Genomic DNA, 72,089 nt, shown 5'->3' with positions numbered 1-72,089 from the left:
TGGGTTGAAGCCATCCCTAAGAACATCGGGAGTTCACTAAGGATGGACTATTGGCCTCTTTGACATTCCTCCTGTCCCCTTTGCTCAATTGTATCTTTGATTTTCAGAAATGAATTTAGACTTTTTTGCTGTCTCATGTGGGAAAGTACCAATAATCAAGTGTTAGCTGATAAACATTATGGCCACTTGCCCCTTGATTTCTTCCAGCACCTTGTACATTTGGGGCTCCGACAGCAGGCGGGAAAGCCATGGAGGAACACTCCACGATGAGACAAGAGAAGAAAAGTCCATGGAATCCAGTTTAAGTGTTTAAATTACTATGGAAAATGACTCAGATAAAACATGTTGCTTTCAGAGCCAATTTTAATCTTGTCGCTGCAAGAAAAGGAAACACAGATCACAGTATTTGGGGGATTGAGTAGTTTGTAAACCTAAAGGAACAGTGGAGTAGAGAATTATAGGGAGGAATTTTAGAATAGGAAGACTGGTTTCCCATTTCCTTATGTTGCTTTTCTCTGTGGTCTGGGATCATTTCAGGCGAGTGCTCATTGCCAGGAAAAAAAAAAAGTCTGTCTGTAAAATAGCAACTACAGTAACCAGGAGTCCTATCTTTCGATGGCACATGAAATGCAGTTTTTCTTTCCATACTGTTTAGTAAAGATACTATAGGTGCAATATGAGCATAATTTAAAAAAATATGTTGAGATCACAACTCTCAGAAAACTTCATTCTTGCATGCTTCCACCCACGCGTGTGGATCAAATATAGTAGCACTCAAGTGTACATATACTTTCCACGGAAATGTTTAACAGTAAACAAATCCACCCACTTGAACAGAAACCTGTTCTTTGATCTGTTTACTGAAATTCACTGAATACATTGCCACGTCTTTCATGCTACTCTTTCTGCAGAACTACTTCGGTTGCTCTTTCCATCCAGGGATGAAGCATCTTGCAGACCTCAGATGTTCTGCTTGTCTTTTGTGCTGTGTGGTTGGATTCCAAACTACTCTTTATACACAGTTGCACTCGACAGAGCATTTAAAACCCTTGTGACCTCTTGGGGGCTCTCCTGAGTTTCCGGGGGGGGGGGGGGGGGAGGGGGGAGCTTCAGCCTCTCCTATTCCATGGAAACTTATTCTCTTGTAACAAATGTGGGTTGCCCTCTTCTCAAACACTCCTCCACCCCTCCACTTTCTGAACCCCACTCTCCTGGCCACCCTCTGACTTCAAGGGCACCCTATCAGACTTCTGGGTTGACTCCTCCTTTTCTATAGTCATTAAGTCTGCAGGCTGGGGTTTTCAGGGATCAATTTGGTGTCCTCCCTTCCTGTCCCCTCCCAAGGCCAGTCCATCTATTTCCATTATCGTAAATACCTCCCCAAGATTCTCCAAGGTCCTATACCCCTTATTTTCACTCCCTTCTCAAACTGCCTCCTGCCCACTTCCCGTGTTTAGCTGGAGACTGAGAGGCCGGTAGACACAGCATAGTTGAGTGAGTGCACGGCCATCCTGGGACCTAGGGATAGTGCAGGGGCTGAGGTGCTTGCCTTGTATCAACTGACCCCAGTTCAATCCCGGGCACCATATGCTTCCCCAAGCACCAACCAAACTGACCCCCAAGCACAGAACTGGGAGTAGCCCTTGGGTACTGACAGGTGTGACCCAAAGCCCCCAGCCCCAGTTCAGAATCTACTCACAGGCATCTCGAATTCATTCTCTCCAAAACTCTTGTCCTATCCAGATTTCCATCCCAGAACATCCCTCTCTGACTGTTCCTCCATCCCATGGGTGGGACCATCCTCCCCATGGCATCAAGGGCCCAGTCATAACCCCTCCCTCCCTCTTTTCTCTCACTTCCCATCAATTCTGCCATTTCTGTCCTCCAAGGTATCTCATCTTCTACCATCTGTGGCCCTGCAGGAAGCCATTGTCCCTCTGTCCTGGATCACTCAGGGACAGGCTGCTCTCACTCTAACCTGCAAACGAAAGCAGAGCGATGCAGAACAAAGCACAGATGACGATGCACCAGTGCCTGACAACCTTAAATGGATTGTGCTTCCAGTAAAACCGAAACTTCTTTAATGGCTTTCAAGATCTGGCCTCTGCCCCCTTTCCTAACTTGTCTCATCTGTTCCTCTATTCTTTACATCTTGCCTCATTCAAATCCTTTCTCCAGCTGAATGTCACAACCCCTTTTCTGCTTCGAGCTCTTGTACCTCCATTTCCCCTGCTCCCCGCGCCTTTGGTTGTCTGTTGTCTGAACCTTCTGCTCAATCTTTAGGTCTCGTTTTCAATACCTTACTCTCCCCAACTACACACACATAACACGTAATACACGCTACACCCTACATAGCACGTACAATATATATGCATACACGTTACATGTCCTTTCACTTAGAACATTTATTACATATTTGTTTATTTCTTTGATCTGTTTATTGACCGCAAGCTGCTTCTGCCGTTTACCTGTCTTCCAATCAGCTGATATTATTAATATCTGTTGGGGTGAATAATTTACAAACTGTGGGCACAAGATAATTAGCTTTAAAAGTGGGTAAGAAGTTTAAAATTTCAGGATTGAAAAAAAATTTTCATTGCTTGGAAATCTCCCAGTTTATCATCACTTAAACACAGAAGCCAATAGAAAAATTTGAAATAGCAGTACTCTCCACAAACTAGCCTTGATGAAAGAAAGGTGTTAATTTATACGTTTATTTGTTAGGAATGTTCAAATGGAGATTAAACATACTGGAGGATATAATCCTAGAACAGTCATGGGACATGGTCCTCCTAACGGATTCAGAACTTTACTCTGCTGATGTTCATGGGAAAGGATCAATGTCAATACCAGTATGAGCCAATTGTTCTTGCTCAATTATCAGAGAAAATAAAGAGGTCATTTGAACTGACAAAATGAGTCACAAGAGGGTTTTTATCATGCTGGAGCTGGTGCAGATTAAACTTGCGAACATCTGGAACTCCCTTAGACTTTGGGCTTCGTTCCTGGTCTGGGAAGAATGCATTTTCCTACAAACATCTGGTTTGAATTCCTTCCATCTTGTTAATTTGATAAGACATTGAAAATATCGCAGAGTGCAAATTAGCCAGTCTTCACAAATATTGAGCGTCGGGGGGAGAGGGGGATCTGGGAGGGGGGAGGAAGCTTTAGAGAGTGACACTATGGAACTAGTAAGCAAGGGGATTTTACAATATCCTTCCATTGATCCTTGTCTATAACAGTAAATGGGAGAATTTCTGATGATTTGTCCTGATGGTACAGATGGACAAGAACATTTATGACTTTCATTAGCTGCAACTCTTAGGTGATGGCATTATATTAGCATGTATCAGTGGATCAAGGAAGAAATAAATTTGGTTACAAAATCAGGGTTAAAGAGACCTGAGGCCAAGTTTCCTTCTCAGAGCCATAACCCCCTATTTCTTAACACAGAATCATTTTTTTTAAAGTTATGATACTTTACTCATATATGTTTATATTATTTAATACTGGAAAATATTGCATTATGACATTTTGAATTCTGTGCCTCTAAAAATTTGTTTTAAATTTAATCTTATTAGTATTGAGGTAATAAGGCTTATAGTAATTTTTTTGTAATACCTAAATTTTTTTAGGCACTGCGATTGACAAAATTCTTGACAATAGAGTTTCAGATGTACAATGTTCCAACTTCATCCCATTACCAGTGTCCACGTGACACAGACTCATTTTCCTACAGAAGTATGTGTTTGCGTGTGCGTGCGTGAGCGTGCGTGTGTGTGTGTGTGTGTGTGTGTGTGTGTGTGTGTGTGTGTGAAGCCTTGCTGTGATGCACTCTGACTAAGCAGAGTCAATGTGAGAAGGAGGACTGGGAGACCAGGGTGTTTTTAGGAAGGACAGGGGATTTTTTTAAAGGTCCTTGGAAGATGGGAAGTTGTAAGCAACCTCTTTACTTCACAGAGAACCTACAGGACAACTCAAGGCGAGCAAAGATACCCTGAGAGCAAGGGGCAGAAGGAGAGTTCCGCAGGTGACAGGTGGTGTGCGGATGTGGCTAGAAGCATCTCTCTAGTATCCACATATTCACGGGGTCTCCTGCCCCAGCCCCCATATAGTCCATGAAGATACTGATCTTCAAGAGAGCACTTTGGGCAACAGCAAATGGGAAATAGAAATAAATAAAAAATTCTCATGCAAGGAAATAGCCATTTTGAAAGTAACAAGTATAGATGCAGGATAGCATGAAGACTGGGAGAGGACTGGTCTTATTTTGGGGATGTGGGAGCTACACCTGGTGGTGCTCAGGGCCTCCTTACGGCTTTGTACTCAGGCATCCCTCCTGGTAGTGCCGGTGATCAAACTTGAGTGAGCTACATGCAAAGCAAATGCCTTAGCCCCTGAGCAATCTCCCCAGTTGCAAGGGACAGGTTTTTTTCTGTTTTATTTTGGTTTGGGGGGCCATACCCGGCTGTGCTCAGGGCTTCCTACCACCTTTGTGCTCAAAGATCACTCCTGGAGGGCTTGGGAAACCATTTGGGGTACTAAGGATTGAACTCGGGTTGACCATGAGCAAAGCAAATGCCCTACCCACTGAACTATCATTCTGGCCCCAGAGGAAAATTCTTAATGAAACTATCTGGGGAAAGACAAAAATCTTGGTAGGTGACCTAGATACTATGAAATCTGGGATACAGTGAAATCCAGTTAAAATATCACACAAATGCTCAATGAAGAGAAAGTAAAATGGACATTGAAATGGCTTGGTAGTGTGTGTGTGTGTGTGTGTGTGTGTGTGTGTGTGTGTTTGTGTGTGTGTGTGTGTGTATAGTTCCCTCGAACATTGCCAGATTAGCCAGGCTGATCCCTAACACCATAGGGCCTGACAAACACTTCATCTTTAGGCCCCACATTGGGCCAAGTCAGCCAACAAAGAGGGGGCCTCTGGACAACCTCCACTATACCCCTAGAGGGGCAGTGGGGACAGGCTGCTCTGATGCTTTAGCTGAGACGTAATCTGAGTGTTACGTACTTGACAATTCCACCTTTATAGTCCCAGGCTTGTGCTACAATCACTACATTCTCCTTTTTAGAACTTGTGTCACTCCCAAGAGAAATTTTGTCTACATAAACAGTCCTTCCAACCGCCTACTCCCTGCATCCCTGGCCACTGGGATGTACTTTCTTTCTCTGTGTATTTGCCTCTTGACATTTTATGTGAGCTGAGTCAAGCAATATGTGGCTTTTTGTGATCTCAGCTTTATGCATCTGCAACATTCAGATGTTTTTCTTTCTTAGGGTTTTGGGGCCACACCTGGCAGTGCTTGGGAGCCACTCCTGTCAGTGCTCAGTAGACCAGGGATTCAACCAAGGGCTCCAGTGTGCAACTCATGCATGCCAGCATGAGAAGATCTCCAACCAAAAAGATCTTTCTATGGAAAAGATTGTCTGGGGGTCAGGGAAATAATACAGGATTAGGGCAATGCAATGTGCACCCTTGAGCCCAGTTCCATCCCCAGCACCATAAACCTCCTACGAATCACTGGATGCAGCCTGGGGGTCCCTAAGCACCACCAAGTGGTCCTGGTGCTCCCTGGACCACTGCAGAGCCCAAGCAGCACTGCACTCAACCGAAGGGTCTTGTTGGCTCAGAATCTCCAAGGAGTGATTCCCAGCCTTCTTAAGCATTTCTTGAAAGGCCCCAACCCCCCCAAATTTAAATAAATAAACATATAAAAGGATGTATCCTTTAAATAAACCTTCCACAAACTCTTCTCTAGAAAAGAGAAATCACTAATAAAGCCATAAATAGCGAGCAAGCACAGTGAAAACTCTGGTCAATGTCAAACATGTAGCAGTTTCCTGGGTCTCTCAGAGGCTGACTCTCACCTGCGGAGCCTTCCCTGGAGGCACTGTCAGCTTCTCGGAAAGGCCAAAATTTCCCACAGCAGTTTGTCACTGCAAGGGAGAGGTGCAATTTTTTGATCATTCCTGGAAGTTTTCCTGAGACTTAAGCCCATCCTCCAAAACTAAAATAAATGTGAACAGTTATGACCAATTTCAGGGGTGCTAAGAGGCACCATTTTGACATTTAACTTTGAGTCTCATCAGCACGCAGATTACAGTTTCCCCTGGCCGACCAGCATTCAAGAACAACTTGTCATTGCTCATGCCCATGACATTGCTGTCCACAGGGCATTACTGTTGATGTGTGTGTGTGTGTGTGTGTGTGTGTTGTGCATGCATGTGAGTGTGTGCATGCATATGTGTGTGTTTGTGTGTATGTGTCTCATTGTGGCACCACCTGTGTTGAGTCCCCAGGGCCATTTGCAATGTCTGCAGAACGCTGATGCCCCCAACATTAACATTCTAGGTACTCATGCTTCTGACAACGCAGGAAATGTGACCTCCTGAAGGAACACAGATATTGTTGTCTGGGGGTTACAAAGGGAGGCAGACGGTTCAGACTCTCTTGCATGCCAAAAAGCTGTCGGAGGGTCTGGAGAGACAGCTCTGGGGCTGGTGTGCAGGCCTTACCTTTGGGAGGCCGGGCCTGGACTTGGGCACTGCCAGGGGTGGCCAGCTCTGTGTTGAGACCAGAACCTGAGCACCACCCAAACCCAAAACAAAGTTTTAGAAAGAACCCAACCTTATTCTTCCTTTTCCATCCATGCACAAAGGCAGCCTGTGATGTTTGAAATCTCAGCCAAGGAGCTGGGGGTGTAGCTCAGTAGCAGGGATGGAAGGGGTGGGCTTCACATGGATGAGGCCCTGGGTCTGCATCACCCTCCAAAACCAAACCAAAATCTCTGTTAAAATATGACGGAACGTTTTTGAAACTTTTATTTTTTAAGTTCGTATTCGAGTTTAATTTACAGGTCTATGTTTTTTCCTTATATACAGTCATGACACGTTTTTCATGCTTACATACTGCATTTTCAGCTTGGTTTCTCCCTGGATTAGTTCATTGTGCAACCCTTCGGGAATTGGGAAAGGAGCTGAGAAACAGCCGGATTCTCAGAGATTCCAGCCAAAGGGCCAAGGAAAGGAATCTTGCACGAAGAACTTTGGACATTTGTTCTGGGACCTCAAGAGCTTGTACAGAGGACAACAATTACACTAGAGAAGATTCCAGAGCTTAGTGCTGGTCATTCACCTGGAGCTCTGCTATAAGCTCCTAGACCCCCCACCCCCACCCCCAGGACCTCAGAGCTCCATAAACTTGAGGCTGATGTCATTGCTGTCTGGGCAAAGGCAAGACCGCAGTCACCCAAGAAAGGCCTTTCAGAATCCCTAATGAATTACTCACCATCGGCCAGAGCCAGAGAGGGAAGAAGCACTCAGGCCTCAGTCAGCTCTGCCAGGAGCACCCCCCCCCAACATACGCACACACACACACATGCACACACACCCCACTCACCAATTAACTTTACAGTTGCATCTGCCTTCCCTGCCAAGCTCGCCCATAAAGGAATTTATCACCTTCTGTTCGGCTTTTCTTCCCAAATGTGAATCAGAAACCAACAGAACCACTGGAAAAGGCACTTTCAGTCTACCCTGAGACACATCCCCGCACCTTCCCGAGGCCTGACGAGAGTCCTGTGTCTCCTTTTGTGGCCTTGTCACCATGCTGTTCCAGGAGCGCTTGGGCACGCTGGGGCCAACAATAATAAGAATCTGGGGCCCGTGCCAGGCACTGTTCTCAGGGCCTCGTCCCCATGATCTCATCTAATCTGCACGAGACACCCAGGAGGCAAACCCCAAGGTTCCATCCCCGTTCTGGGAGAGGAAACTGAGGCACTCGCCTCACTGAGATGCTAAGACAAGAGAACACAGCCCAGGAGAATGCGGCTCTGGACAGACGTGATGGGGGCTGAGCCTGGGCCAGCTGACTGGAGAGCCCAAGCCCCCCCCCCCCACACACACACACTTTCCCCCAGTTCTGTCACACCAGGAAGAGAAGCAGCCTCTCACGAGAGAAGCCCAGCTAGCCCTACGGGCCGCCCACCTTGAGAGTCAGTCTTGCTAAATAGCATCAGTCAGCACTGCCCATTTGGAAGGAGGCTGTCACCCCTCCCAGGGTCTCCTGGGGATCACCTAGCCTATGCATGGCTTGGGGATCTCCTGGAGCCTTTCCTACAACACCCCTTCTCATGAACCAGTGACTCCAGCTCTCAGGAAAGCAGCAGCATCCCTCGGGCCTGGGAGATCTGGGCTCTGGTGATCAGCCCCCCTGACTCTCTGGCCCTGCCCCAGCACGCTGCCTCTGCCGGGCAGGCCGCCAGTGCCTGCTCAGGCTCCTAATGAGGACAAACAAATGTGCTCATCGTGGGGAGCTCAAGTGTGGATGATGTGATGGCTCTGGCCCTGCCTGGCCATTCTTCCTTGGGGAAGATCCCCGACAGATGTTGCAGATGCCTCCAGGACTTCCTTGTCCCGCTGTGGCCGGCCTGCTGGCTGGGAAGGCCTCCAGACCGGAGTCCATGGGTGTGCATGGCCCCATGTCCTGTGTCTGCCTGCCTGGGGTTCCTGCTGCTGGATGGGCCAGTCTGCTCACCCGCCCACCCACCCCCCACGCCCCGTCAAGAGAGTTGCAGGAACCCTACGCCTGCTGCGAGAGCGAGAAGGGCTCCTTCCCATTGGTGACCTCGTCCTGGGAGGACCACGCCTGGCTTCTCCTGGAGGATGGCTTTGTGCTTGAGACGCGCGCCCACAAAGCCGCCTTGTCTCCCAGAGATCGGCCGCCTGGAAATGAACCTGAGTGTCCTTTGCTCTGCTGCAGCCGCTACCAAGTCCTCCTCTGAGGGCTCAAACCAGACAGGGGGTTGGGGGAGGGGGGTGGGAATAATGGCATACGAAGTCACGGGCGCAGACAATCAGCTCTGTGTGTAGGAGTTAATAAAGAAATGATTCTTTGATTGCAACACTCTCCTCAGTGCGAACGGAACTTTTACTACCTGATAGAGTCGTTTCACAACTTTTCCAGAGCCCTGGTCATAGGCACCAAAAGTTAAAACAAAACAGAGTGAGGGGCTGGAGTGATAGCACAGTGGGTAGGGCATTTGCCTTGCATGCGGCTGATCTGCCGCGTTTGATTCCCAGCATCCCCATAGGGTCCCCCAAGCACTTTCAGGAGTAATTTCTGAGTGCATGAGCCAGGAGTAACCCCTTTACATTGCTGGGCATGACCCAAAATGGAAAAAAAAAAGAGAGTGATAGTACAGGGGAAGGTGCTTGTCTTCCATGTGGCCTACCCAGGTTCCATCCCCGGCATCCCATATGGTCCCCTAACTCCACCAGGAGTGACCCCTGAGTGCAGAGCCAGGAGTAAGCTTTGAGCACCAAAACAAAACAAGCAAATAACCCCCTCTCACTCCACCCTTGTCTGAGTGTTTTCATGACCCCCTCCAAGAGTGTGAGATGTGATGAAGGGTAGAAGAAAAGGGCGAGGGAGGCGGAACACATTTTTGTACAATACCAAGTTTTTCAGAAGTGCCACCCTCTTGTATGGGAAGAGCTTGTTCAACCAATGGCAGGGTTCCGCCCGGCAGCTCCTGGCAGCCCCATCTCTTCCTGCCTTCATCTTTCACACACTCGAGCAAGGTAAGTATGTATTTGTCTATACATTTATTTGGCTTGGGGGCCACACCAGTGGTCTTCGGGGGCTACTCCTGGCTCTGTGCTCAGGACTAATCTCTGGTTGGGGCTGTGGTAGGAGGGAGGGAGAGGACCATATGCTGTGCCAGGGATTTGAATTGGGGTTTTCATGATGCGAGGCAAGCGCCTTAACCCGTGTACTATCTCTCTGTCGGCCAAGGTACTTATTCATGCTGCTGCTTCATTTTGCTCTAGACATGAGACTGTGGTAGCCAATGAGAGAGACGCCATCTCCCTGTTCCTGGCTTGAAATCAGGGACCCCCTCAGCTTTAGCTTGGAAGGGTGTGAGGGAAGTGAGCTGCTCCATTTTGACAGACATTATTCTTGTGTAAGGATAATCCTGCTTGGCTAAGGTGGCTCTCCCTCAAATCTTCATCTGCGGGAAGAATAAGCAGTGGGCAGCCGTCTTCTTGTCTGGCTGAAACCAAGTATAAGAGAAAAATGATCGACACCATCCTTCAGAAGATAAGCTGCGAACAGTAAGTGCAGCTTACTGTTCTCATTCTCTCAATGACTGGCCTCATTCCTTCCAGTAACTTTTTCTCATACAATATCTCCTTGGGGCAGACTTTCTCCACACAGGTCTCCAGACTCTCCCCAAGACCGACGAGGTCAGAATCTTGGGGGTGAGACCCACCCGCTGTGTTGCAAAGTCTTTCCTGTGGTCCTGCTGTTCCCATCCTACTTGGCGATGAGTGATTTCCTGCCATGGTTCAGTTTTGAATTCTAAAGTTTGAGTGAAGCGGGGGGGGGGGGGGCGGAGGGGGGGGCTCCAAAGCAGAGCTCGAGATGCCTGTGGGGACAAGCCAAGTTATACTCGGACAATTTGGCCCTGGTTGGTGGGGCTTCCAAGGAGGGAAGAGGTCAATGTGTCTGCACACTGCCGGCATTGCCAGTGAGCAGAGGGCTACCGTAAATCAGGGCACCAGGGCCAGGAAGGTTCACAAAGACAGTGATGCAAGGTCAGGGGGAGGGAGATGATATAGAGGATAAGGTCTTTGCCTGGCATCCTGCCAATCCTACTTCAAATCCTGTACAAACTTCCAGGAGCTGCTCCTGAGCACAGAGCAAAGAAAGCTGCTGAATACTGGAGGGGCGATGCACCACTCCCCACCCCCAAACAAAAGACAGAGAAGGCCAGCAGGTGGATGCCAAGCTCAGACTCCTAGAGAGTCCCTCCCATACGTCTAGGAAATCTCTTCCCCAAAGAGCATTTTCTTTTCAAAATAGCCAGAGGTAAAATAGGAAAAACTCACGCTCATTTAAATCTGCTTTGAGCTCTGGGTTTCTCTGTGCAGATGTCCATCGTGAGTAGCTTGTAAAATCAGCAAGTGTGACTGCTGGCACATCAGCTCTGCTGATTCCACAAACACGAGCAATGCTACTGCCTCTCCCAGGGCAGGCTCCAGCCTGACGTTTGCACAGCCAGCAGAAATCATTTCTTACAGGAGATAGAATTTCATTGTTTAGCAAAATGCTATCCAAGGCAGCGGTTGCGCATGCCGGCAGCCACACATGCGGTCTCTTTGGGGCAGTCGTTGCCTCTCCCTGTTGGCTTCCTTCCCCATCAACATGCAGGCAGCAGCGGCTTGGCACCTCGGGCACAGAATGGCAGGGAAGATTCTGGAGGTCCCTATGCTGCGAATTCTCATGGGAACCTGACTCACGGCTTCACAGAATATTGTGCTGTGGGTCTCTTGACGCTCCAAGTAACTGGCACCCGTTACAGAAATACTGTAACATGAGAGCTGGGGGGAAACTCATTGTTTAAGTCCAGAATTTGAGAAAAACCACACTAACATTTCAGTGTCCTTCCAAGCCTCTGATACTACTGAGGAGCATTCAAGCTGCAGCCTGCTTTTCAAGACCCTCTTGTGCATGCTGGGCATTTTGCTGTTTCTCTTTTATATGCTGAGAAATAGTGTGTGTCCCTAAATCTCCTGACTGTCACTTCGGTCTATGCCACAGATGCTTCAGGTAGACTCCCTCAGAATGACAGCTGTAGACAGAAAGAAATGAGTATCGTGGCACTTAATCACACTCTGGAGTTGTGAACGGCTGTAAGTGACTGTTTCTGTGGGGGAAAGGACAGCATTTTGTGATCCAACCCGGTTTGATGTTGTTCTTGGTGCTTCCTCGAGAGAACAGATGCCTGAAGCACGCCCCAAGCTTCCTTCAGTCCCTTGGATCCTTTTTCTTCTCTCTTTTCTCCCCGTCCTGGTTCCTGCATAGCTGATCCCCACGAATCCTTGCTTGGTGCTTTACCAGTTGGGTTCATCCAATGGGAGACTCCAGCCAAGGACAGCGGCAGAACCAAGAAGCTGGTTCTCTATTCCCCAGGGGACTCCCTGAAGGACAGCCACAGCTTGGCTGTATTCAGCTTCATTTCCTTCTCTGCATTTTAGAAATTTGTGGCTGATGATTTGTATCAAAACAATTGCCACTGAGGCCATCTGAGGTGTCCTACACTGTGGTGTCTTGGACCTTTACAATGAGCCATAACTACTCATTCAGTTTAGGGACATTTCCATGGGCCCAGGAGAGAACGCAGGTGGTGGAGCACAGCCTTGCACACCGATGGCCCTGCGTACAGTTCCTGCACTGTTTCTCCCCGATCTCCATCCCCAGTAGGATAGCATAGCCCTGAACATCCTCCTTCCAACCCTGCACCACTGAGGGTAGCTCCTTTGTTTTTTTTTTTTTGTTTTTTGGGTCACATCCAGCGATGCACAGGGATTACTCCTGGCTCTGCATTCAGGAATCACTCCTGACGGTGCTCAGGGGACCATATGGGATGCTGGGAATCGAACCCAGGTCGGCAGTGTGCAAGGCAGATGCCCTACCTGCTGTGCTATTGCTCCAGCCCTGAGGGTAGTTCCTTTGTAAAGAGAACTTTTTGTTTGCTTTTATTTGAGAAACACTCCTGGGGATGCTCAGGGCTTACTCCTGGCTCTGTGTTCAGGAATCTCTGCTGGTGGGCTTGGGGCACCAGGGATCAAACCCAACTCAGCTGTGTGCAAGGCCAGCACCCTACCTGCTTGACTTTCGCTCCAGTGCAAAACTTTTTAATCATTTCAAGAGAAAATAATGATTTTTCATTCTTCGGTCCCTACCCACTTCCTCCCCTTCCCCACCCACTCCCTGCTGTCCCTGGCCTCTGATAACTTCTCTTCTCCTGCCTTTTCTGTGACTTTGCCTACTTTAAGAACCTCTGGTAAAAGGAATGTGCTCTATCTTTTCTTGTCTTTTTGTGTCCGACTTACTTTAATTATGCAAACTGATTTCTAAGTTGTTCTGTTGAATCATGGGTCAGAATGTCCTTCCTGTTTAGGGCTGAATAGTGTTTCATTGTACACATAGCAGCACCGTGTTTTTCCATTCACTGTTTGTGAACCTTCTGGTTGCTCCACCTTTGGCTGTTTGTGAGTGATGCGCCTAGGAACCTAGGTGTAGGCTGGTCACCCATCTGGTCAGGCGACCCTTTCCATTGAGACACTTTGGTTATTTTGTTTTTGGGGCCACACCCCGTGATGCCTGGGGGGACCAAATGCAGTGCTGGGGATGGAACCAGGCTCAGCCACCTGCAAAGCAAAGGCTTTAACCCTTGTGCTCTCTCTCTCTCTCTCTCTCTCTCTCTCTCTCTCTCTCTCTCTCTCTCTCTCTCTCTCCAGTACGACCCTTTACACTTGAGAGTCTCATTGCAGTAGTCTCCTTTAGCTCTTAGTTTATAGGGTGAGGCTTCCTGACTGCCTGTACCCTTGGGGTACTACCCCTCTCCTGGGGGGTCTCCCTACACTCTATCCAGGGCTTGATAACTCTTCTCTTTATCAGGACTTTCTGCAGTTACTCTGTGTGAGTGTGTCATCTGCTCCCTCCCAGGAATCTACAGACTATCCACCTGAACAACAGAGTCCCTCTCAAAGAGCACCCCAGGCTTGGGCCAGCGTTGTTCCACTACTGAATACTGATAAACGTCTGGAAATATCAGAGTCCAGTTGCGCAGGCCCCATCCCACTTCAGCTGACTGAAATACCCAGAGCTAGGACCTGAGAACTCATATTTCAAAAGCTTCCCAGTGAATGTTACACTAACATCTAATAGGAACCCAGGACAGCAGGACTCTTGTTTGTCCTTAACCAGGAGCTCCTGAGAGCACTGCTTTAGGGATGCAGGCCAGCATTTGGGAAGAAAATAACCCAAGTATATCGAAATGAAGGGCTCTGGAAATTAATCACATTTCATTCACAGGCACTTCCTAAATTAATTTTATTTCTGTATTGACTTTCCTTCCAAAATGACCCAGCTTTTAGAAAGGCCAAAGGGAACAATTTTCAGACCCAGAAACTGTTCTTCATTGCCAACTTTTGGTCCTTTTGTGCTCCAGGCACTGACTGGCTCAATCAATACACAGCATTCTGCAAATCTTTCATGTTTGGGATTCTGTAGAAGTAGTGAAAGGCCAAGACTGAGAAGTTAGTAGCATGGAACTTTCATATTTCTGAAAATTGCTTAATTGACAATACTTCTTGTAGTGTATGTCTACAAATACAGCTGTCCTGAAGTACCATGCCAGAAGCTGCCCTGGCCAGGCTATGATTGCATTACCAGCCCCTCTTGGCAAACAATGGCTGCAAATTTAAATGGTTTTCCGAGATAAGTGGAGAGCTGAAAGGCAAGATAAGTAAACAGGCTTTATCTGCCTTGATACTTTGCCAAAGGCAACTATGAATTCAGAGTATTAAATACGTTAGCCTTTGCTTATTACCTCATTTTTTTTCTCACATCTATGAGATGGTCGTTTTAGGCAATTCATTCCACTTTCCTGATCTTCAATTTCTTCATCTGAAAAAAAAGAGAGAGAGAGAGAGAGAGAGAGAAAGAGGAAAAATATGTTTTGCTATCCCAAAAAGCATCTAAGATCTCACCCGGTTAAAAATTTCTTGGTTTGTGGGTTCCTTTTACAACACATGAAGCTCAGAGGAGTTCAACCACTATGTAATGGCAGGATTAGCCACCATGCTGGGCCTTCTGGTTCTCAAATGAGGAGGTAGGGACTAAATAAACAAGACCTAGGATTGGTCCCTATTTCCATATATTATCCAATTGCGGTGTGTGTGTGTGTGTGTGTGTGTGTGTGTGTGTGTATGTGTGTGTGTCTGTCTGTCTGTCTGTCTTTCTGTCTGTTTGTCTGTGTGTGATGGATGGTGTGGTGTGTGTTGATATGTGGGGAGATGTATGTGGTGTGGGGCTGTTGTGTGTGTGGTGTGGGGATGGGATGGTGTTTGGGGTATGTGTATGTATACAATGTGGAGTGTGGGGAATATGTTGTGGGGGTGTTGTATGTGGTATGTTGGTTTCCTTGGCTCCTTTGTGAGTTCTTTAACCATGGAGTCTGTGCTTGAGGTCAGGGCAATGCCAAGGAGAGAATGTCTTTATTTCTTGTGGAGAGGGGAGACCAATTAGGCCATCCATTTCCATCCAGAATCCTGAGCTGAAGAGCCCCACTAATGAAGGCGGTGGGCCAGGAAAACAATCAGGAGAAGCCCAGTAGTTCTGGCTGGTTTCGGGCTGATGACACCCCTCCCGGGGTCTGGGGCAGACAGGTCTCCTGACTGTGTAGGCTCCTCCTGGAGCAAAGGAGGGAGTGGCTCAGAGTAGTGAAATGTCACAGGGCAGACCCAGAGGCCAAGGAACGCCCTCACCCACCCCTTCTGTCCCTGTGACCAGTGGCGGATGGCCTTGGAGGGAAGCTCTATACGCACAAGGTGGAGGGTTCCCTTTGCTCTTCTGGTAGGTTTTCCCAGTGTCCTGCACATGTTGTCCTGCACCAAACAAGCTGCTTGGTGAGCCCTCTCAGAGTCACCTGCTGCCATTGGGGTGGGGTCCCTGTGCCAGGTGATGGTTTGCCCTGAGTGACACTAGGACAGACCCTCTCATCGGGAGAGATGGCAAGGACAACGGTATCTATGACTGTGCTCCCCTTGCCCCGCCAGGCTGCTCCATCTCAGTGGGACAATGGCCCCATCAGCCCCCAGCCCCACCAGCAGGAGGAGGAAGGGCCTTGACCTAGAGAAACTGCGAGTGTTTCCTGCTGGCTAGTGCTACCCGCTGGCCCTAGCGCTGGCAGCCCTGTAGGCAGGAAGTGTCAGGGGGAAGCTAGGAGGACTTGCCAAGTCACTTGATTTGCAAACCCAGCCCTGATTCTCACCAGCACTTAGCCATGGCTCCATCCCTTCCCGTGAGCTCTGCCATCAGAGAAATGATTGCTCAGCAACCTCACAGCCTGACAACTGTGACCAGACTAGAATAAACCACCCAGAAGGCCAGCACTTCAGACACTGTTCCCCTGTGTGTGTTTGGGGGGGGGGGGAAGGGTGCAGAGGATGGTACAGACAGAAATTTGTCCCCTGGAGTGGTCTGCAAGCTGTGGCTGCCCAGTTGTCACCTGATTCCACGAGCCATAGCTTGGTAAGAAGCAGTCCCAGGAGACGCAGTGTGAAACCCAGCACAGAAGCCCCCAGCCCACACTGTGAGGCGGAAGGCCCTTTGCAAGGTTCCCCTGTCATCTGTCGTGCCGTGCAGGCCTGGGAGGAGAAAGAGACAGCTTTCCAAACTGTAGTCTTGTGATGCGACAACAGAGAGGTCATCTGCAGTTGCTTGTGTACACAGCAAAAAGCCCAACATGCTGGCACTTCACACTGGGGAGGGCAGCAGGGAGACGTGGCTCCGTTAAAGACACGGAAAGGCAGCTTCTAAAATCTGTAGCTTTTGGAAGCCGATGGAATTCAGCAGTCTCCCCTGCTACCCCGCCACCTGCTCCCTTTGGAGCCCTGAAAGGGGCCACTGAACACAGCGGGACTGTTTCACCCGTTTCCAAACTCCCATGATGGAACAGCGCGTAGGGCAAAGCAGCCTCATTATCATTATGGCCAAGCGAGCTGCTCATTCCAGAATGGGTGGTTTAAAGTTAATCGTAGATCAACTGAGCAGCCACTAAAAAGATGATGCATTGGCTTAATTCCGTGTTGTTACAGAGCCCAGCCGCTGAGTTAATATCAACGTGGAGCGCTTGGCAGACGGCTCCTTCTGGTAATAATATTCATTTTTATGAATGGCTCATTTATTTTTTATACTTTCCTCTTTAGCCTCACCCTCGTCTCTCCTCTTGGATCGGAGTCGGCTCCCAGGGCTGGGATGGAGCTGAGGAAGGATGCGCCTGCCTTCAGAGGCAGACAATATGCAACTCTGAGCGGGCACACATGGAAATGGGATAGGGTGGGGGGAGGGAGAGCAGGAAAAAAACGCATTCGTAGCCAAAATGGGCTGCAGAAGTGGCAGTCAGCTGGTGAGCGCTTGCGTCTATACCATCTACACCGTCTACACCGTGGGTATCTGGGTAGGTGTGTTTGTTTCAAATCCGGGAAGGGGGGCAATTCATCATTAGAGGACCCAGCTCCCCCCTGCAGACCTCCTGCAGGAAGAAGCTTTATATGCAGAAGGCGTTTTTTATCTTCCTATTCTTATCACCCAAAGAATAAGAAGACCATACTTACTTGGGGGGGGGGGGGGAGGGAAAAATTACAACTCTCAAAGGAAAGGAAAACGCATTAGTTCTCGGAAGAAATTGGGTCAGGAGGGGAAAGCTGTCTCTTAGCTTCTCTTGTTACTCAGAGTCCCTGAGGAAGAGATTCCTGCTGCTTCTTGGCCCACCGGGGAGCAGTCCCCCAGTTTCTGAATGTCCGTGGAGAAGCAGGATATTGAAACTGCAATCCCCAGGTCCCCAGCCTGGATCTCCGAACCGTATCTTCCTCTTTGACACTCAGCTCCCCGACACCCCCTTTCCACAGGAAAGAAATGCAAAGAAAAAAACTGGGAAAGGAGGCCTTTGGAGTGGCAGGCCTCCGTAGATGGAGAGTGGAGGTTCCTCAGAATATTCCAGGTACAGAACTGTGAAGGTCCATTGCCCCACCTGAAGTCCAGGTCTCTACTTCGTCAGGAGTGATTCCTAGACAGGTGCTCTGATTCTTCATGCTTCAGTCTCTGGAAAAATGACTATAATCGTGTCTCTTCCTTGCTCAGAGGTTTTCTGGGAGGTTTCAATGAGACAGTACAGTACAATTACTTAGATCGTTACCTAGCACAAGATGCATTTTAACGTCATCATTTCAGTTGTACCAGACAGTTGCATCTCTGCTTTGAAGTCCCCCCAGTGCTAAATGTGTCTACACGAGCAACCAGCCGGCCACATCAAGAGAACTATAGCATCCCCACCTCTCCCTGGTGTTCTATAATGAAGGAAGCTGGTCTTTGAGGAGCAAATCCAAGGCCTCACAGGTGCAAGGCCTGTGTTCAACCTTGGAGCCACGGCCCCTGCCCTCAGGGAGCTGATCTTTGAGGGGAATTGCCTCTGGGCACTGGGAGACAGATACCTGAAGAGGGTTTCCCCATGTTCCAAAGTGGGGAACTGATGTCTTCTGGGTCTCAAAGTTGGTTCTGCCTCACTTAGGATGGGAGCTTATTGAGGTTTTGGGGAGAGTGTGGGGTTCACCTGGCACTGTGCAGAGGCTGCTAAAAAATGCCCAGGAAGTCAAGGCAGATCCTGAAGCAAGAGACCTCCAGCTTCCAAGCAGACTAGAATAATCCACCCGGAAGAGACAGATCAAAGAGAAGGCAGCTGCAGACCAGGCTTCCCCAGGCAAGGTTGCCACGAAGGCCTGGGGTCACACAGGTGCTAGGTTGGGGTGCTCTCACATTAGGGTGTTCTGCTTGCCAGGGTCGCATCTCTTCACGGTGGTGCTCATATGTGCCAGGCTGCCAAGCAAGCAGAAATCTGAACTGCCGGGGATCACAGACAGCAGCTGAGAGAGGTGCTAGGGAGTGAACTCGGGGCCTCACACTCACATATAAGCACTTCAGCCATGGAGTCTTCTTTCCCCTTCTTCGTCCTCCTCTTCTTTTCCTCTTCTTTCTTCTCCTCATTCTTCTGGGATATATTTGTTTGCAATATATCTCGGAGGAATATTTGGCATACTGAGGCTACGAAAGAGCTCACGTGGATTTCCCCTCAGATTCCCTGCTTGGGAATACCTGTGATAATGATCTAAACCGCTGACTCCTTACCCAACCCTCGGTCTGCTAAATCAGCCTCTTTAGCAGTAACCTGGGACTTCAATTCTTTTAAACTCTGCTCAGATGCTGTTTTGTGCATGTTTTATGGTAAGCACTGTTGACTTACGCCTGGTTTAAGCTAACATCTTTATTTTGTAAGCAGGAAAACTGAGGCAAGACTAAGCAAAGCCACATTCTTGAGATCACCTTGCTAGTGGGTGGCAGAAGTAGAAGCTCATGGGAGAGGGACGTTTACTGCACAAAGAGCTTTGGGCGTCTGGAATCAAGACCTTGCCAGACCAGCAAAGGCCCAGCTCCATTTCCTCTCTTGCAGGTATGGGGACTTTGATCTTGCCTGGCAAGGAAGACTTGACCAAATGCATTATTTTACAACAAACATAATTTCTTTGCTTCCAAATAAAACTGAAATCTGCCATGTGCCCAAAGGAAATCAATTACTTGTATCATTCACTGTTCACTTTTCACTGTTCTCCCATTGTTCATCGAGTTGCTCGAGCGGGCCCAGTAGCATCTCCATTGTGAGACTTGTTGTTACTGTGTTTGGTATATCAAATACGTCATGGGTAGCTTGCCAGGCTTTGCCATGCGGGCGAGATACTCCTCGTAGCTTGCCAGGCTCTCCGAGAGGGGCGGAGGAATCAAACCTGGGTCAGCTGGGTTGGCCGCATGCAAGGCAAAAGCCCTTGTATCATTATTTATTATTATTATTGTTTGTGTGTTTTTGCTTTGGAGCTACAGCTGCTGCTCAGGGGCTTCTCCCAGCTCTGTGCTGGGGTTCACTCTCAGTAGTGCGGGGATCAGACCTGCAACTCCTGCATGCAGATCATGTGCTCCAGATGTCTGAGTTATCACTGGTTCCAGAAGCGTTGTCTTCATGTCTTCCTTCCTTCCTTCCTTCTTTCCTTCCTTCCTTCCTTCCTTTCTTCTTCCCTCTATCCCTTTCTTCCTTTCTTCTTTCATTTAAACACCATGATTTATAAAGTTGTTTGTAATACAGTTGTTTTAGGCATTCAGTGTTCCAACACCAATCCGACCACCAATCTTTTTTAAGTTAAGAAATAAAATACTATCAACATAGCTGTTTCCTGGACTTTTTAAATTCCTAAAATAATATTACTAATAACATAAAATTATGTTAAGTAGTAAGGAGCACATAATGACAAAATTGGGGAAATGCTCAGCAAGGGCAATTATGAAGGATGAAACAGAGCTAGTTCTGGGTGGAAATGTGTAGACACTCTACAGAATACTTAGAAAATGTCAGTATGGCTCGAGCATGTGTCTTCCTAGCAAAGGAATCTCAAGGCCAGAGTATATATCTCTTGTCTTCTTTGTGATTTTCCAAAACACCTAACTCAGTGTTTCATAAACACTTAAAACAGGTTCCCTGGTGAATAGGAGTAGAGAAAAGGAAAGTACAATCAAATCCTTTGAAAATTCAAAGCAAGTCCCTTGAATGGGTAAGGACATTTGGACATCTCAAGCATCATTCACAGGCCATTCAGTAGAGCAGATGAATTGCGGGCTGTTGGCTGAGCACCTGTGTCTGTCCTGTCATGCCCAGGGGCCAGGCCACTGGGTCTCATGGCTGGTGATCCCCTTAGTTTACTCTATATGCACAGTGTGGGAAAGGGGAGAAGGGGTCATGAGGACAGCAGGTTGGTTGGCTGGTCAGTCATAAGTAGTGAAGGAAGCTCAGACACTACCAAGGAAAATGTGGGAAAATAGGGTAGAGAGTGATAGCACAGTGTGTAGGGCATTTGCCTTGCATGCGGCCAACTCGGCCAACTCAGGTTTGATTCCTCCACTCCTCTTGGAGAGCCTGGCAAGCTACCGAGAGTATCTCGCCCACATGGCAAAGCCTGGCAAGCTACCTGTGAGGTATTCGATATGCCAAAAACAGTAACAACAAGTCTCACAATTTGTTGTGAGACATTACTGGTGCCTGCTCGGGCAAATCGATGAACAAAGGATGGACAGTGACAGTGACAGGGAAGAGAGAAACTCGCCCTGCCCCCATCTTGCTTCATCTTAGTACACCAGCAGCCCGACTGTCGGAAATGAGTAGGTGTCAGTGGTCTGATGTGTGGTACAAGTGCTTGAGCACATGCCTTCCACAGATGAGGCCTTGGGTTTTTCTGCCCCTGACAGAGCATAGCCTCCTGAAAACCACTGGGTATAGTTTGGTGGTTAGTTACTCAGCACAAGTATGGCGTTGCCCCTTCCCTCTCCCCCAAATAAGGAAACAAACAAGAATGGTGCAGAGAGGAGAATGCAGCTCACAGATGACCACAGTGACACCACACAGCCTTGTGCTCCCCGCCCCCACGCAACTTCCCACCTCCTCTCCCACTCCTGCTTCTTTTGGGTACATAAAAATAAGCCCTTGAGCCAGAGAGATAACACAAGGATTAAATCACATGTATGTCTTGCACATGACCAACCTTGATTTGGTCCCCAGCACCCCATATTGTCCCCCACACACTACTATGAGTGACTCCTGAGCACTGCAGGGTGTAGCCCAACACCACCACCTCGCCCCCCACAAATAAAAAGGAAAAAAGAACAAAATATGAGATTAATACCCAAGAATGGCTGAGATCAGCACCAGGAGGATTACTCCATAGCTTAGAGGCCAGCCGGGCATTCTAGGGGAAAGGGAAGCTCAGATCGAGAAGGGAGCACCAAATAAAGTATGTTTGGAGGATCCTCCCAGGAGGGGAGATGCATGTTGAAAGTAGACTATGGACTGAACATGTTTGCCACTCAATGCCTCTTTTGCAGACCACAACATCCAAAAGGAGAGAGAGAACAAAAGGGAATGCCCTGCCACAGAGGCAGGGTGGGATGGGAGGGGTGGGGGTGGGAGGGATATTATCCATGGTGGTGGAAAATGGGCACTGATGGAGGGATGGGTATTTGATCATTGTATAATCAAAACCCAAGCACAAAAAATTGTAAATCTACAACTCTACCTCATGGTGTTTCACTAATAAAAAGAAAAAAATGTAAAAAAAACAAAAAAGGAAAAAAGAAAGCTCAGACCTTACCAATTATTTCTCATAGACTTTTTTTCATTATGCAGATAAAGTAATTCCCATTGATAGACCTATAAACTCTTCCCTCTTTCTTTCTCTGGCTATATTTCCTCAAATTGTAGGGCTAAATTTGTTCCAACTGTCTGAACCAAGTGACAACCTCATGATGTCCCTAAATCAATTTGTCCAATACAGGATCAGAAGCATCCTTGGCAAACAGTTTCCCGGAGCACCCTGTTCTTCTTGCGGGCATTAAAAGCCTGTTGTTAGCTTTCATTCCTCTTATTCAATCAGTTTCCAAATCCGATGCATTCTCTATTTATTGATCTAACATTTTGAGGCATATTATCTCGAGATGACTGGTGCTGAGGGCCCAAGGCTAAGCCAAACAGGTATTTATTTCAAGAAGCTGACAACCCCCAGGCAGGCATTTATCTGTTCTCAGGAAGCTCAGGATAATCAAGACAGGCACTGGTGGAATAATCACACTCGCAAATGTCAAACTGCAAAGGCAGCAAGTTCTACAAAGGCGAGGCGCAGAGAACATACCCTAGCAGTGCAGTGGCTTTGATGGAGCTGAGTCGGAAGGATGAATGGCACCGAATGTCGCCTGGAGCAGGGAGGGCTGTGCGGCCGGCTCTTATTGCAGGCAGCAGGAAGAAAGGGCCAAGGTGTATCACTGTGTGATTTGAAAGAAGGCAACTGGCTGGAGTGCTAGAAGCCACTGGGGAAGCCTGAGCCAAAGGCAGAGTTCAGCCCGTGTCAGGACTCAGAGCTTACTTCTAAGTCACTCGAAAGCCTTTGCAGGCATTTCCGTGGAGAGGGAGCATGGCAGGGACTGATGTTATTTCCTGCATGCTCTGTCTTCTCTCTGACTCCGCTGCTGCTTCTGGGCTTCCCTTCCTGAACTCACTCCCCCGGAACTGAAGTTCCCCTTGCCCATTGCGCTGGCATTCTCCAAAGTCTCCCAGAGCTCTTCTTTCTCAGCCACATGAAATCTAACTTTCCAGAAGGCTTCACTCGCCTCCTTCCCTCGCACACACCACACCGCCAGTCTCCTGGACTGCACAGAGCTTGCACCGCACTGTGCCTTTCCTCTTGGGGGCATCTCCAACAACGCTTTGTCAAAGGCTCTGGCCTGAAGTGGGGCGCACTCTCCTCAGCCCCATCACCCTTCCTGCTGGTCTCTGAGCCCCGTGTCTGCTCCCCATAGGAACTCATCACTGCACTGGAGCCCAAGTCTTCACGGCTGGGATAGTTGGGTGGGAGGATCCTGGCTTCCACCCTGCACCTCACAAATCCTGCTGGGACCACACCAGGTTCTGCTTCACCCTGCTGGGGTCATGCTGCTTCAGGATGTGACCCCGTGGGACCCCTTTCCTGTGGTCCCTTCCCAAACTTCTCACTTTCCTAGGAGAAGAAAGGTGGAGATGCCAATGGCCTGAATACGGAAACTGCTTTCCTAAGGTGATAGAATTAAGAAGATTGGGGGTGGGGAGAGGGTTATTTCAATTAAACTTTATTTTTAATAGTTTGTCTTATTCTAGAAAAGATCTCTATTAATAATTAAGCTTTGGCAATTCCAGGTATGTAAAAGGAAGACAATCAAGGGTAAAGTTTTGCTCTTTATTCAAGATTTCTTTCTTTTTTTTTTTTTTTTTTTGTGCTTTTTTGGGTCACACCCGGCAATTGTCAGGGGTTACTCCTGGCTCTGCACTCAGGAATTACTACTGGCAGTGCTTGGGGGACATATGGGATGCTGGGAATCAAACCCAGGTCAGCCTTGTGCAAGGCAAATGCCCTACCTGCTATGTTAGTCCTCCAGGCCCTATTCAAGATTTCTTTAATGTTAAATGGTCTTTGTTGCTTTTTTCCTTTTTTTTTTAAATTGAATCATCATGAGTTACAGTTACAAAACTTTCTTGTTTGAGTTTCAGTCATACAATGATCAAACACCCATTCCTCCACCCATGCACATTCTCCAACACCAATGCCCCCAGTATCCCCCCCTTTCTGAACCCTCCCCCTGCTTCTATGGGAGACAATTTGCCCCATACTATCTTTCTCTACTTTTGAGCATTATGGTTTGCAATATAGATACTGAGAGGCCATCACGTTTGGTCCTTTATCTACTTTCAGCACACATACCCCATCCCAAACAAAACGGTCTTTACTGTAAAAAGTAAAAATATATATACAACTTAAGTGATTAGATTTAGTGACTTGAGCTGCAGGAATTGGACTTTTTTCTCTACAAGGGCCCATTGGCTATCTAGAACACCATTCTGGGCCACACAGTATGGTAGACCGACTGCAGATGATGTCCATCTGGGAGCAGGATCAGCCACAGGACTTTGAGGGCTTTCTATGGTCCCTAGGCCAGATATGTCCTTCCTCTTAGGAAGGGGAGAAATTCAATTCTGCCTTGCTAATCTGTCCAGTTTCTCATAGCCGTGACAACTACCTTAGTACTCACCACTGCAGGTTTGCCTGGTGAATTAAGCCATAAGGTAAACAGAGTTCCAGAATCTTTTCTGATTCTTCCATAGTCCCTGAAGGAAAATCAGCAAAGCGGCCTCCCTTCAGCCTGAGTTGCATTCCCAGCAGAGCTCATGGGCACCATGTGATGACAGAAATCAAACTCAAAAACTTCAACATGCAAAGCTGAGCTCCAGCCCTCAAGCTACTTCCCAGTCCATGGAACCACACCCTTGAGGGTTCCTTCCCTCTCGTGTCAGAACTGTTTCTCCTGCCTTAGAAAAAGGACCCGGGTTATATTTTGGTCAGTATAGTCACTTAGTTTTTCAACTAAGATTCTAAAGACATTTATTTGTGCCTAGGAGTGGCAAAATACAAAACAGAACATTTGCACCTAAAGACTATTAAAACTAAGATGAGGATTGTTTTCTGTTTGGCTCTTCCTGTTGGTCTTGATTCATGAAAACTGACCCACTCTGAACCTTGGACAATGATTTCAAAGGGAAAACAGATTGACTATAGAACATTTAGAAAATATGAAAAACCCACAAGAAGGAAATGAAAAGCAACAATAAGCTGCCACCCTGACAACACAACCAACCTATTTTGTAGTCCTGACCACAGTGAAGGGAGAAAGGAGGTGTGAGAAGATAGGCATACATGCCAGTGGGCATGTTGGTGGCCATTCAGTGGGCGTGTCCATGTCACTGGGCATGTCAGTGGGCATGTCAGTGGGCCTCTGTGATCTAATGGGGCCCAGGGCTCTCAGATTCCCCCTAGAAACTGCCTATGCCCTTCCTTTTGTACACAACAACCCACCCACCTATAAGGTCAACCAAAAATGTATATTCTACACATACACACACACAAAATCATGATACACACATTATATACCCACTCCTACAACATACACATAATTCCCCACTTTCATATCCCCACACACATTACACGCACAACACATACATATTACACATACAACACACCCCATACTGCCCACACTCTACACATACCACACACATATGGCTAGCCAACCAGTGTAAGTTCTACACACACACACACACACACACACACACACATACACACACATACACACACACTCCACACTCCCCCTAAGGTTCTTCAATCAGTGCAATGCCTGCGTTCTTAGGCATCCAACCTGAAGCTCATTCTCTCCAGGGGACATTCTGTCATTTGCTACAGGGAGAGTCTCCCCAAAATTCCTGGAGCTTCTTTGCTGCCATTGCAACAGTCGTTGGGGAAGGAGTGAAGAAAGTCTAAGAAGCCAGACCGGGTCTAAAGAACCCTCAGACCAGTGGCATGGGTTCTGGGTTCCCTGGGAGCAACACCTTTCCGTCCTCACATGTACAAGTCATTCGCTTTGCTGCTTGAACCACATTCCTGACCCATATTGGGAGCATTTACCTTCTCCACCTCCACTCACTAGTTAGCTCAATTATGATGGTACTTTGCTTCCTTCCAGACTGGATTTAAGGCAGCTAAATATAACATACAGAGACAAGAGGCTAATGGAAAAAAATAAAGAGCGAAAGAATGATACTGAGTTCCATGGAATGGAAGGTGAGTGAAACGCAATCAAACCAGAAAACTTTGGGAGATAATGGTGAGGGGAAAATGAATACCCCTATATTTGGGTCCTGTGCGCAGGGATTCCACTTATTAGGCCATTGGGGAAGGGGAAGGTAGCGACTTGATGCAATGGGTGATTGTTTTTGCCATAATTGTTGAGCCTCTACTAATGCCAAGCCCATCCAACAGACAGAGATACTAGACTTACTCCCTGTCCTTCCAGAGCTCACAATGTCATTGTCCCATTTTAACCTGAGTCTAGAGCAGACTCAGATTCCAGACTGTGACTCACCCATCACCTGCTCTCTCCATGGCTCCAGCCTCACCCATTGAGTGAAACCAGTCTTGCCACCTGCCCAGGTTACCTGGGGATCAAGGTCCAAACCAAGGACAACCGCATAAGTTCTGGACTCCAGGTAGGCCAGATATTCCTTAGGACATCTTCCGCGACATTGTCTAACATCTTTGTTTCCACATTGGGCCACATCAGCTTGGAAAGATTCTATTTACCCCAAATGCCTGCCACCCATGGCCTCTGTCACTTGGGCTCACAACATACCTGAGTGGAGGTTTTTGTCTTGACCCTCCTGAACCTTTATGCTGCCTCCAACCAGAGTTGGGGAGCCCCTGGCACAGCTGCTGTGGGAGCCCAGTTCCCAAGCTGTGAAGAAGATGTCCATGATGAAATCCACAAGGTCAGCTCAACCTGACCTGACAAGGCTCCAGCCTCACTCACCAGGTGTGTGTGTGTGTGTGTGTGTGTGTGTGTTATTTAAAATAGGTCATCCAGGGGCGAGAGCAATAGTACAGCACTTTAGGCTTTTGCCTTGCAAGTGGCTAACCCCAGGTTCAATCCCCAGCACCTCATAACAACCCCTGAACCCCACCAGGAGTGACCCCTGAGTGTAAAGCCATGAAAAAATCTTGAGCACAGTGGGGTATGGACCCAAAACAAAAACAATAGTGAGGATCCTGGGTGCTAGGGACATAGTACAGGCGGGCCTAGGGCTACAGTGACCTTGACCCCAGTGTGACTCCCTTGGGACCACATATGGTTCTTCCAAACACCACAAGGGGTCACTCCTGAGCACAAGAATCAAAAAATAGCCCCTGGCCCCAATACACCAAAACAAAAATCAAGTGTTGAACAGAGAAGGGCTGTGTTTATGGAACCCCTGCCCAATTCACAAATCCAAAAATAAATAATGGTGGCTGTCTTAAACTACTCACTTTCGAAGTTGTTGGTTAGAGAGCCATAGATGGTCAATCACCAATCCAATAGAACGTTTTCTCTCCTAGGAAGTCTGAACACTAGATGTATGCAGAGGGCTGGAGCCCCAGCTGGTCCGTGTGCCTACTGGGCTTGACTGGTCCGAAAGCCAAAATGACTTACAGCTGGAAAAGAGGTGCACGTTCAGGCTCAATTGCTTTCCTGTTGTGGCACTGAACGCCAGTTGTTGGGAATCTCTGGGCATGCCTCTGTTGCAACCTCAAGAGAACAACCCCTGCCCTGGTGACTTAAACAAATTTAAAATAATTTTTTTTTAATTTTGGGGCTGGAGCAATAGCACAGCAGGTAGGGCATTTGCCTTGCATGCGGATAACCTGGGTTCAATTCCCAGCATCCCATATAGTCCCCCAAGCACCACCAGGGGTAACTCCTGAGTGCCTGAGCCAGGAGGAACCCCCGCACAACACCAGGTATGACACAAAAAGCAAAAAAAAAAAATTTAAATTTCTTCACCTAGTGACTAAACTTTTATCAGCACCTCAACCCCAAACCCAGTGGTTTTCCATATCACTTGTATTCCAAATCTAGTCTCCCTCAGCCTGGCAGGCTCTTTCCACTGACCCTGAGATTCCTCCCTCATGCCAGTCTGCAGCTTCCATAGTTCTGTATCTCAGGCTGGGGAACGAGAGATCCCTGAACGATCATCTTCCTGAGGAGGTAAGTTAAAGCATGAGATTTGGAGTTGCGGGGAGTGGGGCAGGGCAGGGGCCAATTTTATACATTCTCTAAAACTGCCTTAGAAGTATACTGAGATTGAAAATCAGACGATCTATGTGAAGCATTTAATGGCCAGGATTGCCACCTCATTTCCTACCCAGGGGGTTTTGCCACTTTGTGAAACTGAGCCCTTATTTTTAGGCTGTCCTTAGAGGCTAAGATTTCCCGCTCTCTTGCAGCTCTGTGGGCCCTTGAGACCCAGCAGAACTGGCGGGAAGGATTTGTTTTTAAAATGAGGTTCAGAAATCCTTTTTCAGCCTATAACTGCTGAACAAGCAATTTCGCATACAAATGTGTGTACTTATTCAGGTTTATATAGAGAAAAAAACATGCAGCTAATCATTTATATAGATGCAGATCCATGTAACTGTGTAACTGATATTTATAGAGCCATAAAAGAAAACTATTGTTAAGTCTAACTCTCAGCATGCTTGGTAACTGTTATGTATATAACTCTAGCATGCCTACAACCTGTGCTCTTACAACTTTGGTACTTTCAATTCTAATTCTAATCAATTCTAATTAGTAGCAATAGGACCGCTGCTCAGATACACTTATAAGGTGTAGAATTTATATGTTATCAGGGCAAGAATTAAGAGAGAATATGGCATTTGATCTTGTTGACCTTCTGAGGAAATACTTCATATTACCCAAAAAATGAAAGAATTGAATATAGTAATTTTTTTTTGCTTTTTGGGTCATACATTGCCGCAATGCACAAGGGTTACTCCTAGCTCTGCAGTCAGGAATTACCCCTGGCAGTGCTCAGGGAACCATATGGGATGCTGGGAATCGAACCGGGGTTGGCTGCGTGCAAGGCAAACGCCCTACCCGCTGAGCTACGGCTCCAGCCCCGAATATAGTAATTTTTAAAAGATCATTTCACTTGACTTTAAAATAGCTTATATAGGACTGGCAGTTGTTCAGTGGCAGAACATTTACTTTGTATGTGTGAGGACCTGAATTCAATTCCCGACATCACACAAACAAAAATCATACACATACCTAATTACTACTAATTGAAAAGATTATTTTTCAACTTGCTGAATGCAATACATATTCTTTCTATTTATTAGATATGTGTTATTTTAGGGCCAGGGATTGACTCAAGGTAGAGCATGTGCTTCACATTTTAAGGCCCTAGGTTTGATTCCTGACTGCAGGATTTAAAAAGAAAAACAAAAAAAATAATAAACGTACAGGTTTTTCACATTTTTCTGGTACTACTTATAAACTCAGAATTTTCACCTAAGTTAGAGTGATACAGAGATTACTCTCAATTGATCTTTCCCTGGAGAAACTATTGCTTATTGTTTTTATAATCTTCTTCATCTCCATCCAGACCAAAGAAGTGAAAAGAACTATAGTTTTTGTAAAAAGTTCAAAGACTTATCTGTAAAGTACGAAAAGCCTCTAAAAATTACATGAAGTGGCCTGAGGCAAATGAGTAACTGAATCCTCCATATCTAAGTTTCAATGACCAAAATCCCACCCACCCTTGATTGTTAAATAGTTCAGTACATTATTTCTAACCTCTAGTTACACTAGAACGGAAGTCTTCATGTTACTGTAAGCAATTCAGCCCAGGAACTGAGCTTAAAATAACGCTTCAAAAAAGCTTAGAGCATCATTAGAGTTGATTACCAAAAAAAAGACTTTATTTTATGTAGTTGTCCGGATTGTTCTTTTCTTAAACACATGCTATTTAGAAAAAGTAACAAACAAAACTCTTCACCAGATATTGACAAAAACCATCTCCAAGAATACAAAGAGGAAGATAAACTGCTAGACAAGGCAATATTGGCCGAGACGTTGTCAAAAAGCTGTTAAAACAGTGATTTAAGCAAGTGGTGGTGTGAAAAACACAGTGATTAAAGACCAACTTGACTAACACACACACACACACACACACACACACATACACACACACACACACAGAGGAACCCTATCCAGGATTTGTCTCATTATTGCAACAATGAGCCATGTGGCAAAGAAGGGAGACTGCTCTGGGCAGCCTGTGTGGCTAGTAGGGGGAACCTCAGAGGCGTTTCTTCTCAGGAGACACTAAGCTTTTCGAAAGCATCACGGGTAAATTTAACTCATGGCACCGTCTCAAGCTTTTCCCCACAGCTGCATTATCCCAGTGTGAGACCATGTCTTCTCCTGCCACTAATCTTCAGAGCTGGAATGAAATCTGACAGAAGGGAAAGTGGAAGTCCTGCATTTTTTCTCAGAATCAGGGCAGAAGTGCCGATGAACAGTTCCAACAGCCCCAGGAAAAGAACAAAGGATCTTTCCAAGTGCCATTTACCTTGCTCGAGCCCCAGGATGGGGTGAGGGGGGCTGGCAGAAAGATCTCTCCCCCATCCTGGATCTTAGGCTGGTGTTAGAATAACAGTTTTGCATTCCCAGAGAGGAGTCATGTGGCTGGGTTAAAAAGTCCCAGATGGCTATTTTCACATATTTATAAAAACAAGTTTCCTGAGGAGTTTTGACTAGTACAACAAGGTTGGACGTCTCATTTGGCTTAAAAGGTACCAAAGTGCAATAAAACTGTATCGTTTTCAAATATTCTAGTCATGTGTTTGCTTTCCACTACCCACTCAGGGCAAATGAATAAGATTTTTATAAACTATCATCTGAACCCCAATTAAGTTTGGGATTTTAAGCAAGCCTTAAATTTGTTAAGTATAGTCTGTCTACTGATTGGATTGTCATAAAAATGTAGATGGTGGTAGGAATGACTACCACTACTATCTTGATTCTCAATCTCATAGATCATACCAGAAGAAACTATCTCTTCAAAAAGTGCCATGCACAGACACTAGATAGAGAATAGCAAAATTTTCAGTTATGCACCCAAGAGAAAGTTGATGGACTTCTCTTTTGCAGGGGCTACGGGGAGGGGAGTCCTCCCCCTAAGTGGTGCTCACCGCCTATTCTTGGCCAACCAGGCCGCTGGTTCAGTGCAAGGACCATGCTGGGGATACCCAAGCCTCTAGGGCTACACCCAGTGATGCTTGGAGGGACTATGTGGTACCAGGAAATAAATCCAGGTCAGGTACTGGCCAAGTATGCATCTTAACCATTGTACTACCTCCCAGCCTCATGGAACTGACTTTTTGTGGAATTTGAAGTTTTTATACTGAATGAGAATAGTTTTATGATAACTATTGATATCTATTGATTGTTATGATATCAAATTTGAAAATAATGGCATATTATTTCCTCAAAGTGAAACTTCGGGGGGCTGGAGCGATAGCACAGTGGGTAGGGCATTTGCCTTGCAAGCGGTCACACGCTGCCAACCCAGGTTCGATTCCCAGCATCCCATATTGTCCCCCAAGCACCGCCAGGAGTAATTCCTGAGTGCAGAGCCAGGAGTAACTCCTGTGCATCGCTGGGTGTGACCCAAAAACAAACAAAAAAAAGTGAAACTTCGGGCTCCCTAACACATCTCTGAATTCTCAATTATTTGAGGGGATTGGATGAAGTTTGTGGGATTAAGCATTCAGCAAAAGTCTGGACACCCAGAGAGAATGAAGAAAGCCGAGCCTTTTGTGAATCAAAATGATAAAGGGAAACAAACTTTACAGACCTGACTGGGCAGAAACAATGATTTGGAAAATGGTGGCATTGGCATAAACATTGGCGTCACTGTAAAGCACAAGTTGGATCAGAATCTTCAAAAGAGCAGTGAGAACAAAGATGCCATTCTAGACTCTACTAACAAGAATCCTACAGATCAGACTGTCCAACTTATGTAGCTCGAAGACTGTTTTTCATCAAAGCTCTAAGCAGTCCCCAAACAGTGGAACCTTCCAGCAGCATAAAATCAACCAGAGAATTCTCTCTCACTGTGTAGAGAGATCCCCCGGCTTGGAACTCAGCCTCTAACATTATCATCAGCTTATTTCAGAGGCAAATACTAGATAAAAGAATTCTGGAAAGGGAAGGGAGGGACTTTTTCTGATACACACTCAGGCCACTCTTGGAACCCAAGACCCCCAATTCAGCAGCTAATATTTGAGAGCCTCATCAGCCCTCAGTTTTTATGTTGGAATAAAAGAAAGCATGCACTCTTTGTTCCTTTTGGGCATAAACTATCAGGTGTTAGAGAAGCGCTGTGGGCCCCCAGCACACCGGAAGGCTTTGAGGGTCAGAATTAGAAAACTCTGGATGAAGTGCAGCCTGATTTTATGTGGTGGGAGTGAGCAGGAGAGCAGTACACCCCACAGTGCATTCAGCAGCACTGCTCCAACTCCACACAGATGTCACCTCTGACAGACTGGTGGTGTGTAGACAGCCGTGTGCAGGGGGACACTAGGCTCCACCCAGCTCTGTAAGAATGACTCTGCCCATGATTTCAACCATCAGCCCAGGCATTTCTTATTCTGCCTGTTTCAAATGACTATAAAGCTCCCCTAGAGATCAGCAGGGGACATGTTTCCTCCACCCCCCCCCCCCCCACACACACACACATACACCTGCCCATACTCTCTCCTTCCCCACAGCGATGGAAAGACAGAAAACAAGAGTGAGATTTGGGGGGCATGGGACCAAGTAGGTGATTTTAGCTGAAGAGGGAGACACTAGCTCCTCAATACACCCTGTTCCTCTGAGAAGTTCCCAAGGGTGACTGGAAACAGCCAACATGATGACCTCAAATCACAGAACAACAATTTCTCAGGACTGTGGGCTCTTCATCATGTCCTCTTGGTCTACCTAGGATCCTCGTTTGACTCACTGCCTTCTCTGCGACTCAACTCTTCTTGAGAGAAGTCTGTGGTCTGCCATGACTTCAGAGAGAAGGGCTTGAATAACCTAAGGGAATGATCCAAAGCCAGTTAGGGGAGTGAGTGACTCCCCAAGGAAACAAGAGATAAGCAGCTTCCTGACATGATGCCGGAAGGTGAGAAGGCCACAGCAAGCTCAGATGAGCATTATCAGTGGAAGTCAGTGGCTCCTCCAGGCCCGAGGGCAGCGGTGGAAGTCAGTGCGGCCTTTTCTGATGCTTCTCCATCAAGATTTCTTCCAAGCACAGGTGCCGCCATCATCGGGAAGAGGGGGAGTTGGAAAACACAGCCAAAGGTTCTGTATCTCCATGGATGGGAAATTAATAAAATTCGGATCCTCTTCATCCTCGGTTGGCAGGCCAGCAGACTCCCTCCAGGACAGCCTCTCTTGGAAAACATCAGCCCCATTCAGTAGTGGGCTTAGTGGTCACTGAAAAAAAAAAAAACCAACAAACAATGAAACAGGAGCAGAATTCCATGAGCTCCAGGACTTGGGTCAGCCCTCCCCGGAGCTGCTGTGAGCACCCTCATGGGTTCAAGGTACAGACCCAGAACAGAGGCTGCTGGGAGGCTTCTTTCCTTGCTGAGGAGACCCACAGAAACCCTGAAAGATGCCCTAGCTCACACTCAGATATCCCTGCCCTGCACTGCTGACGTGGAGGGGAGCAGATGGAGCTGGGGCTTCCCCCTTTAATTACGCCGAATCCCATTCGGGTATGAATAGATGCCAAATTGCCTTTTTTTTCCCCCTTTAAGAAAGTTTTCCATGTGTTGTTTTCCCTCCAGAGCGTGTGGCCCTGGCCTGTTCTCAAGAGCCTGTTTTTTTGTTGTTGTTGTTCAGAGCCACAAGGGATCTGGAGATGCCTTGGAGTGTCATTTGGAATTCAATGGCCGGGCGGCGCGGTGTGAACAGACAGCAGTGATGGACGCGGTGTTTGGACAGGGCCGAGCTGCTGGCCGATGTGTGCTTTTGTGTCTCACTTGGCAGTCTCTGCTGAGTATCTGGCTCGGTGGTTTTTCTCCCCGTGAGACCACACATCCACCCACATGTCCCAGAAAGCCGGCAGCCCCGGCTCTCCTCCTGCTCTTTCGTCTACTTTTGAGCCCTTCCCTAGGTCTCTAACTGAAGTCCCCCCAACCTCCCAGGACTTGTCTGACAGTTCAGAGTCAACACAACCTGCACCTCCACTGCCCCTCAGCCAGTGCTCACTGCCATCAACCTTGTCTCCGATTCCCACACACCTGAGCCCCAGGCTTCCAAAGCCACTTGACAGGACGGGTCCACCGACAGATGGAGCGCCTGATCGGTGGATGGGCAGATGGAGAGATGAAGGGAGAGAAGATGAAAGGGGAAGTGATGTTGAGCACATGTTAGTGCATCTGTGTTTTGTACTGTGATGGGGAGAAGCTGAGAGAGGAAGCCAACTCCCTGGGAAAGGAGGAGAAGAGGCGGGCATGCTCTGCAGCAACCTTCGCTTTCCATGGAAACTGGTCCCAGAGGCAGGCTTCTCCCCTAAAGAGCCGTCAAATGTCTCAGCCCACTTGGAGAATGATGTTAGCCTGCTCAACTGAACTGGGCAAGGAGGGTTCAGTTCTTGGAAATGGGTGGCAGCCAGCTAATAGCTCTAAGAGCCAGAAGTCCATCGCCACCAAACAGAAGGCTCCAGATTGCGGGTCCCTTTCTCAAGGGCACGAAGGCCCATGCTTCCGAAGCCACTTTACAGATAGACCTTTGATATTTGTCTTTGATAGTTCGGCTCTTCCAAGCAGAGGACAAAGCCGAAGAGCAGCAACGCAGTCCCTCTCCTGTCTATGATACTACTCTGCATCCAGCACTGGTCTGTGTCCAGCAGAAGTAATTTTTTAAAAGGTAATCACTATATAGTCAATTAATGTTCATCACTTTAAAATCACTGTCACTGTCCTCCCATTGTTCATCGATTTGCTCAAGTGGGCCCAGTAACATTGTGAGACTTGTTACTGTGTTTGGCATATAGAATATGTCATGGGTAGCTTCCCAGGCTTTGCCGGGCGGGCGAGATATTCTCAGTAGCTTGCTGGGTTCTCCGAGAGGGGCTAAGGAATTGAACCTGGGTCGGCCGGTTGGGCCGCGTGCAAGGCAAACACCCTACCTGCTGTGCTATCACTCCAGCCCACTTTAAAATACAAAATACAAATCAGTAGTCAACAAAACTACTTCCAGTCTTACCATAGCTAACCTTTAGGGATCTGTTCTTCTAAACTCCCTTCTTTGATAATAATATATACTTCTTTTTAAAATTTTTTTGTGTAAGAATAAGATGGGGCACTGAGCGATAATACAGAAATAGCACCAGAAGGTGTTAACATGTTTGTATCACATGTGGCTGGCTGTGGTTTAATCCTTAGGGTCACATGGTCCCCCTTGGAGCACTGCCAGGACTGTCCCCTGAGCTCAAGGCCAGGATCAGCTCCTGAATGCCATCAGGTATGGCCCCCAAAGCAAACAAAAAGAGACCAGGGTACGGGAGATGACTCAAGATCAGGGGCACATGTGTGGCATAAACAGGACCCCAAGTGCAATGCCTGGCACTGCACGGCCCTCAGGTACTACTGGGGGTAACTCTGGTGGACCCTCATGCTTCCGGAATTAGATTCAATTCATCCTAACATATTGTATGGCAGTCTGCTTTCCTTATTCTCCTTGACAGGCAGACACCTTTCCTTGCCAGTAAACAGGATATCTTTCTACTGGTGACAAAGTATTCCATTGTCTCCATAGGCCAAAATCAAATTTTAGCTATGTTTTTTTGATTGAACATTTAGGCTCTTTTCAATTTTAGTTTCTAGCTATTAGGAAAAAATTCTATATCTTAGCACACTTCCAAATGTTACCTCTGTATAAATATCTAGAGGAGGAAATGTTAGACTAAAATCTGTGCGTGTGTAAAGCTAGAGTAGCCTTCAGTCCATTATGCCTCTTCCTCAAAATATCCGTATAAATACCCAAACACTTGACTTTAGAGAAACGTCCTCTTCTTCTCAAGTCTTTCCAATGCGAAATATTATTATTTCTGATGTTTGCAAATTCAGTAATGATGCATTTACCTTGACTTTTTTAAAATGACAAGAATAGATATTTTTCTCAAAGCTCTTCTGCTAATTTTAATTTCTTTTCTCTCACTAAATTGCATATTGATATTCTTTGTTCATATTTAAAATGAGAGACAATTATATTTTTATTGGTTTATGTATTAAATTTTTGTTCATTATATATACTATGTTACTGTGTTTGGCATATCGAATACATCACGGGGAGCTTGCCGGGCTCTGCCGTGCGGGAGATACTCTCGGTAGCTTGCTGGGCTCTCCGAGAGGGGCGGAGGAATCGAACTCGGGTTGGCCATGTTGGCTGCGTGCAAGGCAAACGCCCTACCGCTGTGCTATCGCTCCCAGTTTGTCATTTAACTTCTAATTTTAGTTATTGTGTGTTTTTTAAAAAATATTTTTGATTTCTTTTTTGGGGGTAAGGGGGTTGAGAATTTTTTCCCTTTTGGCAGAGCTGATGATCAAACCCTGAGTTTCATACATGTGAGGCAAACATTCTACCTCTGAGCTGAACCCCTAACCCCCTTTGTGGTTTTAGAAGTATAGAATGTTTGAATTTAATGTAAATTTTTGCTTTTCTGATAATGGTTTCTGATTTGGATATCTTGCTTTCGAATAAATCCCCACCTTAAAGTTATATAAAACTGATCTATAACAAAAACATTTTTGAGAATCTCTTTTAACCTAAAGTGTGAGGTCAAGCTCTTGTGTGTGTGTGTGTGTGTGTGTCTTTGTGTGTGGGGGGGTTCACACCCAGTGATACTCAGGGGTTACTCCTGGCTCTAAACTCAGGAATTACTCCTGATGGTGCTCAGGGTTGCGTATGAGATGCTGGGGATAGAATCTGGCTCCGTCACTTGCAAGGTAAATGCCCTCCCCACGGTACTATTGCTCCAGCCCTATGAGGTCAAGTTCTAGATTTTCCCCACATGTGCTTATGGCTGTTTGTACATTTTCTAGTCTGTTCTATCCAGGAGTAAGTCCCCACTAATCCCAGGTGTTACTGTCAACACTGACACAAGTTCATGGCTCATCCCTCCTTCTGCTCCATCTTACAATTGCTCTTTTTCCTTTTTTTCTTTTATAAACTATCCTAACCACTTGCACACAGTTATACTTCCCAAGGAAATGTTCATTAGGCTCTTTAAGTGCCAGGATTACATATAAAATGATAATTTTTTACTTTATTGTCTTTCATTCAGACAGCACACGTCCCTTTCCAGTCATTTAAATCCCTATGTCCCTCCATGAAAAATTGAACGATTTCTTCGGTTTTTACCCCCCTATGCTTATGATGAAGTGCATGCCTGGGTCTTTCTCTGTTTGTAATATACTTTTCCTTTCTGTTAGTTGTTGCAAAGGGCACAGTGGTGGTGCTTAAGGGGCCCAAGCCACTCCAGGTGGTTCTCAGGGGTCACTCGGTATCAAGAACCCACCCACGGCCTCACATATGTGAGACAATTGGTCTCCCACCCTGAGTCACACCCCTGCCCCGCATCTAGGGGCTTTACATCCTGTGTCGCTTCTGCAGTGGTACCAATGTTGATGTGGGTAATTTAGTAGCTTTATTTTTTTCAGAGTAGAAGCGAGTCCAGGGGCAGGTAACAAGCTTGCATCAGGCCTCAGCCACTTCCTTGATCACACCTTTCTTAGCCAAGTTTCCTGTTCTCATCTCACCTGCCAAACACATCCTGAAACCACGTGCCTGTGGGGTGGTACATCCTGCATGAGAAAACGGGGGGGGGGGGGGGGGGGGAACAAAACGCTACAGGCCTGACCTAATACTTGGTGTTCTTCCTGCAGGTGTCTGCAGAAAACACTGCTCCAAATATCAAGAGGCTTTCAGATACCACCTTCTAAAACAGACTTGCAATTTCTAAAGAGAACATTCTTCAGTATGGCTCGTTCAGAACATTCTAGAAGCGTTTTTGAAAGTTTGTGTGTACTATGTCACCACAGACCCTAGGAGCTCAGACCTGGTCCCTACCACTAGGGCTCTGAGAAGCAGGAAATGCACGTCACCATCGCCAGACAAGAGACGTCCCACTGTGGGGACACGTTGCTCCAGCTCCTACTAGAGCAATCCTCACAGGCCAATGCTCACCAGTGGCACCGTGACCCGGAAGCCACGCAGCCTATTGGTAGGTTGGCTGAGCCAGGGCGCCCTCTGCCCTGCACATGCGTTTCTTTATTTAGTTAGTCCTTCCCGGCTGTCTCTGTGGCTATTTATCATCTCTGCTAAATGATCAAATAAACTCAGACGTTAACTCTGGCAAATCCTCGAATTCCCTGTTAAAAATACCTTGGCACACTGCCATAGAACGACAACAAATAAAATAAGAAATCCCACTTCAAACCTCTATTGCTCGTCTCGATGGTAATGTGTGTGGTTTTAGCAACTTATCTCTGACGGCGGCTTTAATGAGTCATTTTCTCAGAGTGTCAAATAGATAATTTAAGAAAGTGGGTTGCCCTTCCCCTAAGCCCGTCTGGTAGCAAACCTGTGAACTGTGAGGCCTGCCGGGTGGATGGGGGCACGTCTCCGTCTCTGTCAGAGAGCACGGCAATGTGAGGCTTCCCGGGAAACGAGGACAGGCGAAACTCTGACACCTGGTTTCATAACTGCCCCTTTGTGCTCACACCATCAGATAAGCCATCTTTGTTCTCCTGTCCAGTTTATCTTGTAACAATCCTTCTTTATGACTACAGCGAATGCACCCTGCCTTCGAGCCCGGAGATAAACCTTAGCTAAGCCCTTCTGTGTTAGGAAGACTTGGAACTAGGTTTGGGGGAGGGAAGTTCCCTTTCACACCAAGTGACTTGGCAGTTAGGTCCTGTGCCCCTGGTGCGTGGCACCATGTCGTTCCTTCCCCTTCCTGAGAGAGGCCTGGCCAGGTGGGACGAAGGAGGTCAAGTAACTGCTCACGGCACACCCAGGCCCGGAAGCCAAAGATACGTGGCTGGTTTCCTTTGCTGGGCCTCATCGGGGCCTCTGTTCACGCAGTGCTGCGGCTTAACGAAGCTTATAGATCTCTTACTCACCGAACATGAGCACATGCGCGCACACACTCACACACACACACACACACACACACCACATGCGTAGACCATCCATATACCCCACACCACCCACTGCACACACACCTCACACAATAAATACACACCATACACACACCACACATGATACATACTACACACATACATATGCCACACACACACACCAAACACAATACACACACCACACACCATACACATACTCTGTACCACTCACTGCGCATACCACACACAATAAACACACACATACCATACACACACCATACACATACCATACACCATACACGTACCACACACCACTCACTGCGCATACACCGCACACTGCACACACACCACACATGATACAGATTACACACTCCACACACACCACACACCATAACACACACACACTATACACATCACAATATAATTCACATGCCACACATAATAAACACACTATACATCCTGCACACCACACATAATACACACACAATATACATACCACACACATAATCCACACACAACACACACAGCATACACACACCTCTCCCTCCCGCCCCAGTGCCATTTGAGGCTCTGGTCCTGCGGGTTTCTAAACTCCCTTTGTAATCCTCCTAGCACTGAGCTCAGGTTTGAGAGAAATCAGTTGGCACTTCATCCACTTTAAACACTCAATACTTGTTGACTTTTAGATGACATTTGAGGGACGAGAGCGGAAAGGAGGAAGAAGCCTATAAACCGAGAGAGCACCTGGGAGTGGCCGCAGGATCTCCTTGAGCAGAAAGGCCAGAGCTGTCCACACAAGACTGCCCTTCTCGCGCGGGGGCTGTGCTCAGGGCTCAAGCACATATTCCACACGGCAGAGACCCCGGGGTCACCCCTGCACGAAACACCGCAGTATTTCACTTTGGCAACGGCAGCACATCCGACTCCAAATATTTTACTGTATTAGCCTCCAGACTGGTGGCAGTTTTCCTACTGTTAGATGCATTGTTTTGGGGAGGGGCTGCTGGGGTGGGGGGAGAGTTGGGGTGTTTTTGGTTTTTAGTCTCCAGTTTGCATTGTAACGTAGAGTAGCTCTTTTATTTTATGTGTTTTTTATTTTAATTGTTGTTCGTTTGTTTTCTTGGGGGGCCACACCAGCAATGGTCAGGAATATGCCTGGCTCTATCTCACAAGAATTACTCCTGATGGCGCTCATAGGATCATACAGGATGCCAGGAATTGAATCATGGTGGGCCTTGTGCAGAGCAAACTTCCTACTCACTGAACTATCCCCCCAGTCCCTAATCTCTGTTTTTTTGACTAGTGAAAAACTATTAAAAGGATAAAGTTTTTAAAGCAGTTCTTTTAGAGTTGAGTTCTCTATTTCTCTCTCTCTCTCTTTCTCTCTCTCTCTCTCTCATACACACACACACACACGTGTTGCATAAACAGTCATTTAATCTCTCTGATCTCCAGGTTTAATTTCAATGGAGAATTTCACTTTGAACTGGCTATTTGGCATGCCATGGACAGAGTGGAGTGCTGAGTAGATGCTTGCTCAACAAATAGCTTTGAAAGAAAAAGACACCAACAATGGTACATCCTATAAAAAATAGAGAAGGGAAGAAATTCGGGGTGGAGAGATAGTATAGCAGGCGGGCACTTGCCTTATACCAGGGCGACTCAGCTTCAGTCCCCTGTATTACACATAGGCCCCCAAGCCCACTGGGAATGATCCCTGAGCACAGAGTCAGAGTAAGACCTGAACACCGTTAGGTGTAACCCCCAAAAGGGAAAAAGAAATAGGAAGAAATTCACAAAATTCCCCATTAATCTAACTTGGGATTTCTCTGAGAAGCAGCAAAGTGATCCATTTTTATAGTGCCCTAGATGTGGGCACTGTAAAATATGAATCACCAAAAAAACAATCGCATGATTAGAGCAGAAGGGGTAGATACTTCATCTCCTTCTCGGAGGTAAAGCTGACTTAGATCAGCCCTCAGGTAATCCTTCCTGGTTTAGAGAAATGCTCTGTGATTGCCTTCTAGCTGTTACTACTGTCTTTCAAAATTTGAAATCCACCTAGATGGAGCCAGATCAAAGTCTTTCTTCATTCCTTGCCACTGTTGCACTGGGTCGAAAACCATTACCGTTGCCAGCAACCAGGCATCAGGGGGAAAGAGGCCGGCACTTGGCTGAGGCTGGCCATTCCTCTCCTGGGGTGACCCAGCAGGGCTTCTAGACTGGACGCAGGAGACTGGCTGGGCCAGCAGCACCCCCATGAAGGGGACCCATGAAGGGGACACTGTTTTGCTTGCTGGCACCCCTCACGACCTGCGGGAATCTGGAAGATGCTGCCAGAGAGCATGGAGGGTGTCATCAGGAAGCCCCATCTTTACAGAGAAGGGACATGGAAACAAAACCACAGAACAGAATCTGGGTGTTGTCACTGCACTGACAGTACTTAACAACATCACCAGGGACATTTCTGCCCTACACGCCCTTTGGACTCAGTTCTCCAGTGCCACCCCCAAGTCTCCAAAAGGGAGAAATTATCAGAAAAGTCCTAGTGTGGGAAATAAGAATATGAAACTCCCCCTCCCCTGCATTACAATTGTCTTTTCCTACTAAACTTTTTGGGGGTAGTGCCCAGGAGTCCCAGGGGTCCTGCCACTGATTCTTGGCCAACCAAGACAATGGTTTAATGCAAGGGTTCGAGGATATGACACTGCTCAGGTCCTGCAATACTCAGGGACCCCGGCAGTGCTTGGAGACCTGCAGGACTTCATCCAGAATCGCTCCGGGATTCAAAGCCAAGCCAGACATATGTCAGACAGTGCCCTCACTACTGGACTCTCCCCAACCCCCTACTGAACTTTTAAAGCACGAAAATCATAGTTCAGACTTCCTATGGCAACAGTCACGGTCACGGTCCTCCCATTGTTCATCGATTTGCTCGAGCGGGTCCAGTAATGTCTCCATCATGAGACTTGTTGTTACTGTGTTTGGCATTTGAATACGTCACGAGTAGCTTGCCAGGCTCTACCATGCGGGCGAGATACTCTCCGTAGGTTGCCGGGCCCTTGGAGAGTGACGGAGGAATTGAACCTGGGTCGGCCATGTTGGCCGCTTGTAAGGCAAACGCCCTACCGCTGTGCTATTGCTCCAGCCCTCCTATGGCAACATCCTGAATTAAAATTTGGTGCCATTGTTTCAATTCCACAACTCATGGACAATGTCCAGGCAATAAGCAAAGAATTGACTACAAGTAGGCCAGTGGGAGATGGACAGAGAGGGTACATGAGAGCTAACGATCCTCACTCAGCCAGAGAATGGGGCAAGGGGTCTTTGCACCTGGGGTGCTGAACTCAGCCATGGTCATCAACAGACTGCCCAAGAGCAATGTGACTCGCATTAATGAGGACTGACTCTTGTAAATTGCTTCTAGAAGTTTCCATTTAACAGGAGCTATGTGTTTCCTCTGAGTTCCATTGTGGTTGCTCTGTGAGGAATGAGTGTTAATCTGCTTGCGTGGTGGAGGAAGGGGACTGGCAGAGAAAAAAGCCACTGGTGAAAACCACGGGAGCTCAACCTTGTGTCCATGTAGGTTCTAATCTGGGAGACAGTGGTGGGGCTAGAACTTTTGGCAACTTCCCACTTGATCTTGCTGTGAATCTAAAACTGCTCCCTCCAGAAAAGCTCCTCTTGTTTTTCTTTCTAAATCCATGGATAGGAGGTGGGGAGGACTCCTGTGGGGGAAGAAAAGAGTTTCTAGTTTCATTTTCCAGATGCTTTAAAATATACAAAGTGGTTTATTCTCTCCTGGGGGCCTGTGAAACTAGAAAGACAGGTGCCATTATTTCCATTTCCAAGAGAGAAAAAAAAATGGAAGCTCGGAGATTAAAGTGACTTATCTTAGAATAAAGAATCAACAGGCAGCTGTGTCTAAGAACCAGTCCTCTGGACCAGGGACAGAGTTCATGCCCGTTGCCATGTGGGGACCCTGGGTTCTCTCGAAGCACCAAACAGTCCCCCACCCCTAAAGCACCCAAGGCTAGAACAGCACCACCTTCCCAGCTGGCATTAAAATATCTGGCTGTTTGGCCCCTTATAGGAGGTCCCCTGAGCATTGCTTTATTGTAGGAGAAAACCCTACAATCATACAGTCTTCTGGTTCCAGTCTTAGAGAAGCAAACACATCTCTTGTTTTTTGTTTGTTTGTTTGTTTGTTTTTTCTTTTTGGGTCATACCCAGTGATGCTCAGGGGTTACTCCTGGCTCTGCACTCAGGAATTACTCCTGGCGGTGCTTAAGGGACCATATGGGATGCTGGGAATCTAACCTGGGTTGACCTCATGCAAGGCAAATGCCCTACCCGCTCTACTATCGCTCCTGCCCTGGGGAGACCAGAGACAAAAATAATACCCCCCAGTCATGGATGAACCTGGTACATAAAACTCATGCTCATTAGCCCAAAAGTCTGATATATGATTTCTACTCAAATAATAGCCAATACTTGCTGAGAGCTTGTTTGGGGCAATGCTGTATTCTAAGTGCTTAATCCTTTTCTGAAATTTCCGTGCATAAGAAGCAAACTTGCTTTGCAATATTAAAACACCCTTAGAAGCAATTAGAAATGGCCGGAGGCACCAAAATCTGGTTCTAACCCCTGCTGCTCCTCTAACATTGCTGGCATCCCACAAACAAACCAGCTGAAGAACCAGCAGTTATCCTGGGAATCAGAGCCAGATGGTCTGGGCCAACACAGGCATGCATAGACCCCCTTTATTTCACTTGTTTCTTTTTCTATTGGGGGCATGGAGGGTGGGCCACACCCAGCCGGGCTCTGGGCTGGCTCTGCCCTAAGAGGTCTCTTCTGGCAGTACTCAGGGTACTATCTGAGATGCCAGGGATTGAACTGGAACTAGCAACATCCAGCTTCAAGCATCCCCTTGAAAAACATCTTAGCATACAACAGTTCGTGTGGATTACAGCCTTTTGTCTTTTTTTTTTCCTTCCTTCCTACTTTTTGCTTTCCTTTGTTTTCTCTCTCCTTCCTTCCTTCCTTCCTTCCTTCCTTCCTTCCTTCCTTCCTTCCTCCCTTCCTTCCTTCTTTCCATTCTTCCATTCTTCCTCCTTTAGGGATCAGTAGGAATAAGATAGAGCTTATTTTGAAATCTAAACTCTTATACTATAAAAAGTAGGATTTTTAAAGATATTGATACCATCCTATGATTCTCTAATGTTAAACAGCTCCTATGGTGCCAGTAATTTCAAAGAACAAGATGCAGGTAGATAGGATCTCCTGACAGGGGCCAGGAGACGGCTCAGAGGGCTGAATGCAGGCTTCACATTTGAGAACCTTGAGGTCAATCCCAGCACCACATAGCTCTATGGGAACCATCAGGAAACAACCCCAAGGTACCAAGCTGGGAGTGGTCCCCAACCAAATAAATAAGTTAATAAACAAAATCACTGTCACTTGGCATCACTTGAGGGCACCCATCAGAGATATGATTAAAAAAAAACTCAATAGGGGTTTGGTGATCTCAGTCTGGTTCTGGATATCCACAATGGCTCGTTGCAGTTATGGTAAAACGGGGGCGGGGGGGGGGGGGGCGAGTGATAGGACAGCAGGTAAGGCGTTTGCCTCACATACAACCCACCCAGGTTCAATCAATCCCTGGCACTCCATATGGTCCCTCAAGCACACCCAGGAGTGATTCCAGAGCCAGGACTCAGTCTTGAGCATTGCTGGGTTTCTTGCAATTGCATTGCCACAAAAAGAAACAAAACAAAACAAAACAAAAGGAAGTAAAACACTCCTTTGAAATGTTCACTGCAATGTGCTCCCTCCCCTAGAACCTGACTGACACAGGACAGGATCATGCCTGAGCCAGTGAGATGGATCTTCACAAGCTGAAGAGGCGAAAACAGCTGACACTGGCCATCGGGTATGGATTTCAGCATCAGAGGTTTGTTTCAGGAGGACGGTGTGGTGTGACATGGGGAGATTCTTGGGTAAGTATAGAAGGAGGGGTAAAAGGTTCTGGAAGACAAACATCTGACTGGTCCAATCACCATTGAATCACCTTCCTTTCCCTGCAACTCTCAGCCTCAGGGACTGCCTGGTGGCAAGTGTCCACATTCTGGAAGCTCCTCAGATGATTGGCAGAGACCTCGCACTACTGTGGTGAGGGTGTGGGTGGCATGGCCCTGTCTCACAATCTCGTCCTTGTTTTGTGGAAGTGAGCTCAGTCATGGGCTCGAGTCCTCTGCACCCTGGTTGTGTGGGTCTCCCCTACTCCCCCCGCCCCCACCAGCAGTGCCCCCAACCCACCCCCAAGTCACACTGGTGCTCTAGGAAACAAGTTTTGGACTTGGTGCATCAAACTTCCTAACTTCCTGGGTGCAAGATTCCATGTCTGAGCAAACAATCATTCATCAACAGTGACCCAGAGACATCATTTCTCCCCTCACCAGAGAACCTGAGTGGGAGTGACCCTGGCGAGCTAACACACTGACATGCTAGCGAGCAGAGCCTCCTAGTGGTGGGATGGAGTGGTTTGAAAATTGTTTCACTGTTCTAATAATGAATCCAAGTGGGGTTTGTTTTGTTGTGTGTGTGTGTGGGGGGGAGGGGGGAGTGTTTGTGTGCATGCCTGAGCATGTGTGCAGGCATATGTGCATATGTGTTCCGTTTACTTTTGTTTACTGGCCCCCTCGGAGACTGTCACCTCCATCTGGTTTCCTTAGCTATCATCGGTTCATCCAAGGTAACAAACAGACCTATGGTTTGTATAACCAGAAAGTTCTTTGACGAAAACAGAAGCCCACTCAACAGCCTCTTTCAAAGGGCAGGAAAATGTCAATAGTAATTTCTTTCTAAAGATTTAGAGATTTGCTTTGAAATACTTGTCCTCAAGTTCCTTTCCTCTCCCTTCCTCTTCCCCATATGGAGGTCCCATTCAATTCACAGGCAAAGAGCAGGTGAAGCAAGCCCCGCCCCCCAGGCCCCCCAATACACACACACACACACACACACACACACACACACACACACACACACATACACACACAGCTATGGGGAGTACCTTGGGCTGAGGTTGGGCTCCTTTTCTTCTTTTAAAGGAGGCAAACACCCACAGTCCTCTACAACAGAACAGACACAAACTCCTTGTTAGCCACTGAAATCCCGTCTCCATACACAACCCTTGAGCAGTTGAACATTGCCTTCCCCCCGCCTGTGTGGCTGCCTGAGCAGGTAGGAAACCAAGGGGAAGTGCTGAGGCTGAAAGAGTCGGCGTGGTCAGGCTCTGGCGAAGGAAGAAGGGCCAACGCCGCAGGGACAAAACTTCCTTCCATGGGCCACGGCATGGGAATCCTGCTCTTGCTCCCAGTGCTGGAATCTGCACATTTCTGGATGGACTCTGGAATCGAATGGCTTCCCTGGAGTTCCTGAGCTCTCAGCAGCATCATACTGGGACTACTGGGTGTGGGGACATGTTGACTGGGGAACCACTGACTGCCACTATTATTTGGGGAGGGGGCACACGTGGCAGAGCTGGAGAACAAACCCTAGATGGTCCCATGTAAGGCAGGGGCCTTAATTCCTGTGCCCCCTTATTTGTGGAATAGGTAAAGGTAAAGGTAAAGGCCCTCCCGTTGATCGTCGATTTGCTCGAGCGGGCCCAGTAACGTCTCCATTGGAGACTTTGTTGTTACTGTGTCTGGCATATCGAATACTCTCGGTAGCTTGCCGGGCTCTCCGAGAGGGGCGGAGGAATCGAACTCGGGTCGGCCATGTTGGCCGCTTGTAAGGCGAATGCCCTACCCGCTGTGCTATTGCTCCGCCCATTTGTGGAATATAAAATATAATATGAGACTAACACCCAAGGACAAGTAGAGACAAGAGCCAAGAAGATTGCTTCATAGTCAGAAGCATGAGTTGGGGGAGAAGGCAGCTGGGATAGAGAAGGGATCACAAAGTCAATAATAATTGGAGGGATCGCTCAGGATGGGAGATGTGTGCTGAAAGCAGATAAAGGACCAAACATGATAACTTCTCAGTATCTGTATTGCAAACCATAATGCCCAAAAGTAGAGAGAGAATAGGAGGGAAATTGTCTGCCATAGAGGCAGGGGGAGGAGTTGGATATACGTGGAGAGGGATACGAGGGACATTGGTGGTGGAAAATGTGCACTGGTGGAGGGGTGGGTGTTCGATCATTGTGTGGCTGAAACTCAAACAGGAAAGTTTTGGAACTGTAGCTCATGGTCATTCAATAATAATAAAAAAATTCCTCTGCCCTCTCAGAGCCCATCTACCATTATTTGTAAATTGGGAGGGGGAGAGATCCCTTCTCTCACCTACGTGTCCAAAGAGAAAAATGCCTTTTTCAGCTTTCTGGTTTTAGACACGACACTAGCAGCACAATGTGTGTTTCAATGATCTCAGGTACATCAAACTATTAAAAGGCTCATGGGAATTTTCCTTTCTATTTTGCATTTTCCAAATTTTATTGTATATATTTTGTTGCTTTTAAAATGAAAAATAATTCATCCTAGAACCACAGTACAGACAATACAGGGCATTTGCCTTGTAAGTGGTCGACCTGAATTCCATCTCTGACACCCCATCTGGCTCTCTGAACCCCACCAGGAGTGATCCATGGACACCAGTGGGCGTGGCCCCAAACCAAAACTCATCATCACAGCAATAATTAAAATGAATCTACCTTAAGGATGAGCTGAGTGACCTGCCCTTACCCTCGAAGGCTTACTCAGCGCTATCCTTCCCTCAATACTAGCCAATAAAATCTAGAAATTATACCAGTTAGTCAAAGGGTCTAATCTTTTGGAAGACTGATCTTGACAAGCCTTTGGCACCATCCCTTAAACCAGTCTCTGGAACTGAGAACTTTGTTACAGGGTGTGACTGCACCAGCCCTGGAGGGCTTTAAAAGAGAAAGACCAAAACATCAAATAATAGGAAAATATTGTGGATTTCATTCAGTCAATCTGCACATTAAAATAACATTTTGTTTTCTAAAGGAAGAAAACAAGGAAAGTGTTTTAAAATCATTTTAAAATCCAAGGGGCAAGTATGGTGCAATGAATGGATATTTAAGGGAGTTCATGAGGCCACTGGCCAGTCCCCAGGGCGCGGAGCAGGCACTAGCTAGCTCTCAGCGGCATTTAAGAGTATTTGCAAATTCGCTGACGAAGGAAGCGGCGGGGACCCACCGTGCATGGGGCTCATCCACTTGTCCAGCTCCTCCATTTCGATTTCCATGACAGACGGAGTGTCTTCCTCAAAAATAGGGCTAGAGAGAGACAAAGCACAGCAGTGTAAAGAAAGCGAGTTTGGCTGACGTGGGAAGCGCATTGGGGGAGCGAGCGAGTGCCCAGGACTTGGGCTCTTGTCCAGATGAATTTGACTCAGTATTTTACACCAGGCAGGACTGGAGGGTTATCCTGCCCAGTGGCCCCGCCTGGATGAGGAAGGGAACCCCAAGAACCTCCATATGTCAGGAATCAAAGCCTGGTGGGGCTGTCTGAATGGGGGGCTGGGAGACCATGGTGGGGGGGCCAGGTAGGGAGGCAGAAGGGGGCAGTCCCCTCATGGTGTACCCCAGGCCTCCTGCTCCCCGCTCTCTCTAGTCACCACATTATGCATATCAGCCTCCCCTAATTTCACTTCCCCTTTCTGGGGCTCTAGACCCAGGGCTGCAGGTGGAGAGACCACAGCCAGGGCAACAGGCCTCACCCTCCCAGCCTCTGGTCCTGCTGCAGGATTGATGACATGGAGCCCTGAAACTTAGGGGAAGGAAGCCTCAGCCACTGCGTTGTGGGCGTGGGGAGACCACCCTCTGAACCCCCACATAGGCAGCACATGGTGGAGAGGGAACCAGATAGAATCTAAATGACTAAGGTTTGGGGCAGGGACTGGGCGGGGACACATGGCCTCAGAAGACTCTTCCTGGTAAGTCCCCTTCCTCCCCCCTCCCCCTTGCCTTTCCCCCTCCTCTCCCCTATCCCCCCTCCCATTCTCAAACCTCCCCATCCACCCTCACACACCCCACTACTTCTGCAGTTCTCTAGCGTGCAAGCTTTGGGTTTCCAACAGGGATCTCCACCCTTGTACAGGAGAGAGCGTCTCATCGGAGCCCTGTGCATCTTCTCCACACCCAAGCCCTTCTCAGGCGCCCAGGGCCTGAATATGACCTCTGCTGCACTTGGAATTAATTGGTGGCAGCAAGGAAGATTCTGTCCTGAACTGAGGATCTGCTCCTCAGCCAGGAATGTGAATGCACACATGCACACATGCACACACACACTCACACACACGCACACACACACGTGCACACATATACACACATGCGCACATACACACGCACATACACACATACACACACATGCACACACATGCTCACACACATGCGCACATGCACATGCACACACATGCATATGCACACACATGCTCACATGCTCGCACACACATGCTCTCACACACACGCACACACACATGCACATATATACTTGCACATATAAACACATGTGTGCACATACATACAAACACACACACGCACACACACTGGAGCCCACACTCCGAAAAAGGCAAGTGGCATCCGCTCAGCTCCTGTCTTTACCCCTCTTACCCTCGCCCACTCTGAACTGATGGGGGGAGGACTTACACTTTCAAGTTTTCACTTCCCAGTTCATCTAAAAGAGAAGAGATATAAAGGTCAGGTTGCACTGGCTTGTCTGTAACAACATTTTTTTCCACATCAGTTGAGATCTTTATTCTCTTTTATTTGCAGGCCACACCTGCAGTGCTTGTGGGGTGGGGGGAGTATTGCAGGTTAAGGGGAGGATCTAAACCTGCTAAACCTGGGATTCGAATCTGGGGTTCCATATGCAGAGTGTGTGCTGCATACTATGGCTTCCAGCCATTTCCCTGGGCCGGAAATCCTCTTGAGAAGAAAACCAGGGCAAAGCCGGGGCCTCACACTGTGAGTGGAAGCATGTGTCCACAGCTGACACCCAGCTCTGGCCCCGCTGAGTGTTGGAGAGATAGTTTAGCATCTGGGGTGCTTGCCATGCACAAAGCCAACCTGGGTTTGATCCCCAGTACCACGGATGGTCTCTGAGCACAGCCAGGAGTTGACCCCTCAGCACTGAACACAGCTGGGTATGACCCACAATATAGAACTAGAATAACCAACTTGAGGCAGCTTCTTCTGGGGTATTTCCAGTTAGGGATTATTTCAGGCTCCATACTGGGGAGCCCTGGGGTGCTGGGATCCAGGCCTTCTGAGTGCAAAGCCTGTGCTTCCAGCCTGTAAGCCATCTCCCTGGCCTCTTCAGGGAGAGTTTAAAGGAGCGAAGTGAAACTAATCTAAGTGGAACAAATGCAGATTGGTCCCTAGCAGAGTGAAATCAGTTTTCTTTTTGACAGGGCAGCCTCCTGGGAGCTGCTCACTTCCTCCCCACCCCCTTCCGTTCATATCTCGGTGCTTTTGTTATTCACACAGAGAAGGGACTTGCGGGAAGTGGAAGAAAAGGGGGGACCAAACACAGGGGCCTCCAGCCATGTGTACCCTGGCGTAGAACATTGCTGCCTCGTCTCCCAGTGATGCAGGGGGCCGGCTTAGCCTGCAGAAAGATGCAGGGATCCCCCTCCTTGGACACCCTCGGAACTCTTCACCCTGCCTCTTATAAGGCTGGATCACTTGCACCTTTGAGGTCTACCTCTCCCCCGAGGCCTCAGGTCCATCAGGGCACCCCACCACCCACTCGCTTAGCCCAGCACCTGGTCAACACACTGTCCACATTCGCTGAAGAAATGAATGAGTTTTACTACAGTCCAGCCTGGGCTTAGATTTCAGAGGCTCTTTCCCATCTGCTGGCACCTAACTGTGAAAGTGACAAGCCTACCCTCTGCTGTGGTTGCAAGTCAGTAGCCTCTTCTCTGAGATCAGAACCCAAAAGAACGTAAGGCCAAAATCTAGTCCAGAGACCCAGCTCGGGCTCAGTCTTGCTGACAAGGGGCCCAACACTCTCAGAGAAGGATCCCTATGATAAAATATGGGGGGCCTCAGCGCCCCCCAGTACCTTCTCCAAAGGGAAAATCATGGATGGAGGCTGGAGAGACAGTCCAACGGGTAAGGCATTTGCCCTGCATGTGGCCAGAACCAGTTTGAACCCCAGCAGCTCATATAGTCCACTGAGCACAGTCAGGAGTGATCTCTGAGCGCAGAGCCAGAAGCCCTAAGTAATGCCAGGTGTGACCACACCCCCCCCCCCCCCCCAGAACAACAACAACCACAATTGATCTGCTTTTCAATGTTTTTCTTTCTTTTGTCTGTTTCAGGGGCCACATCCCCTGGTGCTCAAGGTTTACTCCTAGCTTTGTGTTCAGGATCACTCCAAGTAGGGCTAAGGGGACCACACGGGGTGCCACAGACAAAACCCTGATCAGTCGCATGCAAGGTAAACTTCCTGCCCGCTGTACTCTCTCCAGGCCCCAAAGCAGGCCACTATGTAGAAGAAATGGTGGGTACCTGTTTGGGGGTGGCGGGCAGGGGCTGCCTATCTTTGTCTGGCCTGCAAAAATGCAGGTTCCCAAGAGGGAACAGAGCCAGCAGCACCTGGAGCCGAGCTGCTGACCACCAGGAGCTGCTATGATTTCCTGTGGGTTGGCAAGGTTGTTGGAGCCAGGAAATCAGGGCGCAGATGTAAGTTTCATGCCATCACCTGGCTGTGGCTTTTACCTTCCTGCCACCTAGCAGAATCCGGGGCTTTCTGCAGAAGCCGGACTCCCCAGAAGATTTGAAGGGGAAATGGGGAGTATGTACACACACACACACACACACACACACACACACACACACACACCGGCCAAAATTTTGCAGGCTAGTTTAAGCTATTTTATTCCAAGGGTCCGACTCTTTAACTCCTTCCCTACAGGTGACCCATAAAGATTTCTCCTCTCTTCTCCACCCCTTCCCAGGCTTAATGGTCTCCTGCTAATTCCCAGCAAGGAGAGTCCCTCATGCACCCCACAGGCAAGGGCATGGATGTATCTCGATACTCTGGATGCCTGCCGTGAGTCCAAGCCACCTTGCAAGCAGATGATGGATAAGTTAGGAAAAAACAACAACCCTCCCTCCCCAGACCAAACCATTACAGAAATGGTCCGGGATGCACAAATGCGATGTCCCTGTAATCAGTATTCAAACAGAGCCAAAAGCCTTCTGTGGCTGCGTCTCCCATCTCCTGGCCATTACCCGGGCCCCAGCGGCCATGGCAACAGAAAAACATCTGGGCGCTGGGCAGAGCAGCGCATTAGAGCGGGAGGGAGCCAATTACTGGCGCTGGGCAATCAGGCCGCAGCTCCTCTCCACCTGGCCTCCATCTCTTCATTAATAGCACCTACTCCCCTCGCAAGTGGGAGCAAATGCAGCTCTCTCCCTCCTGCAGCCCTTTCCATTTCATCTCCTCCCACCACTTTGGCCCCTTCCCTCAGCACCCACATTCCACCCACTTAGCCTGACCCTGCACGGCCCCCTGGCTCTTGGCGGGCACTTGCTAGCGCGGTACGGGGAGGGGCAGGGCTGGGGGCCAGCAGCCCCCCCCCCCGCCGCCTTACCCGCCCCCCCACCCCCCGTGTGTGCCTGCATCCCGCCTCGCGCTGTGCGCTACAGTCTCTCTGGAAATGACAAGGCAGAGCAGGTGTCCCGGAGCCGCCTATTTAAAGGGATGCGTTACACCAGCTGTGCGCCCGCAGCGCCCTCAAACACAAGACAAGTACAACGACAACAGCTGCAAACGGAGAGCCTGCGGGTCTGGTTACAAAGGAAGGAAGGCCAAAATGTGGACACCCGGCGCCTCTCTTTCCTGGACAGAGGAAGAGGCACAAGTCGGAGTGAAAAACGTGCTTTCTTGAAAATGCTGGCTGTTGGGGCTGGAGCAACAGCCCAGCCGGTTAAGCGCTTGCTTGCCTTACAAGAGCCCCACATGGTGGCCTGTGCACCGCCAGGAGTGATTCCTGACTGCAGAGTCAGGAATAAGACCTGAGCATTACCGGATATAGTCCAACCCTCCTCCCCTCACCACCAAATTTTTAAATAAATAAATTTTAAAATGTTGGCTGTTGACTAAGTCTCTGCACTACAGGTGGTTCCAAAAACTGCCAGTGCTTGAGTTACAAAGCCAAAAGTAAGAGTCCTGAGCATTGCCGGATGTGATCCCCTTCCCGATTTTTTTTTTCAAAAATAAAAATAAAATGTTGGCACTTTGTGGTGATGGGGTACAGTAACTTTGAATATAAATACCCCATACTTTGACATTAAAACATCTAACCCAAATTATAATAAAAGGTTTGTTTCTTTTTTTTTTATGTTGGTCTCCCCTGACCCCAGTCTAAATTGAGGACTTATTTCCTGATGTTAAAGAATATCAGGCTCTGTGCTCATGGTCAAGAAATGAGACACAGATTTTTATTTCTAATTTACTGAAGTTGAGGTGGTGGGGGCACCATTCAAACCTGCACACAAGACTCCTATGGGAAGTTCCAAAGCTAAAGGCTGGTTTGATCCAGGGAAAAGGGGTTTTTTCCCTTCTGGGAAAATTTACTGAAATCATATTTTGTCCTATGAAATATTCTCCCTTCATTGACTTGCCTAACAATGTTAAGTATGAATGGGTAGAATGTGGTGGACGGTGGTTATTAACCTTTGGCATGCAGTTTGCCTAAAGAGCACAGCAATAGCTGAGCTATTGCCTCATTTCTCTGTATTAAAGGAGGAGTTAGTAATAGAAAATGTTCAGATAAAGCTGCCTTTTTTTAAATCAAACACGTGTGAGCAGGTGCAGGGACGAGGCTTGTAGGCCCCAGGCCCAGAGTTGGATCCCAAGCACGAGCCCATATGCTGATGTGATCTCCAACATTTCTGGTGTTATCTTCCAAACCTACAAGAATTGGGGGGAAGGAGGGGGCAGCAAGGAGATAGTATAGTGGGTAGGGTGCTTGTCTTGCATGCAGCCAACCCAGGTTTTATCCCTGGCACCTATTATAGTCCTCCGAGCACTTCCAGAAATGATTCCTGAGCACAGAGCCAGGAGTAAGCCCCGAACACCATTGTGTGCCCCTTAAAAAAAAAGTGTGCAGACACTGCGACCAAGTACGTGACTCCCAGACATTGCCACTATGACAAAGGGAGGAAAAAGAGAGAGGGGGGAAAAAAACCCTGTATGATAAGCAGATATTTTGAAACTTTTCTATGTTGTACTTCCTAAAAGTGAGCCATACTTAAATAAAAACGTGCCAATTTGTAATAAGGTTTGTTTTTACCTTTGAGGAAGGTGCCTCATTTCTTGTCCATGAGCAGAGTCTGACATTCTTTACATCAGGAAATATATTCTTAAATTAGACTGGGGTCAGGAGAGGACTTGATCAACATTAGAAAATAATTATAATTTGGATTACATGGCTTCATTAATGCCAAGGTATATATATATATGCACCTTGCAGAAGAGCACAGGGAACATGGTTACTAATTTGGCCTGGGGAGTGATTGCCTAAGATTCCATAAAAACTGTAGAATTGGGGCCTGAGTGATAGTATAGTAGGGAAGGCACTTGCCTTGCATGTGGCCGACCCAGGTTCAGTCAGTACCACATGTGCTCCTTTGAGCACCACCAGGAGTGATCTCTGAGCACGGAGCCAGGAGTAAGCCCTGAGCATTGCTGAGTGTGCCCCAGAAACCCTAAATACAATTTTTATATTAAAAAACATGTAGAGCTGGGGGCTGGAGCAATAGCACAGTGGGTAGGGTGTTTGCCTTGCACGTGGCCAACTGGAGTTTGATTCCCAGCATCCCATATGGTCTCCTGAGCACCGCCAGGGGTGATTCCTCAGTGCAGAACCAGGAGTAACCCCTGTGTATCGCTGGGTGTCACACACACACACACACACACACACACACACACACACACACACACACAACTCTACAGAGCTGGCCATAGAAGAATGGAGTGTTGGATTGCCAAGCAGACCAGAAGGACATTCCAGAAAGAAGAAATATAAGCATCAGCCAGGCATGGAGGAGGCATCAGGAACATGCAGCCAGGTCCTTCCCAGGCGGCTGTGTGGAGCCTGCCCATGCTACATCCCAGGAGAGAGCTGGCTCTACTCGCAAACCACATTTGAACTTTGAGATTCTCATAACGAGGTTCGATTAAAAACCATGTTGTGGATTTAGACGGTAAAAGCAAGTCCATTTTGACAGCCCCAGTCTCCGTCCATCAGACCTGCCGGGGGTGGGCTATGGCTTAGACAGGAAATTCTTACTTTCTCTGAGGTTAAAAAAATGGGAGGTCCAGGCAGTAGGTCTGTTTGCTTTCCTTTCCTTTCGCTGACCAAAAAGGCCTCCACATGACATGTTTATAGGTCACCCTAAAATTACAAACAGTAGAGACACGTGCATCTCCTCCTCGCTTCAACCCTGTTCTATCAGCTGCTGTCATAAAAGGTGATGCACATCAGTGTGCCTTGCCCAGCTTCCATTTGCTCTTCCTGCTGGCAAAAGAGAAAATGACCATTTGTGGCTCCAGCCAGTTGCTTAAAATCTCTCCCGAGACAATGACAGTCAGCACTGAGAGATGTCTGGCAGCCAAGGGCATGATTTCAAGGCCATCAGTGCCCTGTTTGTGGGTATGAAGGACATAGAACGAATCTTGTGTGTGTGTATGAATCAGTATCTCATCAGCCACGTCCTCGTCCCTCAGGTGATGTATGAGAGGACTTTAATGTAGTGGTTCTCAACTGCAGGTCTGTGGGCAGCTGCTGGCCCACAGGTGCAGAAAGGTCGAGAACCAATAGTTTACTGCAGTGGCTGTAACTGCCGGCCCATGGACCAGTGTGCGTGTGTGTGCACAGGTGCCAGTTGTTGGTGTAAAAGGCTGAAGAACCCTGCTTTAAAGGCTCACTTCAAACCTATGACATCATTTATTCTCAACTCAAGGCCAAAACGCCAAGAGAGCTCTGGACTGAGAACCACCCTGAAACTTAGTATTAGAATCATCCCCAGATCCTTGCTGTGTGTCACTCTGATCCAGGGAATTAGCTCTCAGCTTGGTGTCAGCCTGATGACAGCAATCGCTGGCCCTGTAAGACATTGGTGTGGAACCTGGCAGCATTATAAGAGGAGCCGGTTCAGTGCCCGCCACCTTTCTAAGCTCCCACGGGGAGGTGGCGTGAGGGAGAAAGCACAGCTGTGAGCAAGGGAAGGTGGAACATTTCTCTTCTGGTGGGTGGGACACGGATGTCCCCAGCCCTCCCACTCCAAGCCCTATTCGGATCCCGGGCTCTGCCAGTGTGGATCATGATCAAGTAGCAGCTTTGTCCCCACACTGGGTTAGACTGTGGACCTTGGGAATGACACCAGGGAAAACAGAGCCTTACCCACTGGACTCTCACACTGACCCTGTCTTTTTCTTTCTTTCTTCCTTTGTTGAGGCGACCCACACCTGTTGTTACTCAGGGAGGCAGACTCTGAATAGTGCTCTGGAGACATACTGTGCCCGGGACTGAGACCAGGGCTCCCGCAAGCAGAGTATGCGTGCCAGTCCTTTGAGCCAACTCACTCACTCCCTTGTCCCTTTTTTTTATTGTTATGTTTTTATTTGGGGGCGGGCACATCTGCTGTGCTAAGATTTACTCCTGGCTCTGTGTTCAGGCATCACTCCTGGTGGGGCTCAGGGGACTACGTGTGGTGCCAAGGGTAGAACCTGGGTTGGTGGTATGCAAGGTGAGCCCCTTAAAACCCTGTCCCATCCCTCCAGCCCCTGAAAGCAGTCTCTTTACAAACAAAGGAAAAAAAGAAAAGGAAAAAGAAGGGGCTGGAGTGATAGCACAGCGGGTAGGGTGTTTGTCTTGCACGTGGCCAACCCAGCTTCAATTCCTAGCATCCCATATGGTTCCCTGGGCACTGCCAGGAGTAATTCCTGAGTGCAGAGCCAGGAGTAACCCCTGTGCATCGCCGGGTATGACACAAAAAGAAAAAAAAAGGAAAAGAAAAAAGAACAAGGTGTGGTTCATCTCTGGAAGACTGTGTTCATCCTTCACTACTTCTGTGGTTTCACCTTGAGGCCTCTCCATCGGGACCCATTCCCATGCAGGCAGGGGTTAGACTCACGTGTCTGTAAAGCGCTCTGTGATCCTTGGCTAGAAGGCTCTGTAGAAGCAAGGATGAACTCTGTTTAGTTAATTATTCATCACCACCCAGGCAACTGGAAATGGGAACATACAAACTCTTTACCTTGTTTGGCTTCTTTTCTTTTATAGTATATTACAAAGAAAACCACTGACAAAAGCAGGAAGGCCACTAAAACCAGTGGTATCAACAGCATTAAATAGAACTCCAGCTGATTCGCACCCTCATCGCTGTTGGTAGAATTCATTCTCTGAAGGGCCAGGTCAGTGGTCTTTGTAGCAACCGTGCTGGGGGAAGTCATTCCTTCATCTACAGGCGCATATCCTGAATGCTCTGTGTCCTCCAAGGGACCTGCAGGAACACACACACACAATTGAGATTGCCATGGAGACCAAGCTAGTATGTTAGGTGCCCAGTGATCTTTACATTTATCCTGCGTGCACCCACTGCTAAACTCCATCTGCCGTATTCTGTCTCCGGTTCAGCATGACCCGGAGCACTGATTGAACATAAATGGAGCTCAAGCTGGGAGCATATCGAACACGGTATCAGAGTCCCGAGATGAACCTCCCACCACAGACGTTTCTGCCTTGACTGGCTGGGTGCCTGCATCAAAGGGGAATGGAGAAGCCTTGCTATGTCGGGCAAGAGATTCTGCAGTGTCTCTTCAGGCATATCATCATATTTTCAGTGTATTTCCCAAGCAATCGAGATTCACATTTACGACAAGTTAAGTACTTGCCACATAACTTATGCGTAAAGGAAGGCACTGTAGTCTCATTTTTAAGAAAAATTACCTAGCATGGAAAAGAATGCTTTGAAAATTGGGGCAAATGCTTCAAGTTCAATGGCAGGTCTCAAGGCTCCTTCAAGAACAGAATCTGGCAGAAACCTGTGTGGATGCTAAATAAAAACACAGTGTGCATTTCATTTGTAAAGTGAAATTCCCAAAGGAAGTTCCCTGAGGACGCAAGGAAACCACATCTTCAGTGAGTGGGAGCACGGGACGGGTCTGTGTGAGGCTGCAGGTTGGATCCTTGGCAGCAACCCTGGCATCCCTTTAGATGTGGGCCCAAGAAAAATAATAGCAACAAAAATGTAAATTTATGTGATGAGAGGCATTATTAGAACTTTTCTATAAACAAGCAAGTCAAGCCATTCATTACGGAACTCTGACTTCAGAAATCCATCAGAAAACCATCCAGTGGTTTATTGCATGCAGGACAGGAAAGGGGTATCAGCATGACTGTTTGGGGAAAAAAATATTCATTATCTATGAATGATCAAGGTAAGTTGAAGGGTTTTGTCTTTTTTTTTTTTTTGGTGGGGGGTATTTGTGAGGGGAGCATACCCAGCTGTATTCAGGGCCTACTTCTTGCTCTGTGCTTAGGGTTCACTCCTGGTAGAACTCAGGAGGGCAGGGCTCGAACCCAGGTCTGCCGCATGCAAGGTAAGAGCCCCGCTAGCGGTTCTATTACTCCACCCCTGAAAGTTGTTATCTTATCATGGCGTTGCCTGTTGTTCAGATGGGCCCACCACAAACAGCCTGTGTTAGTCTTTAGAAAAAGACTATCAAATGATCAATTGATCACATGTGAATGATCAAATGATCATTTGATCATTTGATCACATGTGAAAGTGCTTTCTAAGGGGAAAAGTGTTAATGGAGGACTTGGATACTTTGGCAGGGTAAGAGACTAGAGGGGCAAACCATACCTGGTCGGGGTTGAAGACGCTACTCCCCTGCAGTTCTGGATATTGAACTGGGATCTTGCATGTGAGGCACTGACAGCAGCCTTCTGAGCCATGTCCCCACCCCCAGAGTCAGCTACCTTAAATCACAGTCTTTGCAACAGATGGGCCAAGGCATCACAGAACTGCCAAACTGGCAACTGCAGAGCCAATTTAATACCTGATTATCACCGTGACCTTCCAGCAAAGAATCCCTTCCATTTGATTTATAAGAATATTTGTTAGATATCACAGTCTCATTTCTGGGTTATCTAGATAAACATTTCCATTTCCTCTAAGAGAGGGAATCTGCTTGATAATCACTCTGGCAAATGCCTCCCCAAACTATTGGAATCAATTACAAACTGCAGAGTGTCATTAACTGCTATTCTTCACACAGCAAGGCTTCAAAAATAATTTACCGTGTATTGGCCTCTGCCTTCTGGATTAAGTGACTCTGTCCTATATTTATGTCTTTCAAATAAGATGCTTTCAGGACTGAAGCGATAGTACAGTGGGTAGGGCTCCTGCTTTGCATATGGCCCACCTGGGTTTGATCTCTGGCATCCCATAGGGTCCCCTGAGCCCTGCCAGGAGTGATTCCTGGTTGCAGTCAGGAATACACCCTAAGCACAGTTGAGTGTGACCCAAAATAAAAAATAAGATGCTTTTGAGCTGGGAAGATAGCTCAAAGGGCTAGAGTTCAGGCTTTGCACGTGTGATGCTGGAGTTCCATCCCTAGGACTCATGGTTCCCCAACCTCTGCCAGCAGCAACCTAGGAACAACATACTGGGAGTAGCCCCTGAGTACTGCAGGGGATGGCACAAAACCAAAACAAATGAAAAATGAAATAAATACAAGGTGTTTCAATAATGTTTCACACATGTTGGAAAGCTCTGCTGGGTCATATATCACCCTGGGCCAGGACAAGCTATTTACCTTCCAAGACAACCTCCTCATTCAAATGAACCAACTTTCAGAATGTTGGAACCAACAACAGTCTTCCTGAGGACCCAGGCCAGCCCTCGCGTATCTGCGTGTAGGACAGTGCTGTAAAGTGAAGGGTGTTGGGGACCGGCACTCAGGGGCAGTTGGCCGCAATGCTCCTCCACCGTGAGCTCATGGTAGAAGGGCCTTTCTCAAATACCCACACTTCCCCGTTCACATCTATTACAGCAGCTGCTACTCTGCTTCAAAGGAAACTTTAGAGACAATTTCCTAACAGCCGTCACTCTGCCTTCCCCGCCAGATTATTTATTTTTCAGATCAGAAGTGGGCCAAAAGGATGCCTCAACTTTGCTGGTGATCGCAGAGCCGTCTCATAGGAGGAAAATTTGAACCAGGGAGCAGAGCTTATGCTCAGATTCGAGCATTGAACATCCTTCTCTAGATGCAGGAAGGGATGGAGCCCCAGGGGGGGACTTTCCTGCACAGAGGGCAAGGGAAGAGGCTGAGGGAAAACTGGGAACTCTGGCTGATTGCCTAGATCCAGGGGTCCTTTAGCAACTCCCCAGGGAAGTCAAGGATGGTCCCAGGGGAGCACTTAATGCTGAGCCCACCCTCACCCCATATCCCATTGCCTGGGGGAAGAAAAAGGAGGAAAAGAAATCAGCTCCAACAAGAATGGGGGCTTGGACACTCAGAAGGGACAGATTCAGAAGGTAGCTGAGCTCAGGATTCTGTGTGTACCTGTGTGGTTTCCATGTATTTTTCAGCAGGGGAAACAATCTCTGATCCAGGGGCCACTGGTGGCATTTTTGGGTAAAAAGAGCAGAAATTGCTTCACATTATCTTTCTCACCCGCACTCTATATTTTTCATGCTAAGCGTCATTTGTCTCATAGCTGGTGACTAATTGAAAGAGAAACAACGGTTCTCTGTGCGTTTCACTTTCCTCTACCTGACAACCCTTCACTGCCAGATTGAGACAAGTGTCTTGTGACAACGCCTTGCTGACCTTCCAGGCTTCACCAGTGCCTACGAGCCTCCACGTCACTCAGATCCATAAATCTGACCACAGTTAGTGACTGAAGCTTAGTGGGTAAGAGGTAATTGAAGAAACACCTATTGTCCAGTTTAATCTTCTTGACTTTATTGTTAGCGTTTCACAGATGGAGAAATGAGTCCCTGATGTCTGCCCTGAGGCTCAGCCCTGTTCTTTATGGACATGTTCTGCTAACAGAGGGTCTGGACATGTGTTCACTTGAATATAGGGAGCAGGGACAGTGAGGTGCTTAGTAATTGTAGGAAAGTCAAACAAAATACCCCTAACGCTTAAACTAATGTGTACAACCCAGGAGTCCCCAAGGTCCCTGCTAACGTGTTTTTAATGAGAATTTTTGAGTAGATTTTCTACGCATGTACTGAACTCAGGAAGGATATTGACTGAAACTCTTCCCTTCCCCCACCTCAGTGCCCCCACAAAGGTAACTGTTCTTTTTCAGCCTTTCAGAGAAATTCTGCATATATACCAGTGACTCTTACTTCCTGCTCTCGTTTTCTAGTACAAATGGCAGCAAAATTTAGAGACGGTTCTTCCCCTTGTTTTTGACCCTTCACATTGGATTTGAGGGGGATGGTTACTTGTGTGGAGGGTGCAGATGGTCCCCAGGGCTGCTTTTTCTTGGGTGAGTACTGGTTATTTTTATTGATGGAGATCTAGGCTGCTGCCTGTGTGTTTTTTACATTGCTGCAGCGAGCACCCTTGGTTGCTTCAGTTTACCAGGGGTCTGCACAAGTGGGTTTCAAGAGCCGGGAGAGCAGAGACTGTGGCCACAAAGGAGCGAACCAGCGCCCAGCGCCCCCTAGTGGTCTGACGGCAGGCTCCTCGGAAACTGCCCAGGGAAGGGCAGCCAAGCAGAGGAAGAGGGAGAGGATAGTGTTAGCCCCCAGAGTGGTACCAGGAATCTTAGATGGCAACAAAAGGAGAGCTGGAGGCGCAGCACGTTGCTCTGGGACCACGCAGTGGTCAATACTGGGCTTTTGAGGATCAGCAGCGAGGCAGGAAGAAACGGAGGAGTGGACAAAAGCAGGGGGAAGAGAGACTATCTGGGGGCTACTCTGCAGAGGGCAACTGGAAGGACACCCCCCCCCACCATGACGGAGGCTCCTCCTAGGAAACCGGGGCCACTTACACTCTGACCCCAGCGGATATAGAGCCCCACCAGCCTCCCCTAAGGGCCCCTTACAAAGGGGACTTCCTGTCCCAGTCATGTCATGCTTTGAGGGGTCTGAGCAAACCACCTGGCAGATTGAGTCCCACCCAGAAGCACCCCCAACATCATTCTTTCAGGAAATGAGCCTAGTATGTGCATCCCCAAGCAACCTACAGGTGCTCGGCTGCTTCTGCTTTGGGGACAAGACTAGGCACAGTGGAAGAAGGGTTTGGGTTGCAGGACTACAGAGCATTTCCCTGCCCCTCCTCTCCTCATGACCGGAGCTCCCCAGAGCACACAGAGCCTAGGAGAGCACAGTGAGGCACTGTGTAACCCCTCTTGAGCCCACCAGGGGAGGTGTTGGAAGGTCAGTGGCTTTCTTTGTGCCCATCCACTCTCTGTTTTGTTCCCCCCACATCACCGAACTCTCTCTCTGTCTCCACCCCTCCCCCCCCCACACACCCATATCCCCAGTCTCTAGACTTGGCTGTTTATTTGCTGGGCACCAAGAAACTCATTTTCTCTTTTTATTGGATGGTTGTATTGTTCCATCAAACATGGATACCTTTCCCCCAAAGAAGGATGTAAGTGTAAAACCTATGAAGCTGCAAGAAGAGAGAGAAAAGGTCAGAGGAGGAAGAAGGACCGGGCAGTCCAGCGTGCGGAGGGCAGGAGTCTTGCTCCCTCCCCAAGGGCCCAGGTGCACGCCCACAGACACGGGAGCATTCATACGCCATAGTGCAGGTGCTCACTGACTGCTGAGGTCTGCAATCCTTCACGTTTTTTCTGGGGGGTGGAGGGAAGTGATCACACCTGGCTGTGCTCAAGACTGACTTCTGCTCTGGTCTCTGAGCATCTGGGCTCTGAGATCACTCTTGGTGGGACTAGAGAGATTAAACTCAGGTCAGCCTCATACAAGGCAAGTGTCTTAACCCTGGGCTGTCTCTAGGACCCTGCTCTCCTTCACTTTTAACACCATGATCCTCAATCACAGATAATCAACTGCACAGACATGCACAAATGCTTGTTGACAAACAAACACAAACACATCTGGGACTCCTAGTTCACACATCTGGAAGAGCTAGTGGCGGGGAACCCTGTGAGACAGGCAAGTGGGGAGATGTTGGAGGGAACCCCACGGCTCCAACAGCAGATCAGGCGTGACGTCCACCACAGAGCAGTTCCAAGCACCCTCACTAAGTGGAAATGACTCAGCACTGTGGGGCAGTGACTTAGCCAACTTCTCTGTCCACAAAATTGGAGCCACTTACAAGCAAGCACTCAGCTTTAAAGTTAAAACAAAGGTGTTAAATGCCAACTGAAACATCACTATATTATATCTCACAGGATACACAAAATAAATCATGAGTGCATGTCATGGAACTCAGAATATCATGAAGCGAGGGGACCCCAATCATTCCCCATCCTTTCACTGACTGTGTAGACACCACACACCACTTAGGGGTTGGTGGTTAAAAGATTGAAATAAAATGCAATTTGAGGGGTGGATACCCAAACTCTCTGGAGTAACGGGCTATGTGAATCTCAGGAAGCTCAAAAACACAAACTCAAGAAGTCAGCCTGTTTGTTATTCTCCCTACTCTTGAGTACAAAGCAAACAGGTTAATGTTAAATTGACCTAGAAAAACAAGATGAAACTGAATTGAATTATGAGCATTTAAGTCTTTGATTTACAAGTCAAGGAACACAAATGCAGGCATTACCTCCAATTAGACTACTCCTTATGAGAAAAAAAGGTGGAGCAAGAAAAATAGATCTGACTAAAAACTAGGAGTGGCTATCTGTTCCTTAGAAGTCAATCACTTTTGGTCAAGTTGATCTTATGTATAAGGAGAGGGGGGGGAAAAAGCAGTTCTCTGAGAAGCCATGGCTAGCTGGAAAAGAGTTCATGCAGGTCAGTAAAGCCATTTGTTCTTTTCTTCCCACTGTATTTAAACACCATGGTTGACAAAGTTGTTCATGATGTATTGGTTACAGGCTTTCAATAACCCAACACTATTCCCCTCATACCAATGTGATCTTCAGTTGTGCCACACCCATGTTCCACAACCTCTTGTTTGATTTTAATAAAAAATTCAAAAAGGTGGCGTCTTTTTAAAAAAAAATTTTTTAATTTTATTTTTGCTTTTTCCGGTTGCACCTGGAGATGCTCAAGGGTTACTCCTGACTCTGCACTCAGGAATTATTCTTGGCAGTGCTTGGGGCACCATATGGGATGCTGGGAATCGAACCTGGGTTAGCTGCGTGGAAAGCAAATGCCTTACCCTCTGTACTATTGCTCCAGCCCCAAAGGTGTTGTCTTGAGCCCTAGTTGAAGTCATTCCAGTAAGCCCGAAAATCCCTTTTCACAGTTAGAAGATAAAAACAAACCAAGAAGTTTTCCAGTGGTTCTCAGCCTGACTTCATGAAACTCACCTAGAATCCTTTGAACGTTCCAGAGGTCGAGACTGCACCTCAAACATCAAGCCGGCTGAGGCCAAACTGGGCCTCATCATGTTTGGCGGCTCTGCAGGTGACTGCAGAGTGCAGCCAAGGTGAGAAACCCTGGCTGGACCTGACACACATCTGGTTCTGACTAGACTCACCCCCCCACCCCCGCCATCTCTCCCGCTCATGGTTCATTTGAGAATCAGAGCCAAAGGAGATAGATGTTGAGCAACTGCTAACTCTGTTGCCAGGACAACGAACCCTTAATGAAGGCTGAACGCTTGACAGCCTCTGGGTTAGATGTATAGAGAGACACTGTGGGTCCGGGGGACACTGAGTAAGACTAAAGGACAGGGAGAGTCTGGCATGTCAGAGCCGTTTCTCCAGCCAAGGCCACTGCTTCGAGATTGCAGCCTGCGGCTCCCAGCCCTTCACGTGCACTGCACTCACCTGGGAAGCTTTGTGTGCACAAATTACCAGGCACTGTTCCCAGTGAGCGAGTCTTGACTGAGCCAGTCTGGGATGAGGCTCAAGAATGTTCACTTTTGACAAACTGTTGATGCTGCTGGTTTGCAACCAGAGCTCATATCTGTGGGATGAGCCCAAACACCTCTTGGGGTTGTGTTCAATGGTACCTCGCACCTATTGTTCTCAGTGCTCACTGTGTCCCACCCGTCTGGGGATGGTTAGGGTCCATCCGAATGAGTTCCTTGAGGGTATCCAAGCAAGGATCTATTTTCAAAGCTCTGGGTTGAGACTTCCTAACCCGTTGACATGACTAGCTGTATTCAGGAAGAGTTTGTACTGGCTTCAAGGTGGATAGGAAAAACCTCAGGCAGAAAGAAGGCATGAGGACTTTCTGGTTCCACGGATTGAAACCGGGGTCTCACACATGCAAAACAAGCGCCATGGAGATACATCCACTCTTCTCTGATAATCAAAAAAACAAGACCCAGTTGTTCAGTATCTGTGGGATCAGGCTGGGACGAGCTACACCATGGGTCAGTGGGATGCCAGCCTGAAAGGCCCCGATAGAGCTCGGCAACGTTCTTCCTCTTTTCAGCAGGCTTCGGAAGCAGCATGAACACACTATTGATTGTGTCTTTCCACTCACACATTTCATTAATGCCTGCATGTGCCACTATTTGCTCTGTAACTCCAGTACGCGGCCCCCATCTACAGCCCAGAAGCCACTGATAAATAGTTTTAGGCAAGGTAAGCAGACCAGAATGTGAGGCCGAGAAAGAATCCCACACGCGCCATGACAGGCTGCACTTCAGCAAACCAAGCAGAAGACCTAAGTTTCTGTCTCCCCCAAAAGCAATTTCCTGAGACTGTCCCTGACCAGACCTAGAAATCCCCTAGACACCTCTAGCCAGTCCTATGATAAGTAGGATATCTCTGGGCACAGAAGTGGGGCATGACCAATTAGCTCACAGACTTGGGACTGCTTCTTGTGACTGCTTCATCAAAATTCTTGGGAAAATTGCCAATTTTGCTTAGGGAACAATATGCCATATAATGTTCCCGGGAACATGGGTCAGGGTCCTGGTCGAGACTCCACTGCATTGGATGAGACTCGGACCCTAGCTCGAGCTAGCAATAGAGAGTGTCTTGCATTTGCATCCTGGCCAATGTGTGAGCAAAACTCCCTTCCTGAAAGAACAAGAGTAGTGTGAAGTCCAGTGCCAGTCCACCTCTCACCTTTCCCCGGGAATCTGACCCCCCTCATCCCTCCCTCAACTCCCTTCAAATACAGTCTCAGTCTAAGGGGAAAAAAAGAGCTTTAAGTTGGTTTTCTCTAAAAAGCTATTTGAATTGATCTGACAGCATGGGGGAATCTAGAGGTATTGTCGGACACAAATTTTCCAGTCCCCAAAGAGGAAATTTGCCGTTTCTAGTTTTTTCAAGTTTGTTTTTAGCAGTGGGGGAGTGGGGGGACAACCTGCTTCTCGTCGGAGCACCACACAGGAGCACTCAGCAAGAAGCTGGAGGAAGGTACAAGGAGGAGCAGGGGCTGGTGGATGGTGGGGTTTCAGGGAGGGGGTAGGGTCATCAGCATTTCTTAATCATCTCTCCACAGGGATTTCACCATTTGAGGGTTGTTTTTGGCAGGGAGGGCCTGCCTGATGGTGCTCAGGGCCTACTCTTAGCACAGTGCTCATGAAACTATTCTGTGTCACCCAAATCCAATTTTTGGTCTCTGGATTTCAGATCCATTTTGTCCGGTGTATAATTTAGATTTTTTGTCACACAGTTCCCCCCACATGCTCAGCACTGCCTGGCCTTTCTACTAATGGGAAGCTCAGTCTGAAGCTTCACTCCCGAGCCCCGCGGAAGGTGGGTGGGTAGGGAAATTTTCTGTGCATTAAAGGCACCCTGCAGCCTTTTCTCTAAGAAAGTGATCTTTGCACAGAGTGAGCTTTGCTTTGCAAGTGGACCCACCGCAAGTTGGTACACATGAACTCCTGGCATGGAAAAGCCAGTAAGAACAGGCCAAGGGGAACGACTGTTAAGAAAGAACACGAATACACAAATAGCTACATGGGAGGTTCATGGGTGCCCCAATGTGTGTGACTGGAGCACTGTGGGGACACCAAGGAAAGACAGGTGGCACACGGTCATATTTCACTTTCCGTTCCTTTCTCAGCCCATTGCAATTGGGGTCTGTATCAGGCATAGTGGCACACAATGAAGTGACCCTTGCATGCCATAGTGGCAATGGAGACCCAGCACACAGCCGGGCAGATGCCCCTGCTGAGCTGAGCATGTCGAAGAAGCCACATCACAGGGTGTATGAGGGGCATGCCCAGGCTACATGGCAGAACAACTCAGGGTCCTGCTTCTAAGGGGCCTTGTCATGGTGCTGAGGCGTCTGGAATCTAGCCCCAGGCAGATGGAGTGGGGTAGGTGAACCCTATCCTCAAGTCACAAGAATAAGAGGAGAATTCGTTTTTTGGTTTTGTTTGGGGACACCCTCCAGAGGAGAATTCGTTTTTTGGTTTTGTTTGGGGACACCCTCCAGTGGTGTTCAGGGCCAATTCCTGACTTTGTGCTTAGGAATCACTCCTGGCAGTGCTCAGGAGACCATATATGGTTCCAGGGAGGGAACCTGGGTTATTCTCATGCAAGGCAAACATCTTACCCACTAGACTATCTCCCCAGTCCCAGGACGAAAATGATTTGTATTGCATTTTTGTTACAGAGTGAGCACTATCTAGAGGCTATATGGAAACGGGCTGGAAGTAAATGGGAAGAAGGTAGGAAAGGAACAGAGGAAGGTAGTGAGGGAACTCAGGTAAGAGCTAGCCAGAGCCTGAAATAGTCTTGGACATGTTGAACCTCTGGGATGTCGCCAAACCTGTGACAAGTCAGATGGAAGGCTGGCCAAAGAGGTCTTGTTAGAAGTGGTGTTTGGGGAACCATCAGATTAGGAGGGAGAAGAAATTCACTGTGAGCTGGGAATGATAAACGAAGGGAGAAGTGGAAAGATGGATGTTAGTGTGAAATGGCCAGGGGGAAGACCAAGATTCATGCCCCAGCGAGGAGACTAAGCAGAAAAAGGCATCGGAAGACACTGGGAAGGGAATTTCTGCAACTGATTACACTAAGTGCTGCAGAAAACATGCTAAAATGAGGACAGAAATAGGCCTCTTGGGTTTGCTATTAAGTCCAGGAGACCCAGACAGAACAGAGAGTGCTGTGCCTGACACATCGCCAGGCTGCAGGGTGCTGAGGAATGAAGGGAGCGTGAGCAGATGAAGATGTGCAGACTTTATTGTGCTCTTAAGTTGGTGCTGGGGGTGGAGCCTGGGTCCCCGATGCGGGGCATGTGCGTGCCTGCTGAGCCCCATCCCCAGGCTTTGTCTTCCAGTGAGAAGAGGAGCTGGGAAGATGGCAGAGAGTGAGGGAAGATCGGGAGAGCTGGGAAACACCTCAGACTCCCTCATTGTTCCACCGTGAAAAGAGCAGAAAATAATGGAATACATCACCCGGTACACACTGCTCTCTTTCATTTTACCATACTGTCACTGTCACTGTCACTGAATAAGGGTTATTTGCCACCCCCAAACTTGTGTACTTTAAAAAGAATTTTCTAGAAATAAAAACAGATTTCTAGAAATGAGGCTTGTGGGAAATAAAATGCCCAACAGAAGGGTTAACAACAGGACAGACCAGGTGATGGCACTGAGCTCCTGCCCCTTCTCCCTACACCACATACGCACACACACACACACACACACACACACATGCACACACACTTCTGTACATACATACACACAGGCATACACATGCATGCATGAGCACACGCATGCGTGCACACACATGTACATACATGCACATGCATGCGCATACACATCTACACACATACACACAGGCATACACATGCATGCATGCACAAATACACACACAACACACTTGCACGCACTGTGGCGTTCTTGTTTTTCCACATTTTGCCAACACAAAAGAGACCAAGGCACGTAAATTGCAGGTTACAGTATTTCTTTGCAGAACTGAGCCCAGCCCAACCCAGATCCTGCCCTCTTAGGATTTTCTGGAATCCAGACTTTTAGACTCAGACTTTTAGACACATCCATCCGTCTTTACCTGCCTTTTCCCTTTCTTTTTGGTCCCCCAAAGATGTTTGGCCCTCAGGTCACCAGGCTGGACTTCTTTCCTCTCCCAGGTCACACCCCGAAGTCTCTTTCTTAATCAGGGGCCTCAACATTTCCTGCTTTGGGTGTCAGCTATGCTGATGCCCAGATTCTGTTACTCATGTCCACACCTCTCAGCCCCACCCTACCCCTCAGAGACGGAGTTTAACCCAGCTCTCACCCAGCCAGATGCCCTTTCCCTGATATCCAGCAGCCTTGAAGCCTCGCCTTTATTTCATGCCGTACACCTTCCACTGGGAAAGTACATATTTTCCTAAACCTGAAACTAGACAGTAGCATGGCCCAGCCTTGAATGGCCTCTCAGCATGGACTTTGAGGCTGGATCTCACTTAGATCTACACGTAGCTCTGTGACTTATGGTGAAGTCACTTAACCTTTCTGTGCAAGCTCTCTCATGTAAAAGAGGCATAAACAACCATTTTATAAGGTTGTCGTGATAATTCAGTCAGTTGGTCTATTCAGTGCCTTTCTCTCTGTATACATAATGCACATTCAATGCTATTCATTATGCATAATATAATGAATGTTGTATGTTTTTGGTATTATAACTTAAAACCAGAACTGTTTCAGGAAATGGCAAGCTTATCAGTAGCAGAAATTGTCAAGTCATTTTATGCAACTGGCACTTTGTTTTATTCCTTCTCTCGGAATTTAGGTTCACCCAGTAATTCTATGGTTCTGACTCATCTTCAAGCTCAAAACTTCCCAATACTTTCTGTCCACCTCGTGTGGGACTCAGGCCACCAAACAGTTACAATCGTCTCAATCCTGTCTCACACGTTCAGAAGCACCCTGCTGGGTCTGGAGAGATAGTACAGCGGGTAAGGCCTTGCATACAGCCGACCTGGGTTCAATCCCCAGCATCCCATATGGCTGAGTGCAGAGCCAGGAGTAACCCCTGAGCATTGCCGTGTGTGACCCAAAAAAGGGAAAAAAGAAGCACCCTGCTTTTGGTACCTGGGAGGGCACTTAAGCAACTCCAGGGGCCTGCTGAACTAATGTCCACAGAGAATGAAGCATGAGAAAAACGAATCTCCTCTCATCCTCTGCAGAAAGCTTGCCCAAGCCTGGACTTTTTTGCTTCCCTCACTGCCCAAGAAAACCAGGCCCAGAGATTTTTTTTTTTCCAATCAGCTTCAGTTTGGTCAAAATCAGGGAAAAGCTTTGTGTCCTTTCTCGCCTGGTGCCTTCTAATCTAAATGGACGGTTTCCCTGGGAGGGCAATCAATTCTGCAGCAGACGCTTTCCATCTAAGTAACCGAGGAGACGCTGACTCAGGGCCCATGCTGCTGGTCCAGGTAACGGTGGGCAGCAGATACCGATGCCTGTTTGTAGCCAATAAATGCTGGGCTCCAGACACATCCTGCAATATGTTTGCGAGGGAGGGAGTCTGCAGTCAGTGGACTGTGTATCTCTGAGATGCTTCTGGGAAGAATTCAAGGAAATACAAGCATGACACCTGGAAACAGTCATATCCTGAAGTCTCAGGCCCCCTAGCTCCAAAGCCTATCCATGAGTTTCCAAATACATCCTGAACCGAGAATAGCCTTCTCCTGGGCCAACCTCTAAGCTATAAGCTTTAATTACACAGCTTCTGGGAAGTGGGCATTTTTGCACTTTTCAGGGAATCCAAGCAGAGCCCGATAAAAGGATTGGATTACTAATGGGGCTGGAGCGATAGTACAGGAGTAGGGTGTTTGTCTTGCACGTGGCCAACCGGGGTTCAATTCCCAGCATCCCACATGGTTCCCCGAGCACTGCCAGGAGCAATTCTTGAGTGCAGAGCCAGGAGTAATCCCTGAACATTGTTGGATTTATTGAGAGATTCCTAAATGACTCTGGCACACATCACCCCTTCAGGAAAAAATAGCACAGCGGGTAGGGCGTCTGCCTTGCACGCAGCCAACATGGCCGACCTGAGTTCGATTCCTCCGCCCCTCTCGGAGAGCCACCGAGAGTATTCGATTTGCCAGACACAGTAACAACAAAGTCTCCAATGGAGACGTTACTGGGCCCGCTCGAGCTCGAGCAAATATTTTAAAAATTCAATTCAGCAGCCCCCTGGAGATCTACCTCTTACAAGGGAAAATACGCCTCTTATAAGGGAATAAATGAGAGTGTTCTCAATTGCACCTGAGGCTACGACCCCTCCCCCAACTTGGGCTGCTGAGGCGGGTGGTGGGGGTGGGCACCCAGGACAGCACTGATCTTGGTGGCATCTGACACGAGCACCGTCTGTTTTCACGGCTCACCAGTTCTCAGTGATCCGCCACCTCTCCATCCTAGGATGATTTTAATATCAATCCAGGCAGACTGAGCCAGGGCTAATTTGTGCTGCTTCCTCAGAGGGTCTGGGGAAGCGGTTGATGAACTGCGGAGGACGGGAGGACGTGCCCTGCAGGTGCCCTTGGACAATGAGGATGCAGAGTGCCGAGCTGTACTAGCAGAAGTTTAGACCAGAGGGTGGGGGCGAGGAGGGAAGCCACGCGGTGGGGGAGGGGCAGTGGAAGGAGGCTGCCCGGCTGGCCTCGAAGGCTACAGCTGGCTCATGAAGTAGAGACGAGAACCTGGCCATGGCTTTCCTCCAGAACCCCAAGAACTGAGCGCCTGCCGCACGCGGGGGGCCCGGGGAGCACAGGCAGGAGGTGATGGAGCGAGCGGGAGTCCAGAGCAGCTTTGCCCAACTGGGGGATTCCCGGGTTCCCAAGTTCCCAAGGTTCTCAGGTTCCCAAGGTTCCCAGGTTCCCAAGACACCGCAGGTGAGGAGCACATCAACGGGCGCAGGCGACGCAGGGGCCACTCGGTGGGAGAGGGGAGGCCCAGACAGGGAACTGGGTTGGAAAGGACCACGGGGGCGGGAAAGGTGGGGCCACGCTGCCTGGTCTAGGAACCGACCCGAGGAGCAGCTGTGAGCACAGGCGCCCTGGGTGGAGTCCAGGGCAGAGAGTGCCCAAGGCCCTCCCGATCCATCAGCTGCTCCTCAGCCATACACACACACAGCTGGTCAGTCATTTTTTCCAGAAGCTCCCAGAAAATCCTTGGGAGAGGCTGAAGACATACAAC

General features: G+C 48.0%; 1 protein-coding gene across 1 annotated transcript; it reads right to left on the bottom strand.

The window, feature by feature from the left end:
- Positions 1 to 33,045: 33,045 nt before the first annotated feature.
- Positions 33,046 to 64,418, bottom strand: TMEM154 (transmembrane protein 154). Its single transcript, XM_056119028.1, has 8 exons — positions 64,339 to 64,418; positions 63,627 to 63,643; positions 57,122 to 57,367; positions 56,999 to 57,037; positions 49,493 to 49,520; positions 48,042 to 48,121; positions 45,890 to 45,947; positions 33,046 to 33,121 (listed from the first exon to the last, which is right to left on the bottom strand). The coding sequence occupies exons 1-8, from the start codon at positions 64,416 to 64,418 to the stop codon at positions 33,112 to 33,114; spliced, it is 558 nt and encodes a 185-aa protein (XP_055975003.1). The 3' UTR covers positions 33,046 to 33,111.
- Positions 64,419 to 72,089: the final 7,671 nt, after the last annotated feature.

The sequence above is a fragment of the Sorex fumeus genome, unplaced genomic scaffold, assembly GCF_029834395.1.
Source record: "Sorex fumeus unplaced genomic scaffold, SorFum_2.1 ptg000039l, whole genome shotgun sequence".
Lineage (NCBI taxonomy): Eukaryota > Metazoa > Chordata > Mammalia > Eulipotyphla > Soricidae > Sorex > Sorex fumeus.
Note: the sequence above shows the minus strand (reverse complement) of the source record. Positions and strands in the feature narration are given on the sequence as shown.

Bases quoted from the DNA above. Each gene is read 5' to 3' on its own strand.
- TMEM154 (XM_056119028.1), bottom strand. From the start codon at position 64,418: ATGATGAGGCCCAGTTTGGCCTCAGCCGGCTTGATGTTTGAGGTGCAG. The intron at 48,122-49,492 runs GTAAGTCCTCCC...GTCTCTCTCTAG, and splicing joins GGAAGTGAAAACTTGAAAGT to CCCTATTTTTGAGGAAGACA. The intron at 45,948-48,041 runs GTGGGTCCCCGC...GTTCTGTTGTAG, and splicing joins GTGGATGAGCCCCATGCACG to AGGACTGTGGGTGTTTGCCT.